The sequence below is a fragment of the Prosopis cineraria genome, unplaced genomic scaffold (genome assembly GCF_029017545.1).
Source record: "Prosopis cineraria cultivar Desert tree isolate PC_DT_omini unplaced genomic scaffold, ASM2901754v1 PC9, whole genome shotgun sequence".
NCBI classification, from domain to species: Eukaryota; Viridiplantae; Streptophyta; class Magnoliopsida; order Fabales; family Fabaceae; genus Prosopis; species Prosopis cineraria.
This window is the reverse complement of record NW_026555340.1, coordinates 29,516,324-29,587,536: the sequence shown is the minus strand read 5'-3', so window position 1 is coordinate 29,587,536 and position 71,213 is coordinate 29,516,324. Positions and strand designations below refer to the sequence as shown.

The following is a 71,213-nucleotide window of genomic DNA, read 5'->3' as shown; positions in this document are numbered from 1 at the left end:
CTCTTCTAAGATTGTTGCCTTCCATAAAGCATCCATCGAGGATGAAATTGGGCAATGTTCAGTCTTCTATTCGTTGACGCTCTCAAATAATTGACGAAGAAAATATAAAATCCCCATCAATACGCGAGGGGTAACTTCCTCGTTGGCAATCTAAATAAAAGTAAAAGCTCCGAAACACAAATGGCTAAGAGAAATGCAAATAGCAAGGTATAAAAGCATCGATGAACATATTTCATCAGGAAATTCATTTTCTTTCTTCGAATAAAATAACGTTAGAGAGTGACTTAAATTGGGGAAAAACACTAAAGATAACAACTTCCAACATCTCGAAATATACATGAACATTAAAATAAACTGCAACAACATACACAAATCCTGCAAACCATAAGTTAAACACCCCCCCAAACGGCATGTAAGTAACTGTATATGTATCCTTCATACCTTTCCCCTTCAATGTATAAACCTCGTCAACAATCTTCCATTGATATAGGACGTTCAGCCAGCTCGAATTCTTTCCCGCCAATCAATGCTCTTCCAAGCCCTCTCAAGCTGAATGTCGATGCTTCTCCTGGACTTGTCATGGTGCTCAACATTTTTTCTTGATCTCTCCGACTGGTCAAAAGACATCCTTACCTTATCAAATTTTTCGCCACTGTTAAATTTATGTTCATGGTGTTTCAGTTTTTCCGTCCTATCAGTGCTTTTCCTCGGTCTGTCCCTCTGCTCAGTACTCTTCCTCGGAGCTTCAAAACAATCCGTACTTCTTCTTGGTTGCTCAGCTCTATCCTTGCCTCGCCACAAGTTTGGTCTCTGTGATGGTGGTTTTTCTACTACTGAAACAAATTTTCTGAGATGTCTGAGGTATTCTGGATAGAGTTCCAAATTACAGTGGCTTCCTCCTTTGAGCCATAAAGGTTCATATTTCTCTTGACATAGCTCCCACAACTGCTTGCCATGAGAGCAATCAACCACCTCATCAGCAGTCCCCTGAATAAAGCATTAGGATAACCTCATCAGTTAAGCCATAGGAATCTAAATCTACATCTATATATCATAATACATGTTTAAATAGCTTATGACAAGCTGCACTGTTTCTCAAGTTCCTTGCAATGCATGAGGCCCTATTTAGTTGATCTCGAACAAACAATAACCAGAAATAAGCGATTTATGTGAATTCAAGTCACAACTACACTCGAGAAATTATCTAAGAAGTTCATCTCAGCAAACATAGGCTTATGTCTGTCCAACATTGATTTGGTGCAACTAAAGCCTGCTCCAATAAACAAGCTCCCGGATGTATTGTTAGTTATCAGGCTAGGATGCCTTGTTCTTCACTTACCAAGTAGTCACACCAGAACAAAACCTATAGTGGCAGCACTCACCAGTATAACCTCAGGACTAAATGAACACCAGTTACAACAATTCCAAAATTTTGACATCTAGATCATAAAAACTAGTCAGTGGAAAATCCAACAAAGAGAAAGTGGAGTACTTACATGAATTATTAGCACAGGACACTTCACCAACGGAATTTTATCAATGTTCTGCACAAGAGTCAAAACTAGATTCAGACACATAATAACACGTAGAAACAAATTTAGAATCGTGTGAGATCAAGCACAAATAAGAATGAAAGGAATCTGACCTTATATATGTCAAACCAGTATGTGCGCTTTACAGGGTACATGACTCTCAACCCTGATAGTATTGGACTGTGGAGAACAACAGCCCTTAGGTGGGGTAAACGGGCAGCAAGGTCTGAAGTAGGGCCACTTCCAACTGATTGACCATAAAGGATTATATCTTCCTGTTTGGCACCATAGTTCTCTTCAAGACACTTGTATGCAGCTTCAATGTCAGCATATGTGTTATGCTCACTTGGCTGTGGAAGAAGAAATGCATTAACCTTTTTTAGGGTACACTTGCATGGTGGAATATAAGATGAATCAAATGTACCACAAAGAAATATATAAAGTTGTTACCTTTCCTGATGACTGTCCATAGCCAGAGTAATCATATCTGCAAACATTGAACCATGGCGTTTTAGAACATCTAAATCATCAGCTTGGTAGGTAAGCATTTCCTTTAAAAATTACAGAATTATCATATGATAAGCAAGTATAGTCTTTCAACTTGCATATAAAATGGTCAGTAAAGGGTCTTTATGATTAATTTTTCAGGGTGTCAGAGCAGGGATGAGTAATCTGAAAAGTACAGTCTAAAACATGGATGTTGAATATGCAGCATCAACGCCACTTGAGGCATTTGTCTGCCTCAGCAGAACATTTTCTAATTCAGAGAGAGGGAAATTTACTATTTAGGAAAACTGAAATAAGAAATAAAGCCAAATGGAGTGTTTGCATCTAAAATATTTGGACACATGTCATTGACTGCAGAAGCAATCAACTGGGGTGTATAATTCCACGTATCATGATGAGGTATATATGGTGCTTCTGTAGGTTACAAAAAACCATAAATTGGATGCTGAATTAGTTGGAGTCTAACGTGGCCTTGGATACCAGATGGTTCCATGGTATTTCACCAAAAAATACAATAAATTGGATGTAAGCTGCCAAACCAGTCAAATCTAACTCAGTTCGTTACGAGTAATTCATTATTGTTAAAAATAGAGCTCAAAATCATAACTTTGGCCGGATCATAGACGACATAACCAGGTGTGCTTCATATGTGGTGCTATTCTGGGTTATAAAAAAAAAAAAAAAAAAATTGGATGAACTCTGTCAAACCAATCAAATCTAACTCGAAGCTTGTTATGCTTAATTCATTAGCGTTAGAAATAGAGCCTAAAATGATAACTTTTGGCATTTAAGGACAAAATCTCATGTGCTTATTTCTGAAGGGAAAATCTGCACAAAGCTTAAAAGCTTAAATGATTGTGTAATGACTGCATATTTCAGATTCTAACTAGGCTCTAACTATATTTTATGAGCAAATTTCCAACTAGGTTGACAATTAATACACTTAGCAGGCATATTGTTTATTGTGTAAATTATTTTAATAAAAAAAAAATGACATTTCCAGTCACACATTAGATTATTATCTTCCAATCAAGCAATAACCACAGAAAGGATACGGCTGGCCTCATAAATATTAAGGCAAACCAGATCTACACAAAGAAACCACAAGAAAGCATAGTTATCCTCAACCCTCAGGCCAGATAAGATAGAGAACGTAATTTAAGTATTTAACCAGTCCTTGCAGCGTCCTTGACAAATTAAGCGAAATGAGGCTAAGGAATTGTTTATTTTATCCACCATATCAACATTGGAACTATATCCTAGCTGAACAGGACGATCGAACTGAGTAAACGAGATGATTTAATCAATACGATGGTAAATTTATCCATTGAGAAATATACATAAAAAAAAAATCTAATTTGGGGAAAATTAGTGAAAGCAATATCACAGCAAGGTACCTCCTCAAGGGTGATAGACAATGTTTCACCAGAAAATTCAACAAAACGAAACTCGGAAACGACACGCATGGAGACCGGGAGATGCATTCATCGGACAAGTATCGAAAATTGGAGAAAAGTGGAAGCATAAAATTTGAATTACCCCATGAGATTGACGCGCAAATGGATGCTCAGCTCGACGAAGAGCTGGTACATCTGCCCGATATCGGCAGCATTCCCGTGAGAGTAAAGAACGGTGGATTTGGCCAAGGGGTGGCGGACATACATTGCGACGATCTCATTGCCGCGACGGGTGGGCAATTTCAAAATTTCGACGTTTTCACGGTGAGGAAAAGAGTCCAGGAGAAAAAGGCCAGTAGCTTTTTCCTTGACGAGCTTGTAGGACGGCGGACTCGGAGGAAAGAAAGCCAGCTTAGCAGCCATGGAAGAAGTAACCCCGCCCATCCTCCCGGCACGAAAGAAATCCCCCTCTTTCTCTGTCTAATAGTGACTAAAATCTACCGCTAGACTGAAGAAGAAGCCAATGAACATCCCTTAATTCTTCCTCTGCTTCGTCCGCTACTAAAATGTTCACAGTTTGTAAGATAGATTTTTGTTGGTATTAGCACGGTTATCAGAGTGGGAACAGTTTTGGTTTTGGGCTGTTTGCTTGCTTCCACACTATCTAGGCACTCGCAACCATAGATTAGTCTTTCACACCTTCCCATCCATTCGTATTTTTAAGGGCAACGAGTTTGTGCTTCGTTGTCCCACAGTCACCCTCACGTGTTCCATTATTGACCTGAAAACTCCCTTCCCCTTCTTAGGGTCTGTTTGGATTTCAATTGGGTATAATAGATTATGAAAATAATTAATTAAGTGGTAGATTTTAATCATAATTGATTATGTTATAACGTGATTTGTTTGGATATTATTTTTTTAAAATTGATTTTAACTTAATATATGTTAACAACTTTTTTAAAGATTTAAATTTAAATTTTACTAAGAAAAAAAATAGAGAAGAGAAGGGAGTTTAATTTTTAAAAAAAAAAAATTTGTGCTTTTTATATAATTTTTTGGACCTTTTTATGTAATTTCTCCAGTTTTTTTTTATCAGCGTTTCTGGAAAAGCTTAGAATATTAGCTTTTGAAAAAAATCGATTTTAAGGGTTAGAATCGATTTTTTACTTTTTTAAATGTTTGGCTAATAAATTAAATAATCGATTTTTTTGAAAATAAAATCGATTATAGACATATCCAAACGGACACTTAATGGTCCCTCTTTCTTTTAGCACTCCTACCCTTCCTCTTTCCTGTATTTTCACGTTATCCCCCCACCATCACTCCTTATCCAACAAAAAAATACATTAAAGACTTTCCCAGGAGGGGCTTGATTGGATGCGGATGGATTCACTAACCTCGTTGGCAGAGCCACCTCTTCAGGTATTCTACGAGATAAAAATGGTAATTGGAAATGCAAATTCACCAAGAAATTTGAATATTATCCCATGCAATTGATGGAATTAGTGATGAGTACTAGAAATTAATTGAAACTACGTTAACATCTAGCATGTTGTAAGAAAATCGATGTTTATATATTTAACAAAGATCGATCGTGCCCATCACAACATCACAAGCTCGCAAGGCAAAAGTTACCCTGCTTTTAACATTGCTAAGGACATTAGATGTCTGTTTATGGGAGATTGGAACATTATCTAGCAAGCTAATACTTATATTGATTGGCCATGTTCTTAATACTAACGTGAAGAGCCCAGAATCATGGCTAAGAAAATTCTAATGTAGCATGATTTAGAAAATTCTTCTCAAGGCTCAACTACTTTACCTAAGGCATTTATTCTTTGAAAAAAAAAAAAAAAAATCGGAGGCGCTAGGAGATGAAAAGAGAGAAAGAGGCAAGATGAAAAGCCGCTGTGCATTTATATTTGTAGGGGAGGGTTACATACACAAAAAGACTAACCGGCACAACAAATACAATAATATTCATAAAAAATATAATAAAATTTTTGAAATGATATAAATAACAATATAATTCTTTAAAATATTATAATTTTACTATTATTTTTAAAAATTTTTATGTCAATAAATTTTAAAGTAAAAATATTATTTTCTCTTATTTAAAATAATAAACCTCAATCATAATTTTGTTTAAAGAACAATAACTTTTACCTCATGAATAGTAAAAATTAAATAAAAAATTATAACTTATCAAGCGTGTTTTTGAGTTATAAACATTTTTAAAATAATAAACGTCCATAACAATTTTGATTTAAAAAATAACAATTCTTATATAAAGAGTAGCAAAAATAAAATAATTATTTAATAAAAGTTTATTTTTACTTTATAAATATAAAAATATTTAAAAATAATTTTTAAAAATATTAAATTATAATTTATATAATTTGAGAAGATTTTATGATAATCACAATAATGGATGAATTTATAACGAAGAGTGATTATATTGAAAAAGAAGGGAGAGGAGGGCAAAGCAGAGGAGAGGGGAATATAAAAATGTGGGAGGTGGGGGTAATGAAGAGGGCGTGGCACGTGGTTGACTGGGTTCACATGATTTCGGCTGTGTGGGCCAATTGGACCTCACCTTCAACCACGTATGCCCTCGACCTCGTCGTCTCCCCAGCACTCCCTGTCACCCTATTCTCAGCATTCAATGGCCCGTCAACGCCTCCGGATTGCACCCCACAGCTCAGGGACCATGACGGACAGACACGCGCCCACAGCCTTCGGGCTGTGGGACGCCCACGCCCCGCCAAACAATTTCTTCCGTGCCTCCTGTCTCCTGCTCCTAGTCCTAGGCCGCCCGCGTTTCAATATACTTCCAGGGTCTTAAAATATGAACATTTTTTTTAAAAAAAATTGTGCGTGTATTATTATTTTACATTTAATTTCAATTATCAATACACAATATTCACATGAAGATTTAAATTAATAAATATAAGGAACGAGATAAAAAAATTTATATGTACTGATTAAATTGGTTGTATTTTAAAACAATATTAACCGAAAAAAGTACTTATATTTTAGATCAATTCATACACCACCCTCCTTCCAGCTCGTACCTTTCCCTGCACGCTTCCCCCTTTCCACGCATTCTGCCTGCTTTTCTGCTTTTCAAATAATCACATCTTCCCATTCAGTTTTAGAATATATATATATATATATATATATATATATTTAAGGACAAAATTGTTGGATTCAGTAACGGATTATATTTGTTTTGGTATTTGGAAACCTAAGATTGAGTTTACAATTCTGTTCACCTATAAAAAGCATAATGATGGCTTTTAAACGCAATAATAATGTCACGACCATGAGAACATGAAGATCATTAGGAAAAATAAAAGGTTGAATATAATTTTAATCATTTAACTTTATATAAAAATTCCATTTAACCTTTTAATTTTATAAATTATTTTTTAAATTTTTCAATCCTATCATCATTAATTTAAATAATTATTTTTTATACTAATTATTATTATTTTAACAAATGAAACTTATTATATTAGCATTTGAAAATATTTTATTAATATTTAAAAGTTTAATATAAAAATTTATCAATATAAAGATAATAATATTATGATTACAGGATTAAAAATACATTTCATAAAGTTAAAAGGATTAAAATAAAATGTTATATAAAATAAAAAAACTAAATGGATGCTTGGATCAAATAAAAAATTAATAATTTTTAAGATATATCGTCCCCACTCCCCGCTCTTAAAAAAAATATGCATGATTTGAGCTAGCATCATTGGGATCTATTCGTCAACACCTGTTATCGGGATCTATTTGTAATTGTGTTTTCTTTCATGGGTTATACTGAGGATACGAGAGTTGTCTTGGGCAAGTGCCCCGGCTGAATCGAAGCATTGGAGAGGCCCAAACTAAATGAATGGGCCCGTCGAATTAATGCCACGGTCCAACCGTCCAGGTATTACAACTCCCGAAAGCTCATTTTCGCACAAACCTGTCATTTCGGACCACAAAAACCAGGTACAACTCTTCTAGCCTCTTATGTTATTTTCGTCGCCAGTGTTCTCACAAGAAAAGAACCAATTATTATTTCTCTCCTTGTACCTTATCTCAACGTTTACATGGATCCCTATATTTTTTTTATTTTATTTTTAAGAGGCCAGCACTTACACTTTTTTTTTCCCCAACGCCTGCCCGTCTGCTGTAATTCTATCTTAAAAATTAACACTCATGCATGTATAATTTGAAGCGGCTACTGTATCACTCTTTCGATGGTGCATGTTCACAAATTACATCAACGCTTAGATAGTGTGATCTCGAAATTCTTCCTTCCATGAGAAGTCCGTTTGCACGAACGACTGGTATGAGGTGGAGTGCTGAAGTATAAATAAATATATCTTGTTTTTCCCGACTTCTTAAAAAAAAAAAATCTTGTGTGTTTTTTTTTTTGGGTCTCCCACGATATCCAATTGTGGATAGATCGATGTTGCTGACGCGCACTCGTGGATATCATGCAAAATATCTTGTATTTTACTTCAGTGACTGCCAGAAATTATAAAAACTAGCACTGAAACAGGTAATTGGAGCATGGGAAATAACTCTTCTGGCCATCATGGAAGGAGAAGATTTTAAAAGAGAGAGAGATTTATTTTAGCGGCAGGCTTGAAAACTAAAGTGAAAATTAGAACCCGGAGGCTAATTTTCCCAAAGAAAATCACAGCCGGCGAAGTACTGCAAAGGCGCGTAGCGAAGCTTTTTGTTGTGTAACTTCAGGCATATCAAAATTTTGAGATCCACAAACTTTCCAGTGGATGGTGCTTGCATAGGGGTCTCTTTCTGGGTGTGCTCTGAATTCCAAGCATTGAATTTGCCGTTTAGAGTGTTGGAAACAACATTAATAACATTGGGAAGAGACGTGTGAGAGAGAACAAGGTAAGAATGTTGTAGGATTATGAGCAAGTTTGCCACATGCTCTGAGAAAATTAAAATACAAGCTTCCTGTGTAGAACTAAAAGTATGGGTTTGGTTATCTGGGTTGACCCATATACCTCGATATAAATGTCAGGTCGGGTTTCAAGAAATATCAATCATATAAAAATGAATCTTTTTCGGCTCAGATCAAATAACTAATGACTCCAATGAGTTTAATCCTAATGGATAAGGTTTAACTCATTTAATCCATATTATTTTATACAAAAAATAAAAAAAATGGAGAGAGTTTTAATACCAAGATCTCACAAGACATTTAAATTTTAAAATAAATCATGATCGAATCGATCAATTTTATACACTTATGATATAAATTTTTTAATGATATAAAATATATTATAGAACTTCCCACTTAACTATGATTTTTAAAAAAATCATAAAAAAAAGTTAGTACATTGGCCATATAATTCACCAATCCATCAAGATGAGTTTGGGTTGAAAATTAAATCTCAACTCATATAAAAATAAATTAATCCAATTCAACTTCATTTTGCTTAAATTATATGACCTGAATTGACTTATATTCTCCTTGGGAGAAGAATTGAGAAGCCGCAAATTTCTAAAATTTAAAACAAAGTAACTGTAACACAATCTGTCGAAAAGAAAGTGAGGGTGGGGGAAGAGAAGACAGAAGAGTCGCGAGGCAAGAGCGAGAAATGAGGGAAGTGACAAAGGAAGTGGACTCAGGCCAAAAAATAGATAAAGGGAGTGGACCATTGAAAAATTCATGGGACTGGAATTTGACTTTTAAATGAATGGTCCATTTAAAAATAGCCCAGTCAATGAAGGAAGGCCCGTTTTATTCATTTAGGAGAACAAGTGATCCTTTCAGCGACTGCCATTTGTAGCTCTACAGAAGGCATCCCCTGTACGTTTATACCCTAACCCATAGGTGAGGTCAGCACTTGAGTCAGTTGGCGCACTAACTAACTCACCCCTTTGTTTTTTATTTTTTTGACCGACTAACTGACTTACCTCCAAACCATGCACAATGAGTATTAACTCCATCTTTACATATAAAATATTTTTAATTAAATTATATAAATTAATAAAAATTAAATATATATTAAAAATAATAAAATTTAAATTTTATTTTTAATTATTATTAATAAAAAAATTTTTAAAAATACAATAACAAGAATACTTATATTTTTCTTTTTTTAATTTAATAAGAATATGATGGTTTATTTATTAAAAAATATGTTAATAATTTTTTATATTTAGAAATAAAAAAGTTCTAAAACACTTATTATATATAAAGGTGGAGGGAGCATGTATTGCTTTTTTATTCTTGCCAAGATAATAATGTTATTCTACAAGAAATTCAACGTGTCCTCTGCTCCTTTAGCTCAATGATGGTGGAACATCTATAACAGTCGACACTGTTCTTCTTAATTTTCTTTCTTTCTTTTCTTCACCTTTACTTACTCATGAGTTGTAACTTTTATTTGCTTTAATTGATTATTTGATTTTATTGTTCAGTGCAAAAGTCCACCTTCTCTTTCAATCATACCAATTCCCTATATGCTTTGATTGATATGCACAAATATATGTATAAAATTTTAGTACAATTGTTGTTCAAAGTTTATTCATTTCGTATTTAAATTTTGGATATCTTATAGATAGCTAGTTTTCAATATATATATATTTTTTAAAAAAGTCTTTATATGACAAGCAACATAATAGTACACCAATTTAATATTATAAGGTATTTTTTAAAAAAGCATTATGTTTAAAAATAGAAGGTAGCTTATGTCTTTTCATGTGCAATTAATAATATTTTTCAATTGAAATACCCTATTAAATAAAAGTAAATATGAAAAGGGTCATATTTAGCTCAAATAGGGTGTATAATTTTAAAAACAATTAACTAAGTTATTAAAGAGCATACTTTGGTTAAAAATGTTTTTTAATTATGAATGGGCCGAGTACTAGATTAATTGAGTTCAAATTCACCCATATAAGAAAAATAAATTTAGACGAGCTGTACTGGTCGAAAAACTCAATCTATGATCTCTCTCTCTCTCTCTCTCATGAGTATTTTTTTAAAACACGAGAAAATGTTAACTTTCAACAGTTGAATTTTTTTTTTTTGGATCAATTTTAACACTTGATTGTTCACGCATATAACAGAACTGTAAAATCTCGGACACTAAAAGGAATGTTCCACAACCCCTCCGTCCGTCCGTCGGAATAAAACGCAAAAGTTTTTTGGTCCACGGCCAATGAAACTCGACCAAAGTGCAATTCATTACAACATTACACGTCGACACACCATCATTAAGAAAGCACCTATTTAACGCTTTTAAAAAATACAATACATTCCCACACAAACATAGGCTTATGCGCTACATTCCATGAACCACAAAACCAGCATTCTTGAAGGTCAATTCCACTGGAGACATGTTTTGTCTTATAACTCAACTGTTCGTATCAGAACGACACGTTTTCAACCTAGGCCCCGACCTTTACGTGCATAACCTTATACACACGCAAGCAACGACATAATTAACGCTTTGATGTCAATTTTTGTTGATCAGGAATCGTTAAGATGTCATGATTTAAGCCTTTTTTTATACATAAATAGGGGGTAATGCTTTTATTATTCTATTGGTTTTTTCCTTTTTTAATTGCTCTTTGGTGGGATTCTATACTTGCACCTCCAAACTCATGTCTCTGTGCTTAGGCTTATGCTAATAATGCGTCCGCACAAGAAAAATCAGCTCACAAGAAAAAATCAAAAAGACAATCACCACCACCCACAATCAAAAAGAGAATGTGAGGAGCGACGCAGCAAAAGAACAACATAGTGTCCGCGAAAACGATACAAAGAAAATGAAAATTAAGAAAAGGCATGAAAGATTGTTATTAATTAATAAACAAATGTGAAAGGTTATATTAAAGTAAGTCAATAATAGAGAACTAGCGAAGTGATCGGCATGCTTCAGAATTGCTAGCGAAAAAAAGGGGAATCATATCATCGCGCATTGAAAGCAACAACTTAGCTCCCCATCATGTGACCTTCAATTATTTCGAAACATGGACGGCCTGGATCAAACTATACTATCATTGTGTTCGATAATAAAGAATCTGCTGATGAGCAATTGTTTGAATTAGTAGGTAAATTGTTATTTATTGACTTTCAAACGATTAGAAGCTGATATTCCTCTTTAATTGAACATAGACAAATGCTGTATCTAGTATATTATTTGATAAATTCTGTTGAAGATGATTAATGTAATCTTGCCATCTACTCCTTGTAGTGTAGGTGTATGAATATATATGTTTATGTTATAGAATTTAAAATATAAGATTATTTTCATAACTCAAATGGAGTTTTAATGCTACATATACTCTCTCTTTTTATATTTTTTGCTCTGTATTTAAAAATTGAAATTATCGTTTTCTCATGGACGCTTTTTTATTATTATTATTATTATTATTATTTTATAGAAGGTCCAAAAATGTGGGGCGTATCTTATATGTGGAGGAGGAGGTTAAGTAGGGGCAGGTGCATGGGGAGACGTTGCTCCATCCGATTCCCTGGGTCCATCGTATCGTTAGTGGGTCCCGCCACTCTGGTTATTGGCCCACTAAGTCACTCCTCCTCACCTTCTCTGCCTGCCACGTGCTCCTCTTTTAGGTTCGTCAACTGTTCCAACAATTAATCAATTATTAATTATAAAGTATTCATATAAATAATATTAATGTTTAAAATTTAATATAAAATATACAAATTCCACTGTCTATCAATTTAATTCATTCGCATATTTCAAAAGTTTGAAATAACTCACATTATTTATAAATGATAAAAAATTCACTATTAGCATAATTTTTATATAGATTTATTTTATGAATAATAATAATCTACTCTTAAACTCTGTATAATTACGAACATGCACTCAATTATTTATGTATTCGTCTGCAAGTTTTTTTTTTTAATTCAAATCACATGTGGCATATCAAAATATTTAATAAGGACTCATGTTTGGTCCTCCCTCCGGATCCCAATCACCATCGCAAGTTCTCAACTACTACTTATAGTCCCGCTTCTGCCTCTTCAACCCCGATTCCGTTGCTTCAGCCTTCACTGCAACTCCAAAATGAATGTCACAGACAAGAGAGTTTCCTGTGAAATCAGCACCAGTTTCAAGAACAAGCCACGCCTGTTTTCCCACGAATCCCCCTTTATCTACTACTGTTTAGCTTCTCTCAAAACCCTAACACCTCACATCACCTGCCTCGCCGTCTACCGTAACCTTCTCTACGCCGCTTCTCTTAATATAATCAACGTCTTCCATGTTTCCCACTACACTCACATGGACGCATTCAACGACAACCGTGCCTCAGGATTCGTCAAGTCCATTGCCTTCTCCGATTCCAAGGTCTTCACCGCTCATCAGGACTGTAAGATTCGCGTGTGGTTGATCACTCCCTCCAAACGACATCGCCTCCTCTTCACCCTTCCCACCGTCAAGGACCAACTGCGTCGTTTCATGCTTCCCAAGAACTACGTCAACGTTCGCCGACACAAGAGGAGGCTGTGGATTCAACACTGCGACACGGTCTCGGGTTTGGCCGTGAATGAGGGGCTCATGTACTCGGTTTCTTGGGACAAGAGCTTAAAAATCTGGGACGCCTCCGATTATCGGTGCATGGAGTCCGTGAAGGCGCACGAAGACGCCATCAACGCCATCGCCGTTTCAGGGAACGGAACGGTGTACACGGCTTCGGCTGATGGAAGTATTAGAGTGTGGGAGAGGGAAGAGAATGCGAAAAAGTACAGATTGGTGAACAGCCTAGATAAGAAGAAATCAACTGTGAATGCACTTGCGTTGAACGGCGACGGGACGGTGTTGTTCGCCGGGGGTTGCGATAACAGGATTTCGGTGTGGGAGAGGAAGAAGGGGACGAACGACGTCGTGTTGGCGGAAATGCTCAGGGGTCACAGTGGGGCGATCCTGTGTTTGATCAACGTGGAAGGATCCTGGATAGCGAGCGGGTCAGCTGATCAGACGGTGAGGATTTGGGGAAAGGGAAGTGGAAGTGCGTACAGTTGCAGAGCTGTGTTGGAAGGTCACAAGAAGCCGGTCAAGTCACTGGTGGCATTTTCAGGCGGTAAAGATGCCGATAATGGGGTCGTCACACTCTTTAGCGGAAGCCTTGACGGGGATATTAGAGTGTGGCAGATAATAGGCTTGAATACTCTACCTTCAAATATAGCAAGCCCCCTTTAATCTGAACGGTCCTATAGGACTATGGAATGGAAATCATAGCAATGAGCATTATTAAATGTAATACACCAACAATGTCAGGACTTGATGTATAGAGGCAATTGATTGGAGATCATATACATACACACTACTCCTTTTGTAGCAGCAGTATGAAAACTTGGATGGTTGAAAAAGCTCTCGTGAAGTATCTAAATTTGTTTGGTGCTTACTCTGGCAAGCTAATTGCGTATGCATGTGATTTCCTAGAATTTGCTTTGGGCATGCATGGATATTACGTCTTGCTTTAATACGAGGCCTCATAAAACCGGAATAATCAATCAGAATCTTATGTTGCTGTTTCTTTCAAGAAATTTAATTCATCATGAAGAATTGATTGTTCCTTCGGCTATATGTATATACATAAATCAAGCCCAAATGTTCTATCCAAACAAAACTTTGCGTGTGTGTGTTTGGGGGGGGGGGTTTCGAATCTTCAAAATATGATCAGTTTCAACGCATTAAGATTATGAAGGAGTGGATTAAAACTTAAAATTCCAAAGTTACGCATGAGAAGAGAAGTTGCTAATATGGATCAGTGAGGAACTGGATAAAGAAAAATTAATATTAGTTAAAAAAACTAGATTTTAAAACATAAATACCATTGGAAAGTTTCTTCAAATGACAACTTATTTTTTAAATGCAGGAAGTAGTGAGGGGAAAAAAAAACACATTCAAAGTGAGTACGCTCTTCAAACGGATAAATTAAAGCGCGGCTATTGCATAGATGAAATATAAATCCTCTCTATGATGCGGGTGTTTTAGCCTCAAAACTTGTGTTCCTGTTTGAGACAAAAAGGGCATGACATTTGGGAAGGAGGATTGGGAGTAATCATATGATCATTTACGAAGAAGATGACACAAGTCGTTCTTGCAGGTTGAGCATGTTTCAAGTCGTATTGGTTAATTAATTATTTGATGTTTCCGATAGATTATCGTGAATGTGACTTGATCGTTGTCAATAAGAAAGAGTCGATCGGTTATGACGTGATTTATGGTGAATTAATTGCAAAGAATGGATTCGAATTGCGCTCGCACACGCGCATATGTTTCGAATAATTCTTGTCGTAAGAATTCTGTAATTCTGTATATTCAATGACAGAAAGTTTATCTCTTGATCGCAACAGGTCATCCCAAGGTGAAATCATTATTCAGTGCATCGCAACTGATAAAAAACCATACAGACCTCTTAAAGTATATACGTACGTGAAAGACGATGGAAATACAAATCAAAATCTCACTTGAAGATTTCAAAATGAACGAAACAGCAACCAACCACAAAGTTTATTGTTCAAAACTTCCTTTCAAAACAATACCCACATGGAGTTTGCTTCCTTCCATTGTAAAAAGCCTCCTTTACCCCTTCATTAAAAAATAAATAAATTTAGACCAACCAATTTAAACAGTCTAGATTTAATATTTTTATTTGTTATTTTTAATTTATATTTTTAAAATAAAAAATATATAAAAATTTTAATAAATGTATTTATTAATTTGATAGTCTGAATTGAATTTGAATAATTTAAATTTAATATTAAATTATTAAAATTTTTTAATAAACTTATTGTTCTGTTCAAAGTATATTTGTATCATCTACAATATATTTAAAAAATTAATTTAAATTTTTAATATTACATTTAAATTATTTACATCAAATTTGAATAGTTAGATTGATAAATATGTTTATTAATTTTTTTTTCTAATTTTTATATTTTTATATTTTAAAAATAAAAAATAAAAATATTAAATTTGAAATGTTTAAATTAAATTTAGGCGGTTCAAATTTGCTCTCCCCGCCAGAGAAGCCAATACACGCACGCAAGCTTTGCACGATACAGCTCTTTTTTTTTTTGGGGCCTTATTCATTATATTACCACCATTTTCAATCACTTTCACACCCATTAACATATCATAAACGTCCCACCAAGCTTTGCAGCTTTTCCGACACTTGAATGGTGTACTCCTTTGCAAATGAATTGCTGTACGAGGAAGCATTTTTTTAAAAAAATTTTGATGAAATGGACGGCCAAGATTTGTTGTGACGTTGAATGGCTCAAGTACTTTCTGAAGAATTAGTACAACGCTGTGCATTGTATTATGCCAAAGACAGGGACAGAGGGAGCAGGCATTCTGAACGCTCAACATACATATATGTACATGCACACACAATATTCGGCTTGACATTTTTAAGGATTAAATTGATACATTCACACGAAAGATTCAATATATATATATATAGGACGTAAACAAAGCCAGCATGGAGACACATGGATTATCACCAACAATAATAGACCTGCTCTTTCGGCACCTGGGGGTTGCACGATGATGATGAAGAGTACGCATTGATTAGCGTAACTTCATAAATCATAATTATATTTGCGAAGGAATATGCTTAATTTGTCTCCATTGTTATCACCATCAGGATTTTAAATTTAAGGAGAATTTCACTGCTAAAATTAAAATGTAAGGCAAAATGATAGAAATAAACTTATTAACATATAAGGTAAATATGTTAACACATAATTATAGGAAATTAACAAGTAACTTTATGTATTTAACAAGCACAATAATTAAGTTAACAAGTTATTGAATAATGTCATAGAATTAACATGTAAAGTAAATATTTTAATAAGTAATTATGAGAAATTAACAAGTTATATTACTCATTTAACAAGTATGGTAATTAAGTTAACAAGTTATCAAGTGATGTTAAGAAATTAAGATATAAAATATCAAGTTATATTACTCATTTGACAAGTAATTATAGAAAATTAACAAGTAAAGTTAAAAAAGATTATTTTAGTCATTTTGCCTTACATTTTAATTTTAGTTTAAGTCCAAATTCTTGCAATGAAATTTCAGACTTATTCAGGCTTCATTTTTAATAATATCACATCCTTAGTCCTCTGATAAAATTGTCCCTTAAATTTCTTTCCTAGGAAATTAAAGTTAACCAAAGCCACTCGATGTCTATTTGTTTTGGATATATAAGGATTCATCCGTTATATATGGTTTTAAGTATCGAATTAAATAGCATGCAATGTAATTAAGTAATTTTTGAATATTGTGCTGAACTAGCAAAATAATGACACCATTTTCAGACAAACAGAGACCAGTTACTTAAATTCCTTATCCTTCATATTTCCCCGAATTTCTCGAAGGAAATTAAAACGTGACAAGTGGAGTCATTCCACGTTCAGTTTGAACATATGCTGACAAAAAAACATCGTATGGTATATACGCTCCGCACCCACTACGAATTATACCAATTGTTTTACAATTTAGTCAAATACGACAGACTATTTAGTTGAAAAAGCAATGGAAAAGGACGCCTAAACACCGACTGAATGAATTAATGACAGGATCCAATTAAATTATTTGAAAGGTGCTCCAGTAAAGGAAATGAAATGATCACGTCAAGACAAAAAAAAGAGGGGAGGCAATGATGACAAACATTGGAAACTCAAGCAATCGAGAAATATAAATGAGTTCATGTCTCTCACTTTCTTTAACTTTGTAAGATTTATTAAAAAAAGCAACACAACATATCTACGCTTGTTTAATTCAATGTTTCTTTTTCTTTTGATCTACCAGCATTTGAACACGTGCCTGGGTGCAGCGGCGGAGCCACGTGTCAGTGAAAGAGGACAAATACGCCCTCTTACTTTAAAAAATATTATAAATATAATATAAAAATTTTATAACTTTACACTCCTTATTTTTAATCATTTACCTCTTTAGACTAAATAAAAATTTTTGACTGAAAAACTTATTAAATATAAAATAATTTAATAATTCATATAAAATATGAAGAGCATATTACATAAAAAATCATATCAACTTAATCATTATAATTTTTAAAAAGAAAAATAATAATTAATCTATTTATAGTACTATAATTTTAATCCTATAATATAATTATTATTTTTAAAAAAATATTAATTTTTTATTAAATTATCCCACACCTTTTTGATTTGGGGTCTTGGCTCCAATATTGCCTAGGTGGTTTACTATCGGGCTACGAACACAAAGACAAAATTCATCTAGTCGGTTAATTTAAATTTTTATAAACTGTTTTTCTGTTTTAGAAATATCAAAATAAAAAAAATGTTTAAGTATGTGTCTTCTGTTTTCTCATTCCTTAAACTTATTATTTATGAGTCTTTTTTTCCCTTCGTTGTTAGAACATAAAAACAAAAATTACTCGAAGCTGTTTTTATGCTCATTTAGTCATTTACCACCAACTATATCACCACACCACCTGATCATTGCCCAGCAATACTGACCACCGTCAAAAAGGAATAAAAGTTTCTTATATGAATTTGTTTGAGACAAATGATTCAAATAAAGCTATACAATTGTTGTTCCTCTTTTCGGTTTCCTTACTTTCATGAAAATACAGATCAAATATCAGTTATTCATCCAACCAAAACAAGATAACGCGGTGTATAAGTTGGAATCAGTTAATCTGGAAGCGTGAGGGATCTTTGATTATCTACCTAAACAAAGTTTTCACCAACATACAACTGGAGAAAGATAGATAATGAGACTTACCGCTGCATGTATCTTTTCTTCGTGGTTCCGCATGACTAAAAAACAAAAGGTAGATATTCGATTTTGAGACAAAAGAACGACCAGTCTCCGTGTGTTTTGTCATGCCATACGGAGGAAGAACCCCTCTCAAATCAAATCCAATTGACTTCCAAATGGTGATGATCTAATTTAGCCCTCTACTTGTCAAACTAGTAAATCTTCATCCTATGGCCAAGAGGATAATTTCCATTTAGTTCCTTCTGATAAAAAAAAAAAATTGAATCCCAAGTGATTTGCACGCACGAGCAACAGAACCTAAATTTAGTTTCGATTTTTGAAACAAACAGACGAAGGTCAACAGAAGTCATGGCCTCAGGAAAGTTTTCCCTGGTACAGGGTAGCATTTCACATGTCCACTGGAGCTCGACCTTCTTTTGCATTATTTTCGAGCATTACGGTAATGTGGCAGTACCTGCCATCTAACGATTCATGTAATAGTACTTTGCAAGAACAGAACCTCTTGCAGGCTCCATGCATGTCCACTAGCCAAACTACATTACAATACATACACCCAACATCTTGTCGTCTCTTAGTAAACAAGACCTGTAAATCATGCAAGTTTTAAAAGATATATGTTTCGGACCCAACAAAGTAGCAGTAACAAATGCCCAAAAAGACGAGAAAGACCACATACAAACTTCAGGAATACAAGGAGGCATGATGGGAGTGAGGGAGTCTAATACTAATGTTCTAATCTACACATGCCACAACAGAAATAATGTTGAAAGTCAAATGATCATGCAAACTCCATCTTCTGTAGGGAATTCCTGAAACCTAAATAGGGTTTACCTATTCCTTCGTTTAGCAATGAAAAAGGGGTTTATTAATTTTTTTTTTTCGGGGGGGGGGGGGGAGGGTGGGAGGCCGATCACCAGGCCTTGCTCTGCTCTTGTTCTTTATTCAGCCCCTATGTATTTTTGAACCATAATTCATGAGTCCCGCCTACCAGTTTCTCAACATCTAGGCTTGTTGATCGATTACCTCGCCATTTCTTAGGATAGCGGCTTCCATACTGTGTCTGCATATGAAAATTTCTGTGTATCGCAGTGCGGCAAAAAAAGACTTAACATGCAAGTTTGTCCAAGTGGCTGAGTATATAAATAATTCTCCAGCAGAAGAATATGCACAGTCCAATTTTAATCACAAACTACACAGGCGTCGCTCTGAGATGAATGCACCACATTGAGTAGCGAATATTACTAATCTATTAAAGAAATAAAGTGACATTCTAGCATACAGGAAGGGATTGTAGAAATATCTCAAATTTATTGACAATAACTTACCCAGAAGAGGGAATAAATTATATTCAGGAGAAGAGCCAAAAAAAAAAAAATAGTGAAACCACCTCCTGATTAGGAGACAGTTTGCGCAATGGAACATTCCTAAGTCTTGCGACGGAGGCGCTTCCTAAGCTTCTTGTACTTGTGCTTATTCATTTTTCGCTTCCTCTTCCTCTTAACACTATCTGCCCAAAGCGTCCGTGCATCATTATGCTCGATTCGAGGGGTATCAGTATCATCCACCCCCAATTTTTCGGACTCAGTCGAAACAACGTGATCAAAGCAAAACCCGAACGGGAAGGAGGGGAAAAATTGGAAGCTTTGAGGAGAATTCAGCTGGCATCCGTCCGAGAGACTCCAAACAGGAGCTGTGCTGCTAGTAGGAACCGGTAAGCGTGTACTCAGAAGGGTTTGGAGGGGAATAGGAGAATCAGTGTGTGTCGGAGCCGGGAGTGTTGGCACTTTGATTGTTGATAGTACTCTAAAAGATAACGACGAGTTTCTGGAAATCTTGTGAATCAGGCTAGCCATTTAGGAAGAGAATTTGAATAATTACAGTGAAGAGAAATAGGGAATGATACAAGAAACACCGAATAAGGCGTTCAAGTATGCGGCAACAAGGAGAGTCGAAGGATTGAGCTCAGCGAATTCGCCCCTTGGGGTTTTTGGTGAAGGCAATCGCGACGCCGTAGGGTCATCAGGCAAGCAACACGCGAACCCAAAATTTACATGGGCCGACAGGAGGCAATCGCAACCCATAGAAATATGGATCAAACTGTTTTGCTTTTCTCATTCAATTAAAAAAAGTCCTTGGTCCAAAAAAAAAAAACCTACTTAAGTCTATCCATACGCAAAACAGATTGGTATCTCACAGATTGACATTTAATTTCACGGTCAGAGGTGTTCATTATACTAGTGCTCAAATTATTATTTTTTTAAATCTATCTATGATTCATAGTCCAAAAATGAAAATGAGAATAATTTAATGATATAATTTTTAAAGTAACTTGTACACAATTTCATTGAATTTCTTGTCAACTTTTTAGATATTGTAATTATATAGTTCTTTGATATGACGAAAATTTTCTAATTTGTATAGTTACACGATAACAATAGATTTGTCATGTTCTAAACTAAAATATCTCATATTAAAAATATCAAAGTTTACACCTTAGTAAAATCTTGTCATTTATTTTTCATTCAATTCTTAACAATGATATATCTCATTTAATTTTTTTAAAAAAAACACCCTCTTATGTCTTATTTGTAAGATATTCCTTTGGTTTTATTTATAAAACAGAAAAAAAAAATAAATATTTAATCTTATTTATATGATATTTATTAATTTTCAAGCTTCTCTTTACGTTTTTGCTCTTATTAGATGCTTTGAATAAAAATATCAATAATAAAATTTAAGAATATTTATTAGGGGTAAAAGTAAAAATTTATTAAATTGTAAGACAGAGGTAATGAGATTTAAGTTTTTTTTTTAGTTTTGATGAAATATGTTATAAGTTGTTTATAAATAGAATCAAAGAGAGTATATTCTAAAAATAATTTTTATCTAAAATGTAGGATATTTTATAATAATTAAACTACTTTTTTGTAATCTTACTCTTTCTTGATTAACATGAAGGTATTTAATATAATTATATTATTATTTAAAGTTAAAAATAAAAATAAAAGTACTTATTATCTTTTATAATATTTTAAAAATATAAATTTTATTAAGATATGTGAAATGATTAAAAATTAAAAATGTAACACAAGAAAGATCAAGCAGTGTTATCTTTCCCATGTGTGTGCACTTTTTAATAGTAAAGTGGAAGGACAATATTATTCTGATTCTATTTATAAATTATTTTTAATATGTTTCATTAACATTAAAAAAAATCTTAAAACTCATTATTTCTGTCTTAAAATTTAATAAGTTTTTAAATTTACTCTTATTAAATATACATATTTCAATAATATATTTTCTCTTTCTAATATTGAATGGAAGGTAAAAAAAAATTATGATAAAAATTTAATAATGTAACTTATGAAAAGGACTAAAAAAATTCTTCTCTATTTATCTTATAAATAAAATCAAAGGAAGCATCTCAAAAGACAAATATATCAATCTTAAAGATGAAGCGCCCATTTGGTTTTCATTTTCACTATTTAAAAAGTTTTTTCATATGTAATTTAAACTCAAAAGTTGTTTGGTTATAATTTTTTTTTAAAAAATTCATTTCAAATGTACTTTTTAAACCTCTATGGTGAAAAAGAGTAGCTTTTCAAAAGTCATTTTTAAAATATTTTAAAATTTTACACATAATACTCTCATTTTCATCATATGGTCAACAATTTTAAGTTTTAAAATTCAAACAGAATCATTCATTTTCATTTCTTCTTTTTTTAATTTCTTTTGTAATATCTTTTTAGTATCACATGGTACCATTAAAAAAAGTTTCTTTTTGAATATTGAATTTTAATGAACATTAAATGTGTGTGTGTTCAATATATCAAACTTCATATTAGTTTCTACTTTTTATTACTCAACATATAAAATTTTATGTCACTTAAAATGTTTATCATATTTTTTAAACATTTCTAACACATTATATTTATATAATAAAAATTATAAATCTTCATAAGTCAATATCTTTGTTAGTAATTATATATTCAAAAATATATTTTACTATACATAATCAAAACAACTTTTAATTTGTTAAATTAATTTTTTTTAAAAAAATGTATCCAAATTTCATTATAACTAATTTTTATTAAATAAATTTTTGATAAATTAATTTTTATTAAATGAAAAACCAAACACATAAGAAGATGATGATACTACCGAACTAAATAATCAATTTCTTAGAAATTAAAACCAAAAAAGCGATGCCCCCATGCAGGATCGAACTACAGACCTTCAGTTTACAAGACTGACGCTCTACCACTGAGCTATAGGGGCTTTGTGCTACGTGGAATCTTACCTTTTAAAATTAGTAAACCAAAAATACTCCAGTGTGCTACTTCGGTTCGACTCATTGATCCCTTGTCCTTTTGATCGGATTCCTAAATCCCCGGCTCCCCTTACAGACATTTTGCGTTTTGATGCTTTATGTGATCGTGCTGGTACTGGTTGATATACTTTGTACTGTGCTCGTCCTTCAACTTGGTTCTTATATATATATTCATATATTTCTTTGACCAAATAAAATATATGTGCATATATATATATATATGTATGTATATGTATGTATGTATGTATGTATACATCCTTCGTTGTCCTTGGCTTCCTATTATTATTAGAACCTCAATTTCTTTCTCCTCCTCCTTTTACATGCGTTTTCCACGCACTGCATAATTCGTGTCTTAGATTCGATCAGATGATACTTTCCCCTTTTCCTAAACAATCGCAACTGGATTTCATACAGCTTAGTTTGACTTGTAGGGTATGAAAATGTTGAAAGGGCAATTATTAGGACAGATTTCATCTGGTTTTTTAGTTAAACAAATTAATTGACGATAAATTATCCGTGCACATCCCGAGCCAAAATTGCAACCTGGTGCTTTGAAGCCGTCTTGAGACTTGCCAACTTGTCAGTTGTCACTGGTATTTGTTGACCCATGCGTAATTTTGGTCTGACAGAAACACCTCTGTTGATGAAACTGAAAGAGTCTGTTCATCATCCTGATGCTATTGTAAAAGATAGAGAGTCACTCTTGTAGATTTCTCAGCCATTTCAGGATGCAGACATGCTTTCTAGAACATTGTAAGTTTAACCTCACGTTTTTTTTTTTTTTAATAATCAATATCTCATCAAAGCAATATTCAAGTGAACATTAGATTCACAATACATGTTTTAAAGATAATGGAGCAATTAACAATATCATGTTAACATAATACCTGGATTTTAAACTTACAGATTAAATCAGACTTCTGGGCAAACAGTACTTGATTTTTGGCTTCTTGACATCCACACTAGAATATGTTGAAGCATGATAAGCTGCATGTATCGCAAGTTTTAATCACATAACTTCAATACTATGTCCGGACTTATTTATAAGAAACAAATTTGATTTTTATGAATACATCCAAGGCAGTACAATTTTTTTTATGTCAATGTCACATAAAATAGAATCCAGTATCAACATTATGCATAAGGCACAATTCTTTGTTGAACAAACAAAAAAGTAGTAGCTGCCATAGTAAAATTGGTTGATCTTGAGCAGCCAAATGTAGTAGTCTTATTAAAATCATGTTATTTACCATCATTGTTATGTATTTAGGTCTGATACCCTTCCAACAAATTTCAAAATTTACTTGGGAAAAAAATAAAATGATTTAAAATTAAGAAATACCAGAATGACCATGAGCCTAATTGAGCCTGCATTTAAACAGGATTGAAAGAAGGAAACTAATATACAAGACAAGAAATTAAACTTTGAACTACCTGACTGAGCTTGCATTTTGAAATCTCATCATAAGCCAAAAACAAACTAAAATTCATTGCAGAAGCTACTGATATAACCTTCAGGGGAAAGAAACCACATTTTGTAAATTAAAAACATCCAGATAATGAATCCTGTTAGAGTAAAAGCCCATTTGTGCTTCTGTTGTGATGAGACCAATTATGTCGGGCCCATTTTATCATTTATTGTTTGTCCTATCCATTTCCTTATTCCAGAATTTCCTTGGATTATGTGTATTCGTCTATCCTCACCTGTAGCACCGGGCACTTACTCTGGCACTCTATTTATACTATTTATACTGCTATGTATTGTCTCCTGAATTGTATGAAGAGCATTTAATCAATACAAATGATTGTTATTTTTATCTCAACTCTATACCTTTTAATGATACGAGAGCTATGAAAATTATTATGATTTCATCAGCCTCAAATGGGCCCTTACTCTAACAAATGCTAGCGATTTCTCTTTAGGCTTTATAATTAAAACAGCGGAAACAAAACCTTTACATCAACTATCTTAGTAATGAATTAAATCTCCACCAAAAAAAAAAGACCATGTTCCTAACCCACACCTTTTGCAGTACATCAATGACCGAGTGTGGTAGAAAAAATATATCTGTAACTCCAAATAACTTCACAATTTCTCAGATTTTAAATCAAAGAAAATCACAAACCAAATCTACTCGTATATTTGTGTTGCTTATTCCCATCGGGTATGGTAGGATAAATTTACAACAGATTGCTAATTCTAATTCGTTGGTGCCCGCGGAATTAAATAGAGTGATACAATTAATATAGCTTTAATTAATGATACTCTGGATTGGAGAAAAGAAAGTGGAAGACTAACGAGTTGGCTCAAAGTTGTCAATTGCTGGAGAGTTTTCTCTTTCCCTCTCTTGTAAAGTTGTGGTATTTCTTTTGCAACTTTTCCAAATTGAACATTCCATTATTCTCCGTATCATACTTCTCAGAATTCAGGAACATCCCCTTTGGCTGCGCCTTACGATTTTTTTTTAACCCCCAGCATCACTGTATTAGCACTCACAAACGCATTGAAGAAAGCAATCACCAGATGAATACTATAGAAAAGCTGGGCATCACATGAATATCATTTTATCAGGATTAATAGCCAGTCACTGGGCAAACTAGCAATTCTGTATTTGATCCTACACTTGATCTTAGCCAAAAGGGCGAGAAAGGTATTGTATTTGATCCTGAGAATTTAGACAACGCCATATTTTACATTATTTAATCAGAAACTTAATAGTTTACAGGGTTTTTCACGTTTGACCCAACACACCTAGTTAAGGCAGACTTGCTTGATCACAGACACTTTTCACAGAACAGTGAAATCTTATTACTCGACATTCTTAAGGAGCACAGCCACACTATCAGTGTTTGATTTGGGACAGCATGCATCTGATATCCTTACTGTTAGGCCTCTCCTTGGGGTCATCGAGGGTGCAAAAGCAGGCAATCTTCAGAACCAGAAGCATCTGCTCCTCGTATCCGTTGCCTCTGAGCTTTTCATCAATTGCCCTCGTAGGATTGTCAGAAGTCATCACATTCCTCATCCACTTCACCAAACTCAGCTCCTCTGTTCCCTGGAAGAACGCATCAGATGGGATCTTGCCCATCACCAATATGCCAAGCACTACCCCAAAGCTGTATATGTCGCATTTGTCAGTGAATTTCACCGTCTGGTGATATTCCGGTGCTATGTAGCCCACAGTTCCGGCCACGTTCGAAGTTGAGACGTGGGTATGAGCTTCTGGCATCGCTTTTGCAAGACCAAAATCAGCAATGCGAGCTTCCATGTCATCGTCAAGTAGAATGTTTCCGGGCTTGAGATCTCTATGGATTATACGAGGTGTATGGTGCATGTGAAGGTACTCGAGGCCGGCCGCTACTCCAACTGCAATTTTGTGACGTGCCAACCAATCTAGCTCTCTTGCACCTGCTTGAACTTGATTCAGCACATCTTGTAAGCTTCCGTTCTTCATGTATTCATATACAAGGTAGTGGCAATCGGGCCTTGACACATGGGCTAGCAGAGGCAGAAGGTTTCGATGTCGAATTTGACCGACCGTGTTGATCTCCGATCGAATTTGACGCATTTTTTTGTTCAGAAGCTTACTGTCCTCTTCAGACAGTTCGGCTGCATCCTTTGAAGGTTGAATGACCTTCTTTATAGCAACGATTTTGTTGCTACCCGGCAACTCAGCCCTGTAAACTTCTCCACAACCACCTTTTCCAATGATTTCTAACGAATTCAACCCGTCTTCTTTCTCCAGGAAAGCTAAGTCCTCTGCCTTTTTAATCAATGGACTAAAAATTGCAGGTCCGCCGCTCTTCCCTCCTCCTTTGATCACAGCTACGGCCAACTTGAACAGCAAGGAAAATATAAACCCAGATATGCTCCCAGCGAATGCTCCTGCTATAAATCCAAGAATCCATCCGCCTAGCTTCCTCTTTTTTGACTTGTGTTCATGATGTGGTGCTGATGGAGCTTGAGCTGGAGCATTTTGACCAGTTGAATTTCTACGGTGCTTGCTGGCGGATGGAGCAGTAGCATTGTGGCTTGTTGTTGGACCAGAATTCTCGGCAAGGATGTATCTTTTAGGGACATTTGATGCCGAATGTCCAAATCTCTTCATCAACGGTTCAGGAATTTCAAGAAAACGATTTCCAGAAAAGTTGAAGCGTTGGAGATTGCGAAACGAACGTATGGACACTGGAATTCTCCCCGTAAACAGATTGTCCGCCACGGAAAGGCTTTCCAGGTTGGGGAAATACTTCAAGAAATTCAAATTCCCAGAGAACTTGTTGGAAGAGATGTCAAGGACTCGGAGGCGAATGAGGGAGGATAATTCAGACGGGACCTCACCGGAGAAGCGGTTGTTTCCGAGGTCAAGAATTTCCAGCTTTCGACAGTCAACAATCTCAGATGGAATTTGACTTGCCAATTGGTTGCTTGAAAGAGAAAGCTCCTTGAGCTCAGAGAAACGTCCAATTGTTGGGGACAAGATTCCATTAAGCTTTTTAGATTTCAAGATAATTCTGGTGATCCTGAGAGCATAGCTCTCATTGGCGGAAAGCCTCCTCTCGCAAAACACACCGTCAGTGCTACATAGGTGTGTGGCGGATGGCTGGTGTTGACCGTTGAAGCCCAAGTCCTTGTGAAAAGTTAAGAAAGCTTTGAGATCGAAAGGATGGATATCGATTTTGGCATGGATGATAAAGAGGAGAGAGAAAAATGAGAAGAGAAACGGGTGGGATTTTGCAGAAGGGAGAGCCATGAACAGATGAATAGGATGATACGGGGAAGCCGAGTCCTCTTCCTCAAGTGGGTGTCGGCCGGTTTCTTTATTCTTATAGCAGCTAAGCGTGTGGAATACTTGGAGCAGTGGGGTCCAGTGTTTGAATTTTTTCACTCAACCTACAAACCGAGTGCCGAGGAACGGGTCAAATGCAATTTTTCTTAGCCCCCGTCTCATTGTGATTCCAGTGATCGAGCTGGGATGGTAGATCTCATCAAGTTAATTTAACACCAGACAGCAACTGTACCCCGCCCCATCATTTTTTAACCAGTCGCAAAATGCTGATTTCCTCCCTAATCTAACCTCAAGTTTCATGAAAAGAGTAGACTAGTCTCTGAGCGAGACATTCAATTTACAATTTATTTGAAAGTCATGAATTCATTATATTTAGATCATTTGAATTTCGATTGATAATCCTTTTCTAGTCACAGTATCAATCAAGCAGGAGCAACGAGGTGTCAGGTGTTGTGGGGGTAATTCATTCATTTTAGGAAAAATTTATTTAGGACCGCACAAGTAAATTATTTACTACAAAATTTATAAACAACTGAACTAATTTTTCCCTTTTTTTTTTTTTGAATTTTCTGGTGGGTGAAGTACGTCTTGCACTTTTGGTCGCAAAGGGCAAGAATGTGAACGTCGTCGTTCCTCTCAAGCCTTAATCAATACAAATAGGATTGCTAAATTCAACGAGACAGCCGGACCAAAGAAAACTTCAATAATGCAATGCAAGAGTGGGCCCCAGGAGCTTCAATATCTGAGTTCCGGACGGGGACGGGGCATTTCTTATTATAAATTTTTTGGTAATATTAGTTACAACATTTTTTAAAAAAATATTTGTTTAATGCTTCGCAACAGTATTAACTAAGCAAGATAAAATTTTGATTTTAAAAGCTAAGAGTGGTCAAGTTCATATATGTGAAATCCAGGGTGATCAAGAGAATGTGTAATTTTGATTAGATTTGGACGTGAATAAATGTATAATGGAGCAAACCACCAAAAAAGGCCAATGTGTAAAGGTTCCTAGACGACTACGGTCTACGCTGCTTAACTAAAGTTATATATTTTTTCTTGGAAAATAATTTTAAAGTTCCTCCGACATATTTAAATATTACAAAATTCAAAAAACAATTTCATTTATTAAATTATTAATAAATCTTGTGATATTTAAATATATAAGGTTTTAATGTTTGCTCCTGGTATAGTAATCGGAAAAACATGAGTATCACGGGGATACTTATGAAGGAGTCATCATCAATCCTCTTTAATTATAAAATTGTGAATTAAAACATGGTTAATCCAATACAGCCGTGCTTAACCAGGTTAAGCTCTTTTTTAACATACGTAGTACCAAACAAAAATCTCCAGAAGAGACTCTTAGCAAGCTTGGAAAACGACAAATCAAGTCATTCTGGTAGTGGCAGGTAATTAATATATTTATCATTGAAACTGCATAGCTAAATTCACAAGACATGCGATGAACAAGATGCACATCCTAGCGACCCCTGCCACTGTCATTAAGAAAGAAATCGGGGGTAAAACGGTCACATCAGTTTATTATTTTTTATTTTTCCAAAAAAGGTTTTCAGGGCGTGAAAGAGACGGGCGTAAGGAGTGGGATCAAAAAAATTGATGTTAAGTGCATCAACAAAAAAAAAAAAAAATTGATTGCTGCGAAAAATTATAGTAATTGGAAGTTGGAAGTCAGTGATCCGAGTCAACAAAGTGCCCTCTGGTCAGTCAAATCCTCACGTCAACAGACGTTGTTATCTAGCTGGCCTTCCTAGTCCCTTCCTCCCCTTCTTCCTCTTCTCATTCATTGCGACTTTTCACGCCCCATTTTTTGTAAACAAGTCCCATACTTTTATCAGGTTTTATTTTTTATTTTTATAATTTTTTAATAAAGATTAAAAATATTTAAAATAATAAAATTATAGGGAGTAATAAACATCAGCCAATATTACTGAAATTATAAAAATTGAAAACACAAAAAAATACAGAAATTAAAAGAAAAACCTGAAAAAATTATATAGATAAAAAATTATATTTTATTTTTTTATTAAAATATTTTCAGTGCTTTGGATTTAAATGGGAAAATATCAGAAAAATCTTCTTGAATTTTGTAAATGACAATAATGTTTTATGAAATATGATAATTCTTTTTGAGTACTTTGTAATCTTCATGATTTTAACATCTCTTGTGAAATTTCTATAATGCTCCCAAGCATTATAAATATTAATTATTGTTTTAATTTAAATAATCACTACTTTTTTTAGTATTGACCAAAACAAGATGGCAAATGATAAGTTTTTTTCTGCAATTTTTTTAATTATTATAGTCTTAAATGTTGTAAACAGCAGCGATAATTTGATTTAAGTAGAAATTACTTTTCGTTTGAAATGAATAAAATAGGATAAGTAATTATAATTTTTTTCCTACAAATTTTTTAATCATTAAAGTTTAAATGTTGTAAAGATCAATAACTATTTTAATTTAAGTAATAACTACGCTTTCTTTGACAATAACTAAATAAATGATAAGTTTTGTTTTACAAATTTTTAATCCTTGATCTATTTCTTTTTTTATTTTAAATTGGGAGAATTATTATCATTTTATAAAAGATATTAATATTAAAAATGTTTCAAAGGACTTAATCAAAATTATTATATTTCACAGAATTTCATTGCTATTTATATGTTTCAGGAGAATTTTTCTCTCATTTTTCCAATTTAAATTGCATGCTAATATCAAAAATTCAAAACAGATCTCGCAGCTCAGAGCTCCTGTGCAAATGGATTTTTTTTTTTTTTCCTTTTGAAGAAAGGAATTGAATTAATGAACATCTGGGAGAGAGCATCTAAAATGGCTTCCCTGCCATGGAGGCAACGCAGCTGTCGTTCGAAGGGGGAAAAAGACAAAGAAAGTCCACTCCTCCGTCTCTATTAATTTCTCCCATTTGATTAACGTCCCTCAAATTAAGAAACAATTAAGTGCTTGAATGGATTAATATCTCTCTCTTTTTCTTAGTTCTTTCTGGCTTTTTGGCATCAATATTCAAATGTACGGTTTTAAAAACCTACCAATTTTTGAAGCGGGTAAGGCATGCTATCCAGGACCTTTTCTTTGAATTAAATTACGTTTTAGTATTGTCAGATCGAATTATTGGAGACAACACTTCAAAAATGTTTTTAACATCCACACACAAACTTGAATCAAGACCTCACATTTAAGTGATCACAATCTCTTTCACTGAAGCAAACACTTCTTGGTTGGCCTTCTCTTTAATTTAGCAAAAATATTATTGATAGTCTGGACTTCAAAAATATATTTTTAAAAAATTAATAAATATTTTAAAATTTAAAAGAAAACATAAAAAATAATTATGAGATATAATGTTTATGTAGTATATATATAGGGACAATGCAACTTTTAGCCTCTCAAGCTTGTCTCAGGTATTAATTTGGTCCTTCAAATTTAATTTGTATTAATTTAGTCCTTATATTTACTTTATTATCTATTTGGTTCTTATTATTTAAAAAAAGATGGCATGGTTCAAATTTGCTAACTTAGATAGTAGATTATTGATAGTAGTAATGTAAATTAATGAAAAAAGTATAGTTAGTAAGGTAAGAAAAAATAGACTCTAAAATTTTAAAAAACAAGAAAACAAATTAAGTTATAAGGGATTATATTGATAAAAAATAAACTCATTTGAGGGCTAATTTGTTCTTCTTTAACAATACATATATGCCAAACCATCAATGCTCTTTGCACATTAGACTATTTTGACATTAGCATTTTAAAACATAAAAAGACTTACACGATAATTTTAAAAATATAAAAAATTAAATTGATAAAAATTAAATTTAAAGAATTAAATTGGTAAATAAAACAAACTTAAAGGGCTGAAGGCTTCATTATCTTACTTTATAATTATTTTAAAATTTAAAGCTTTAAATACATGTCAAGATATATGGCCTCTGATTGATTGATTAAAATTGGGGGGAAATAGAGTGCGGGTGGTGTAACAAAGTGCGTGCCGTACGACCGCTAGTTTTTCTAAACTCGTCGCATGTCACAGTTACCGTAAGTTTCACTCTCACCCGTGTTATCTCCAATCAATCCTTTCCTCGACAAATCATCGTTGTTTTCATTTGGATCCTCTAAACATTTTCCCCTCAAGTTTTTTTTAAAACTAAATCTGTATACTGCAATCTCAAAGTCTAGTTAGATCATTTTATTGTGGTGCATACTTCTTTTTATTTATTTCATCGTTTGGTATTCTGAACATTCTGGAAGCATTACTCATCATAAATCAGAAAAAGTTAGGAGACAAAACAATATATATTCTCATGAAAATAATGATTTTAGTAGCGTACAGATTATTGTTAAAAGATGTTTATATTTTACATCATAAGAAGATTTCTTAACAGATAATTAAGTAATGAATCAATTATTTATGAGGGCCTCTCGTTCCTGAAATTATTCGAAAGACTTCGGTCCATTCAAAAAGAAAAAGCATGTTCACTAAAATGCCCTTCAATTTTTAATAGTCACACAATAAAATTAGAAGCGTTGCGTTCAAATTTAACATTTAATGTCAGAACGACGAGTCTGTTCAACATCTTGATTAAATGAGTCCCTCCCGCCCCCCCCCCCCCCCCAAAAAAAAAGAGAAGAAGGGTTACTAATCATAGAAAGAAAATTCAGAATTATCATTCCTTGGAATTGGAGTGTTCGTTGGGTTGAGTCGCGAGTCAAGAAAAGAAACAAAAAGTCTTCACTGCAATGAATTGATTGCCCGAATTGCCCCAGCTTTCATTTTCTATGCATGCCAAAGAGTGGACTCCTTTTCATACGGCTTCTTCTCTTATGAACCTTACTACTCTGTTCTCCCAATGTTAAACTGATTGGTCAAAAAACACGGGCATAACTTGTGAGTTTCACAGCAAGACTCTTAGCAGTTTGAATCGATTTGAGTGTGAATCACGAACTGGTTTTGAACAAGTGCAAATCAAAGAAGCTGCCAAGCATCTTCTAGGAAAGTTGCAGATTTTCAGTTTTGTACACTCTCTGTTGCGGCAATCGTCACAACTTTTTATGCATTGTTTGTCTAATGCATTGTTTGTCTAAATATTTTTATTTTATGTGGATACTATTTAAAGGATGTATAAATTCATGCAAAAATAGGTTATTTTTTCATAGTAGTTTTTTAAAATATTTTTTTTTTTGTCAAAGAAGCATATCTTCAACTCTTCATTGTTTACCAATCACATTTTTAAAAGGACAAATTTTAACAGTCCTTAAACTTATATTTATTTGTAAAAATTGCAAAATATGATTTTATCTATGGATTTAAATCATTTGCTGTCGGGATTGGTGAATTTCTGTGAAGTTTTCCTTTTTTAAATAAAAGAAAGAAGAATTTATATTTTATAAAAAATAATAAAATGAATGAAAATGTTACCCAAAAAAATCACTTAAATTTACCAATCCCAATTCCAAAGAATTTATACACACACACATTCACACACATACAAACACCAACCATTTTATAGAAGCTACATTAGAATTAGATTTAACTAGTTCGAACCAAATTGCATCGGGTTCTGGCTTATTATTCCGATCCTTAACATGAGACATAGTTGACAAACTTCACATTCACTACAACATGTTAATCATAATCTTGAAATTAAATTGTAAAAAATCTGTAACGTCCCAACTTTACCCTTCTTTATAATTAATGACTGTAATAAATTGTTTAGGAATTCAAATAACAAACAATAAATAAAGGATAAAATTGAAAAAAAACAAATTAATTACTCCAAGTCTCTAACTTTGTTTTAGTGTTTTGAAAACCGGTCCAATCGTCGACCAGCCTGATTTTTGGTTTGGTTCATAGAAAAAAATTATTTTAAGAGTTGAGCCGTTTCGAATTGGCAGTCAGATCTAGAACTGAAATTAAGCTGGGAACAGGATTCGGTTTTCAAAAACTGGACTGTTCAAAAAAAATTTTTTTAATATTTTTTTATCAAATTTTTGTAAAAAAAAAGATTAATTTTTTTAATCATTTGATATTATGTTGTATCATGTGGCTTGTTAAGTCATGATAAACTTAAAATATTTAATTTTTTAAGTTAAATAGCAATTTCATATGTATTTCTTATATTTAAATTATTATACACATATATACTTTTTTTAATTTAATTATGACATCACTGGTTGAACCATTGATCCAACCCAGTTGAACATTGCGAATGGTGAACCGCTAACTTTTTCGGTTCAATGTCTGGTTCAGTTCTGAAAACATTGCTTTGTTTTATATTTAAGATAAAAAAAATACTCTCAAACTTTGTCTTATATTAATTAAAGACTGGAGCAAGCATGAGTTTAAAACCCCATCTTCAAGTCCACCCATATCTAACAATAACAAAAACAAAAAAGGATTCAACAATAAATATTGTTGAAACAATTAATGAGTTTGGTTCAGTTAGTAAATATTTAACAAATAACTTATAAAATTATAGGATCAAATTCCATTGTTAATTTGAGGACTTTGTTAGTGGGTGATCTATAAATATATATGTAAGCGCTTCTAGAGCTTACAGACATGCTCTAATCCTGATAAATCTTTGTAAATCAACTCACTTAAACTTTTTTACGTAAACAAGGAAATGAATATTGTTGAAGAAAGTAGATTCTCTCAGGCCGAGATAAAAACTACATTGAAGACTGAACATAAGGATGGAATTTACTTTTTAAACAAAAGAAGAGCCCAAAAAAAAAAAAAAGAAAATACAATACAATACAATACAAAAAATAATACACTTAGCAAAATTTTACCAATCTTCAATTTCAGGCAGCAATTCATTCTAGACGTGCAGCATCAAGAAAAAGGAACAATTGAAAACAGTAAAAATGTTCAAGCGTCATGTGGGAATTCTTTGCATGCTGACATTGAAGAAGAAGAAATCAGGTGCTTTTTATTCATAAGAGGTTTCTTTTTTGAAAAAAATATTTTAAATGGAGTGAATTCAAAATTATGAACCATGCATAAAATACTCAATATTATATTAAAAGGCTAGGAAGACATTTTTCATTTTCTGCTTTTAATTAAAAATTTCAATTTTTTCTTTCCATAATAATAATAACATCAAAACGTTGTTTTTTATTAATGTAAATGAACATATGATGCTTATTAAAGCACTTGTGAAAACATTTTGAAACACCGGATCGATTGGGTTAAAAGAGATGACGAAGAAGATGGCATTTACAGAGAACGAGAAAAGAGCGCACACTTGCTTTTTTTGTTGCCACAAATAGCACACACTTCAAGTATATTATTTTAGCACCAAACCTACGGCGCACTTTAGCTCCCTATCTTATACGGACTCAATTTTGTAAACCACACGCGCACATCATCCTCCTCTTCCTCACACAAACACCATTGCTAACTACACAAACCACAACGATTCAAGCTCAAAATTAAACACTCAAGCCATACATATCATATAATGAAAATACATATAACTACTGGTATTGTCTCCTTCACTCCACACAGCAGCGATACATGAAGTACCTCTCCATCTGACGGCCACATTCCGCGCACACCACCTTCTCCGGAATCCCCCCTGTGCTCCCTGGAAGGATGAGGCGATTGCAGTGATGCGGCGTGTGAAGTTGCTTCAGATATTCGTTCATTGCCGGTATAAATCCATCTCTCGTTGCACTTTCCTTCCACTTCTCGAACTCTCTTAGGCATGTTAACGCCGTGTCTCCCTTGGCTCTCGCCATTTCATGCGCTCCTCTGCAGAATATAGCCCAGCCTTGATCGCTCCCGTCGAAGCTCAGCACTGTCATCACTTCGCTCATTATCTGGTCGCTCTCTACTGTTTTCCCGTGCTGTAGTTTTGAGTACAGCATGCTCTCCAGTCTTGTCCAGAAGAACCATATGGACGTCACGTTCGGCCAGAAGTAGCTGAACTTTCTGGTCGTGAACGTGTTGATCATTCTCTGCATCCTCTCTTTGGCGTTGTTCTTCCCCACGTAGACCATCTCCAGCGAGAATTTGTTCGCTGTTGCTACACCCATTGCAGTGCTCGTGAATGTTTGGATCCATTCAAGATCTTCACCCCCGTACAGGCATATGTACTTGCTTTCTGCCATCTGGTAGAATCCAATCACAGTATCATTAATACGTCAGTACAAAGGTTGTTGTTATTCAAGTTCAAGCCATCGAGGGAAAGTGTATCAAGACTTACCCATTCTAGAACTGCAGGATCAATGCCATCAACCAGCAGCTCAAGGCTCCAGACTTCTGCCTTCCACAAGGATTCTTCTTTCTCACGAGTGAATGGAAAAGCCAGATTTCCCCAAATCCAGTACATGTGGAGGGCATTGGGAGAGGACAGCCTGCCCTGCGGATCAAGGGCCACTAAGATGGCTCTCTTTGCGAAGCTCCACACCTCTCTGGTATACTTTATCACATATGGTTGGATAATCAGGGGATCCCTCACGCTGTACCATGGCATCGATGCTCGCAAATGCTCAAACTTCTGTCTACCCATGTCATTCCAGGCCGCTCTGTCCACAACTGGAATCCATACCATCTCGTAGTGCGTCTCGCTCCTTGATCGTGCATCTTTGTACAAGTTATCAAGTATTATGATCTCTTCTTGTGAAAGGTCGAGATCTGATATCAGCAGCAAGACATGCTTCCTTCTCAGCACCTCCAGACTAACCTGAAGTTCAACCAGTGAAATAATGCATGTGTTTTAGACTCTGTGGGTTTAAGATGCATATATGTAGAAGAGTAAAAGGGTTAGAAGTTAGAGCCAACCCTTGCTTTGGTAGATCCATCAATAAGGGGGGGTGGATCTTCCTTGGCGTATATCAATGCCCTGAGAATTTTCAGGTTGTCTATGTGGGCTGTCTCAAAGAGGCGAAACAAATTGTGGTAGGCCTCAATGTGCCTCTTCTCATCTGCATTTCCATAGATATTCTTATGAACTATGTATTATTAACTCAGATTAAAGATTTTACACTAAAATGCTAATTTTGATGTGCTCACCTATATATTGGTAGCAGATAGCCAGCTGGTTCCGAAGTTGCTCATATATACTGCTCATCTTATGGGCCAAGCTCGACAGTTCCCATGCCTCTGAGGTGGTTGAGCCAAAGCTATAATCATTGAACCAACGTAAAAAGTAAAAAATGGAGCTTCTTAGTCAGTTCATGGTTAAAACTAAGGGAATGGGATGGAGCTAATAGCTTCCGAGCTTACTCATTTCTCAATCCTACAAAACTTGCAACCTGCGAAGCACAAGCCACAATACTTCGGATGGTCCAATAGGCAGCAACAGGAATATGAGCGCTAGCAACGGACATTGGAGGAGTGTCTTCTGAAATGTACTCAGTGGGTAGCTCTTTGAACTCAATGATACACCTTGTCACGTCCAGAATCGCCTTCACGAGCTTGATCAATGTATCAAATTGCTGTTTCAGATAGGCATGGTTCTCTACAAGGTCAGGCAGTTGCTTGAGCAGTGCCACAGATTTAGCAAGCGTATTTGTAGCTCCCAACTGAGCAACGAGCCAAAATTCTCCAAAGTTAACAGCGAAGGCTGATAAAGTTAGCGCCACTTTTGCATGCCATGGATAGCTAGACAGAATGCTCAGGATCCCCATGGCTGTTGCATGTGGATCTCCACCTCCTAGGCACTTGTAAGGCAGCTGCCAATATTTATTAGTCATGCAATGCTCAATCAGTTTTCACCGTCCTATTAGTTTAGAGGCAGAAAATTAACTTTATTATCAGACTGAATATCGAGCTAAAGAAATTACGAAAGCTTGCGTTAGGGTCCTTGTAAAGAAATTGCCCTAGTCATCGAGACTAGTATATATTTTCTCCTAGGAAAAGAAAAAAGAGAAAAATTAAAAAAGGGGATTGTCAGTTATCTTCGTAGAAAATACATTTAACCTTCACGACAGTAATAAATAAACAGGAACTTTATTTAAAGTTTTGCAGATTTCGGCATAACAAAACAACCTCGCAGGAAATTTTGTATATGATATAGGCCAAGGAATCAAGCATGTCCAACTCAGCAAAGACAGCAGCCTTCTCCATGGAATCAACATGTTCTCTTTTTCCCTAGGAACAAAACCAAACAGGCAGCTTAGCTTATTATTAGATTATAACATAAACGATAATTAAGAATGGATTCAAAAACAGAAAGTAGTGGTAAAGAATACATCAACATCACCGTCAACGGTACGAGCAATGACATGAATCAAGATTTCCTCAATGATTTGGAGAACGGGCTTGACATCGACTTCACGACCATCTGGGGCGTGAGTGGCCTGAACTTGCTTCATCATGGCACTGTCGTCCGAGGTTGAAAACATCCTGCGTTCTCTTCTTTGCTGCATCTTGCTGGGGGGAATGGCTGCCAGTTGGCGAGGGTGGCTGCTTGCCATCGTCCTCAACACTTGATGATATCAGAAAACAGAATGTAGAGGAAGTGTTTGGTTTTGTGTACGTGTGTTGTAACCTACCAACGATCAAGACTTAAATAATGAAAGGATGTGGAATAAATTCTTATTGAACATGTACCTTGCTTGCAACTGGGGTATAAAACAAAAGCAAAAGTGATCTCCTGATTTGGATAAGATTATAGGGTTAGAGTGCATGTTTATATAAGTAGGTGGTATATTTTTCAACTTTTGAGTCTATTGCGTCATCGGGTGAGTCAAGCACAAATAAGCTTCTGTCGTAATAAACTGATCTCGATCTCTGTAAATATTCGTGATAGAAATTAGTTATTAAAGAAGATCTTGGATAGTGGGTCCCAACAATATGGAGACAAAAGTTGAAGAGTTTTTATTCAAGTTATGTGGAACATGCCCCACTACAATAGTATGCAGCGTACAAGGGTAGCTGTGGTATATAATATGATAGAAAGAAAGAGAAACATAAGGAAAAGAAACAACAGAGTAAAGGAAAAAAGTTCATGGTCTTGCAATTTTATTATCACTCATGGAAAAAAGAAAGAAGCGGAGAGAAATTGGGTAAAATCACAGTCCCCGATAGTCTTTCCCAGGGCAGTGCCCCACCCCGCCTTTTTTTTTTTCCCCTTTTCCTTTTACCCTAATTACTTTCATGTTTGCCAAAGAATGTAGTTTAAAGGATGAGGAATCCTCATACTTTTTAACTGAATTACGATAATGTTACTGGAGGTTTCTTGCCACTTTTTTTGGGCCTAATTCTGTAGTTTAATTATATTATCCAAGCCCTTTGATTCAAAGAATCATGGATAATAGTTTAAGAATCGATGGATGCAATGGTAAGGAATGTGATATAATAAAATGATAATTTATAGTTTAATAAAGTCAGGAAAAATTATTTTTAAAATTTAATAAAAAACAAACAAAGACAAAATCACTACACTTAAAAAAAAAAGGTCCCTTCCTCATCCTCATCGTGAAATTAGAACATCTAGGACCGTTGTGGGTTGCTGCAAAAAGGATTTTATGGGCTTTTCTAGCCCACGCTTAATTGTTAATTTTCTAGTTTGGGCCCGAATTTGTTCCAAAAATCAATCTAGAACCGTCGTGTTCTTCTTTGAACCAACAGCAGCATCTGAATTTTGCGTTTTCCTTCCCATCATAAATCTAGCGCTATCTTCTTCTTCCGTGTACTCCGGCATGGAATCGGAATCTTGCCCCTTCCTTCCAATCAGAATTGTAGGACCATCTTCTTCTTCCTTGAACCTAAAACATATCGCACAGCCATAAAAAATCTCCATCCCTTCGATTTTTTTGCTTTGTTTTTACAGATCTAAAATTAATACCAGATCTGACAAGAATGAACGGCGGGGAGGGTGAGGACGAAGCTCGAAGCCGATGAAGATGAATGATGCCGACTTGGGAAGAATGATGACAGAGTTTGACGGCGCACTCTGTGGAAGAGATCTTCGTGATCTGAGGTTCATTAATCGCACAACCCACTATGGCCAATGATGTCGCCGTAGAAAGTAGTGAAGGCCGACGTCGCTAGGGAAGGGGGGTGGCGATGAAGGTGAAGGACGGGTCAACACGGAGCTGTTAAGGGCAGAACTGTATTTTCATATATAATTTTAAAGAAAGAATCATATCCAACCTCTTTAAAAAAATTAATCATATATAAGGTTTAATAATAAATTTCCTTTAAAAAAAATTAAGTTATTGTTTTAATAATAATTCATTTAATATTAATTTTTATTTATGATTAATTTTTTAAAAAAAGATTGGATGAGATTCTCCCAACTTTAAATCCTGGTTCATGAGAAGGGAATCAGGTGCCCACCATATCTTCGTTGCACCCAAACGTCAAGAATCAATAAAATTTGAAAAATTCTTTTTACATTTTTTTATCTAATTTAAAAAAAGAGAGGAGAGGACACGTGTGACGAGTATATGTATGAGGTGGAGGAGAGAGCATGTGAAGCGAAGAATAGATAGATGCAGAAATGCGAATCGTGGGAGTGTCAGCGTACGGTTGCCGCTACTGTTTTGCTCGCCCTCTCTACCCTCCCCAGCTCCGTCACCACTTTCACCACCACCTCTTTCTTTCTCATCCTCACCCCACCCTCTCCTCCTCCTCCTCCCCCTCTCCCCTTTTCCCTAACCCTAACCACACTCTCTTCTCTGCCATGCAGGTATATATCCCTATTCCATCCCCTTCCATTTCTTTCTTTGCTCCTTCATCAAGGTTTTTCTTGTTATTTCCTTTTCCCTGTCTTTCTTGCTCTTTGAGCAATTTCGCACATGACTTTTTACATATCTCTGTCTTCCTCTGTGTAGCCAGTCTTTCTTGGTCGAATCATAATTATTTATCTTTTTGACGGGTTTCTCTATGGTTTTTAGCATTGACTAGAATCTCTTTCTATCAGGAGATCTGCGAATTAGTTCATGCCTTGTGTTTGGACCTTCTTATACGTGGCATATACTTACTTATTCCACCCGCTTTTATGGTTACCAACATTAATTGTGCATTCCTAATACTTCGGAAGCCCAACAGTGCAGTGGAGGGATCTGAATCCATCATTCCGGATTTAAGTTCTCTGCAGAAACTTGTATAAATCAATGCTTATTTGTCTCTGCAGATTTTTCTTTTTTAAATGGGCCTCTGTAGATTTTAAGACCGGGAGCTACCTTTTTTCATCTTCTCAGTGTTTTCTTGCGAGGGCAGAGAAACGATAAAAGGAGGAAACAAATATTGTTTATTTCCTCTTTCAGATGTTCTGTTCTTTTACTGTTTAATAATTGAATTAGGTTGCAAACCATTTCTTTTTCCTGAACATTACAGCATTTCTGGTCCGGGAGTGGCAGCAGTAGGAACAAAGCAATGGTGGAGAAGTTGCAGCGTTGTGGAATAATAACATCAAAGAAGGTGGCCCGAGTAATGGAGGCCATCAACAGAGGTTTCTTTGTGCCCGAGGGAATGCAAACTTATGCTGACAGCCCCATGCCAATAGGGTACAATGCCACTATATCTGCTCCTCACATGCATGCCTACTGCCTTCAGTTGTTGGAGCAGAACCTGCAGCCTGGAATGCGTGCTCTTGACGTCGGATCTGGTATCTAATGGGATGAACAATATGGATCTCTATCGGCTGTGACTTCTGATGTTTTACAGTTTTCCTTTTCCCTCTTGCTATCTACAATCGTTATTTACAAATTTCCTTGGTGTTGATCTCTTTGCAGGAACAGGGTATCTGACAGCGTGCTTTGCCATGATGGTTGGATCCCAAGGCCTTGCTGTGGGAGTGGAGCATATTCCTGAATTGGTGTCCTCATCAAAAGAGAATATTCAAAAAAGTGCAGCGGCTCCTCCGTTGAAAGATGGCTCCCTCTCGATGCATTGCGGGGGTATGAATCTGGAACTGTTGTGAATCTGAAATATTTGAGGTTCAAACAACTTTTAGTCTAGCACAGTGAAAATACGGTTTAGACGGGGGGACATTTCAGGTATACTGGTGAAGCCTCAGTGTAGCTTAAATGGTTGTAACTGTTTCTGAGTCACTAAGATGAGCAAATTACCCACACACACCCCCACACTTTGATGAGGGCACTCCTCCGATTCACTTTATTGGTCATCTTTTAAAAGAGTAAAGTGATTCATTTTATAAGTTGTTGATTGATAGTAATGTTTTATTTCAAATAAAATGTCTAAACTATTTTTAAAAAGTAAGAGAAGAAAAAATAAAAAAATAATATTATATAGTTTATTTATTTTTTGAAAGTTATGTTTGTTATTTTACTAAACATTATTCTTTATAGTTTTGTTGTATTAGTATCGATGAAATTAATAAAAATAATTTATAAATAGAATAAAAAATTATAATATAATATTGTGTAGGAGTTAAATTATGGGATGTATAATATGAGAGTTCGGGGGAGCAGATGGAAGAGAAGGGTGGGCGGAGTGGGGTCCTTATGATGCGATTCACGTGGGAGCAGCAGCAGAAGAAATTCCAGAGGCGCTGATGGAACAGTTGAAGGCAGGAGGAAGAATGGTGATTCCTGTGGGAAACATGTTTCAGGATTTACGGGTGGTCCATAAGAACTCTGATGGTTCTCTCGCCATCCGAACCGAGACTTCTGTTCGTTATGTGCCTCTCACCAGCCCTGACGCTCAACTGCGAGGCTGCTAGTATTGATATCCTCTCGTGCTTAAGTTGTAGCAATTAATCGATGAATGCAAGTGACTGACTGGTGTATAGTGTATGGCTGAGTACATTATATATATATGTAACCATTAGTCAGGTGACTCAGTACTTTGTGTAATACCTGACCATCAAGAGCAAAAATAGTATCATTCATGTCAGTCTCATTGGCCATTGTGACGAGGCCAAAACCACGTGATCGACTGTTTGCTGAAGATTTGCTCCAGCCGAGCATTGTCAACATCCCATGGCAAGTAGTCGACGTGGATTTTGAAAGAAGGTTCGAAGGCACGAGGGGAACGTTCAGGCCGTGATCCTCTTGGAGCAGTAGCCTTATTCAGAGTCACTAGTCTTGCATCTAAATCCTGTTGTAGAGTAGAGAATAAGGATATGTACGGAAGATCCACTGCGGCCCAAAATTCATTCCAATCTGCAACTGCCATGCAAGAATTGCATTCAAACTCGGAGAAACAGAAATGCCCTGATTTCTTTGTATGTCCAGAAACGTTTCATTAGATATAAGTGGCCTAATAACTCTGAAGTAAAATTACAACTACGAGCCAGGATCAATCAACCAAAAATATCGCAAATAAAGTAGCGTGTGGTTTCGATCTCGACATGATTGGATGACACTTTTCTTAATTCCTCGGTACCCCATCTGATCCCAAAAATTTTACTCGAATGAAAGCAAATCATCATCAACACAATAGAAGCCTTCATACCCCAACGGAAGAAAGAGAGTAATCTACCAGTGCTACTCTACTTGCCCTTTCTCAAGAGTAGCACGAACCCCAATCTCCTAAATATTCCGAGGTATGTTTTCTAGTGTAACATATGAACCTAATTAGAGTAATATACCTAGTCTTCTTCCTTATCAGTAATATATCCCACTCTAATCCAAGAACTGCCTTCCCATCAAAGTACACGTACATACATCACATGTTACGGTTCTACAGTTGAATCAGCAACTTGCTTTCTAATTTTTCTCCCCACGTCGGTGGGTCATTGAACTCTTAACTCGTGTTCTCTTGTTTGAATTTTCAACAACGAAAAACCAGCTTCATGACCAACAATTTAATTAATTTCTGCCGTACAAGAATAAAATAGCATCTCGCTGTCCAATATACTAATAATACTTGGTATACATATCCAGAATCTTTCAATATCGATCTTTGATCCGTCTGAACATTCTGAAGGTTGATATTTGGTCGCGTTATCCTGAAGGGGACAGAAATGAGCGAGAATTCTTTACTTGCCGGTGGGATCCACGTGATTGGTTATTTGGGGTGGAGTCAAGCTAAGTGACTGATATTTGTATGCTTTCTATTAACGTCACATCCTGAGACGTTTCTGATTTCCAATTAAATATCTGAATACTGCAACTAATCTAATATTTCCAATTTGATGTTTTCTAAATTATAACAAGTTGCGGCCGTGAATTTTGAATGGAAACAACCAGTAAACCACAGATGGACATAGCATTGACTTCCATACACATAGATACGCAAGTAAATATATTCAATGCGATGGCCGCCCCCCCCCCCCCCAAAAAAAAAAAGCATATTCAATGGTCTCCAGAGCATGGTCGGACTAGCTGACGTTTTCTAGATGGGTAGCCTCCGAGGTGAGGGTGTTTTTTTGACCGTTTGAAAATGAGAGCCAAATAAAATTAAAATTAATAATTTTTTTATCTTTAAATTATATATAAAAAATTATAAATATTCTTAAATTTAATTATGAGTTAATTTTATTTTTTAATTTTAAAAATTTTATTCTTGATCACCTTATTATTTTCTAATTACTATCGGCTTTATATTATATTTTTAATATTTTTTATTATAAAATATTTAATTAAGAAGCAAAAATAATATTTCAAATAGAAGTTGAATGCAAAAATGACCCATAATTTAATAAAAAATATTTAAAAAATAGTTGGACCTGTTGATAACTAATTGATGTTACGTATTTTTAACATTAAGATAATAACGAAGGGAATCTTTAAATGTAAAAGATAAAATTAATCATAATTAAATTTAAACAAAAATAATTCTTAATCCTAAAATTTTTTAAGAGCATAAGATGCAATAAGGATATGATTTCAGTGCTCAGCAGCTGTTGAGCACCGAAATGCTCTTTACTAGAAAAAAATTGGGCCATCTAGATTAAAAGTTTAGTTGGTCCAAAGTTCTTCAATTTCAATTTCAATTTTATATTTTATAAAAATAAAATTTATAAATTTTTTATAAATATATTTATCATTAATCTGAACATTACTGATTTAATTTGAGACTTTAGTTAATTTAATTTAATATTATAATTTTAATAAATTGGCTATCTAGATGTACTCTGGAATAAGACAGATTTAATATTAAATTTTTTAATAATTTTTTATTTTAATAAATATAAAATAAAAATAAAAATAAAAACTTTAAATTTAGAATAAAAATTTAACATTAAATTTGGACTGTCCAGAATATATCTAAATAATCATTTTTAAAAATTATAATATTAAATTGAAACATTCAAATTAAATTTATACTATTCAGATTAATGATAAATATATTTATAAAAAAAATTTATAAATTTTATTTTTTATAAAATATAAAATTAAAATTAAAATTAAAAATTTTGGAGCATCCAAATTTTTAATTTAATTGGCTTAGGTCTTTTCTGGTGACGAGCATTTTGCTGTTTCGAAATCAGATCCGATACAATAATGGAGGCAAAATAATAAAAAATACCAACCAATGGATTCCAATCCTTTTGAATTATATAAGAAATGTTTTCAAACGTAATAGAACGAGATGGTGTGTTCCATTTTCGTGTCTGTCTCCATGGATAAAGAAAGAGGAAACAAACCTCTGAGTATCGAGCAGGGTCTTCAAAAGAGTCCCCAAATTGATGGGGTCACTTCTGCTCATACCGTGGACCACGGTAATCATCTTATGGCTGCTTCTCTGTTGCTTCGGAGATCTGGGTCGAGCTTGTTCTACACCTAATCTAATTTGATGACCCTAATCTAATTTGATGAACATGTGGTTTGCTGCAGATTCGTGGCAGCAAGTGGGATACTTCTGATAACGAGCTTCAACTGTGGATGGATATTAACTTTCTCGAATCTGATAATGGTGCCTCTGAGCTGGAAATGGGGTGTCCTGTGCCTTATTGTCGTGGGACTCTACACCGCCTATGCAAACTGGCTCTTAGCATCATTTCAGTTCGTCAATGGCCAGAGATTCATTCGATACAGAGATGTCATGGGATTCCTTTTTGGTGAGCTTTTCATTATAACCCCGATCGGATCCAAAATCCTTGAACAACTTCACGAGCTCATCACATCATCTTTCTTTTATGTATTTCAAGGCAATGCTATGTACCGACTCACATGGGCTGCGCAGTTTCTCACCCTTCTTCTCGGAAACATGGGTTTCATAATCCTCGGAGGCCAGGCACTTAAGGTAACGCTAACACTATCTGTCTCTTGATGCGACAAAACTAGCTGATAATATTTGACTGTGAAAATGCGTGCAGGCCATAAATTCAGAGTTCAGCGATTCACCGCTGAGGCTTCAATACTTCATAGTGATAACAGGAGCAGCTTACTTCGTATTTGCGTTCTTCATTCCAACCTTGTCTGCCATGAAAAATTGGCTTGCTGTTTCTGCCGTCCTTACTTTTGCATATATCATTGTAACTTTGTTTGTCGTTGTCAGAGATGGTACGCCACGCATTAATTGCTGTCTTTCATAATTAATGTTGGCCTTGGAAGATTCTTTCTTAATTACAGTAACCCACATAAAATATGCCATTTCTTTTTGTTACTGCCATTGCAAGGCAAATCAAACTCCAATAGAGACTATGATATTAGCGGAAGCCAAGTGAGCAAGGTGTTCAGTGCCTTCGGTTCCATCTCTGCCATTATTGTCTCCAACACTTCAGGCCTGCTTCTAGAGATACAGGTGATGTATCCTAGACCGAAGTCTACATCAAATTATATAATACTTTCAATGAAATCATTATTGAAAGAATGATCTGTTTTTTGCGTATTTATCGGACGCAGTCAACTCTAAGGAAGCCAGCTGTGAGCAATATGCGGAAGGCGTTATATTCACAGTACACATTAGGCCTCCTCTTCTATTACGGAGTCATCGTTGTTGGTTACTGGGCCTATGGATCAAATGTGTCCGTTTACCTACCCGAAAACTTTAGTGGGCCTAAATGGGCCATTGTAGTCGTTAACGCCATCGTCTTCCTACAGTCTGTCGTGTCCCAGCACGTAATCAGCCACACATTCTTTTGTTTTTTTAGTTGAACACAATGGTGGCATTATTAAGGTTTGTCGAATGTACCAACGAATGCAGATGTTTGTGGCTCCGATTCATGAGGCGTTGGATACCAAGTTCCTGGACATTGACAAGGGGATGCATGAAAAGGAAAACCTTAAACGCTTGTTCCTCGTACGGACACTCTTCTTTTCAGGCAACACATTCGTCACCGCTGCTTTTCCTTTCATGGGCGACTTCGTCAACTTGCTTGGTTCTTTCTCCCTCATTCCTCTTACCTTCGTCTTCCCCAGTATGATCTTTCTCAAGGTCTGATAATTTATATAATCTCACCTTCAATTACTAAAGCATGCATATATTTTGCTTGTCAGTATGATTATACATTTGTGAGTTTGTCTTGTGGATCATATAGGTGAAGGGAAAGACGGCAAGGATAGAGAAGAAAGCATGGCACTGGTTTAGCATTATTTTCTCTTCTGCGCTCGCAGTAGTAACCACCATTTCTGCAGTTCGATTGATCGTTGACAACATCCGTACGTATCACTTCTTTGCAGATGTGTGAAGTTTGATCCTTGGCTTATATCTCAAAACTTCACGTCCTTGTATTCAGAATATATGAAGTCGCTCTTTCACGGCTACTTCTGAAAAAAAATAAAATTAAACAGGGCTGGAACGAATAGCATGCTTTAGTGAGTTCCAGACAGACAGTTTGCTGATTGAAAACATAATTTTTACTGGCATTCCAAACCAAGAAAGATGTTGAAAGTTATACTATGTAGCGAGTGTTAAATCTTAGTTCGAATCTGTTGCATCATGTTTTGTAGCACGTTGACGAAAATAAAATCAAATTCATGTAAAGCACCGAACGTGCAGTATATCGATTGAATCTCTCTTGTTTTCTTGTAATTTGTTTCTTTGACTGATGAAAATTGAGTTTTTGGTTATTCGGATGATAAAATAGGAGCATCTAGAATTAGTAAGTCATGAAGAAAGCTGACAATTTTGTCTGCAACACACAGATACAAACACACACACACGACGATGTCTGAAGAATAATTGGGAGAAAAGACAAGACAGAGCCAGGCTAGAACGAGTGATAAAATCTATGGCATGAAGAAGGGTTTTAAAACATTGTCCATACTGATGGCTGGTCCCGTATAAGATTCGCACCACATCTAAAAGTGGTAGTAAGACTTTCCTGAATATACGCGGAAGCATTTCTAATAGCCATTACAAAATACAGAAGAGGGTGATAGTAAATTAACGAAGTACATAGAGTTTAAAAGATCCTTCCCATAGAATAAGTCGGTGGTGATTTATGAAGGCCATGACTCAAACTGAAAGGAGTGGGATTGCAGTGCATAAATAGGAAGTTTCCCCCGAAGAGATCATTGAGATGATTCTGCCCATTCTCGAGCCTGTGCAGAGCTTTTCGCCACGAGACCTTGAAGCTACGCAGAATCTTGCTTCTTTTTCTGAGGAATCTCTTCAGTCTGGGAACATGAAGCTTTCGCCTTCTCCTACCAGCTAGAGCCTTGAATTTAAGCCATGCCTTTGCACTCTTCACCTGTCTCTCTAGTACTTCTTCGTCAAACTCTGGTTCGTTTTGCAGCCTCTGGTAAGAGAGCTTGGCCCCGGAAGTCATCGCGGACCGAAAGTGCTTGATATGCTTGCTCACAACTTCAAGGACAAGCCACGCTTGTTTAATTATAACTTATTTCTCTTCACAGGATTTTGGACATTTGCTCGTGGATCCTCTGATTTACTCAACTTTGTGGCTTAAAATTGGCTTGCAACACGTATTCATGCGCAAACTTGTTTGGTACAATTAATTAATGAGGCCATTGGAGCTGCAATTTTTGGTATTCATTAACGTGTACATTCATGAAACCCTTTACATCTCTGTCTTACATTTAATAAACCTCTATTTTTATTTATAAGGTAGAAAAAGATAATTAATTTTGATCATATTTATAAGGCATTTTTCTAGTTTTTATATTTATTTTTACATTTTACTCTTATTAAATATTAAAAAATATTAAAAATAATTCTTTTTATCTTTATTAGGAGATAAAGGTAAAACCTTATTAAGTTTTAAGATAGAGTTAATAAGATTTTTGCTTTTCTTTCCTTTTGTATAAAAAAAAGTTAATAAAATTTAAGATTTTTCTTGATTCCAATAAAACATGATGAAAGTAATTTATAAATAGGATTAAAGAGAATAATTCAATAAGCATGCATCCGGTATGGGGTCTCCCCTACTTCTTCAATTTTAATTTCTCAAATTAAATTTTTATGATGGAAAAAAAATCTCATATACACATTTTTTTAATTTTATCTCCCAACTTTATTGGAATTTTATAATTCTGCCACTTATCTTCTTATCTTAACTTTCTCATAAAGTAATGGAATCTATGTTAATTTATTTGGACATTGTAGTTGTTATGTAGACCCACTTAAATGTAGTTCAAAGTGTTGGGTGGATAAGAATTTTTGTAGCAGACAAAACTCAAGAACTATAATGATTTCTTCAATTTCACTAGATTAAGCAAAATTTAAAGCAGGTGTATTTTTTGTCCTTATTATCTAAGTTCAATTATATTTACAGATTCTATTTTTACAGTACAGCTATCGAGAATTTTGAACACTTACGTTTTTCAAAGAATAGTGATGGAGGGTTTCTAGTTGGCTAAGAAAACAAAATGAAAGTCTTAAAGTTGATCAAATAAAAGAAAAAGGAAAGAAATCAAAGTAGTTGAACGCTCTGTATATGAAAGGACACAATTTCATTAACACAAGCAAACAATTTCCTGACAAGTTCATCTTTTAGACTTTACTACATTTAAATTTTGCACTTGGAAATCTACTTAGAAAGTAACACAAAACAAGGAGATAATTATAAAGCTTAGGCATGAATAAAGCGAAGCCAAAGGGACACGCTGGGAATTCCAGCATTCACAACGGTGAACAAGTAATAACCAGAAAGAGCAACATTTGAAGATGGTGGGGCTTCTACAACTGCAGAAATCCAGCCACCTCCATGCCTCCTCATGGTGTGCATCTCTGCTTGAGCAACCTCTAATTCGTGGAGAACGAATGCGTCGTAAATGACGGCGCGTACACACTAAACTCCATCTTCTTGCTTGGCCTCTTCCCGAGAAAAAACCTAACACTAAATTGCTTCCCATACCCAATCTCATAGCTTTCATCACGACTACCTCCTCCATATGCAATGGACACATTTCTTGGCCTCCATCGATGGTACCTCCTGTGCATGTAATTTGGAACGAATGCTTGTAGTCTCAGCTCAGTTAGGTATGCCACATTGTGAAATGTATACCTACTGTGAGGGTTACCTCCCGCAACTAACACTCTGCCATCAGGAAGAAGAGTTGCTGACGAGTGATACATTCTGGCTATTTTGGTTAAACTGAGGATCGTGAATCTTCTCCCCAGTCTTCTACTTGGGCCATAGAGGTAAGGTTGAAGAGAAGCATTTCTTGGATTGTCATACCCTGTTGAGCCACTCTTGGCTCCATTGATGATCAGAATTTGTCCGGTTGGGAGGATGAGCATGTCATGTAGGAGACGTGGTCCTGGCATGTTCTCCATTTCCCATACGTGCTTGTTCCCTGTGATCACCATTCTTCCACATGAACGTAGCCCCATCAAGAATCTTCCTTCATCGGCAGCTCTATAAGCTCCGGAAGCTGCTCCTCCACAAATCATTATTTCCACTTTCTGGAAATTGTCTCCGTGGTGTAATGGGAGCATCACAGATTGAGCCTGAGCTCAGGTAGTTTTGTGAACCATCTCCGGGAAGACCTTGATCACTCTGTGTCATCTCAAGTTGTACAAAATAGAATCACGGTTAGCGAAAATGAATAAATTGCCATCTGATGAAAGATGAAAGAAGGGATAGAGGTTGTTCCCTCTCACCTTTCTGTCATTAGTTTGGTGTAAGAATGGAAGAGCGAATGAGCTTTCTCTAGAGTCTAATTTTGGGACGAACTCATACGTGAAAACTCCTCTTCCTCCAACGACAACGACCCTGTCATGCCTTGGCAGAATCTGAGAGGAAGCATACCAACGTCGATCAGACAAGGATTTCTTTGCTTGTCTCCAATCACACTGGTGATCCCTACAGGGTCTGAACACTCTGATTCTCTTAGCTCCATTACTATATCCACCAATTTGTACAAGTGTCCCGTTGCTAAGGAAAGAACCAGAGGAACACCAGGGATCAAAGTCAAGCTTTAGTGGCCTCAATTTGTTGCTGCTAATGTCAAACTCGATAGAGTGAGCATAGCATATAGAATCCATCAAGTCATCGCGGCTTGTGCACCTTGTGCCATTAAAACGTCTCCGGAGCCTATAATTAGACGGGCCAGCTCCAGTTTGGTCGAACATTACGACAGTGTTATGGTGAGTTAATGCCATGTGCATCCCCACAACGCCAAAACTGTTAAGTAGGAGCTGCCATTGTCCCCCCCGCTTTCTGGAGACCCCTCTTATTGCACCGTCTTCGAACCCAACACAAAGCAGGATTATGACATAGATCATCACTTTATCTGAATACAGGAATGTTTTTAAGCTACGCTCCATCTATGCTGAAAGATGACTACGATGGAGATAGTACTGACTCTGAGGCTCTTTTTGTAGCCTCCAGTTTAGATTGAGACTGATTAACTAGCAGTCATGCACTTGAAATGGAGCGATCAACTAGGCTAAAAATCAGTCTGCTAATTCGTCCTAAAATATGTGATACATATATTAGATGAATCTTGCCATAAGGAGAGTTCACCGGTCATGCAAGAGTTTCGTTGATAACAAACGTGTACAATTTAATCAATGATAACAACATAGTCAAAATCGCACAAGCATGGATGGAATGAGTTGATTTTTCTAATACCAAAATTTCATCTTACAGTATTACCTTTCTTTTTTCCTCGGTTATTTTTATTAACTTCATACTTTAAGCTAAAAAGATAGTAGTTAGGTTCACAATATCATGTCGCGAACTGCGAAGATACGAGTTATTGGTATAACTTCTAAGCCATCTAACTATACACAAACACAGCAATTCAATAAAACTTATAACATAAAATTAATGAATCACCATAAAATTAATTAATATAAGGACTGCAGGATAAATAAATACTATCCGGATTTATTAATGAATTTGAAATGCAGAATGCCTTCATATGATTGATGGTTGAGCTCATTATAGAATGCGAGAAAACCTTAAACTCAGACGAATAAATACCCAATATATGTACACTGTGAATCTAAGGAGCACCTATCTGCTTCATTCTTCATTTTCATTACCAGACAACTTGCAGAATAACTCAACTTGAAAAATCATGGACAAGTTTCCAGATGAGGTATCATCTAATATAGTCTTATTTGAGTGTCAATGGTACTCCTGCAAATGGGGCATGTCTCCAGATCTTGTCCGCACTCACAGCAGGTCTGCCAATCAAGTAGAAGATGAGTCATGTAACTGATGCGTAACTTAAATATGCATTCAATCATCATAAAGCTAAATGTAAAACTAGAAACTCATTAACCGCCTGACACTCTTACCTGATGTCCGCAACCAAAGGCCATGTTCTTAGGTTCAGAGAGGCAAATTGGACAAACCTGCTAGGATTACAGAACATAATTATTTAGCATGTTCCAAAATTCTGTGAAAAGCAATGTTGTTAAGCAAATTAGGTGTGAGTAGAATAAAAAGTACATGATTATCTGAAACAGAACTCGCAGAGTGATTCGTGCCAGTATCATTATGCCTGTCAGATGGTGCACTAGGACAAAAACTGATTGAACGGGAAGCTTTTGGTGTGTCGACAGATGCAGCACCATACAGAGGCGGGGGAAGAGGAACCCTATCTATACCCTTCCCTCTATGAGCATTGTTAAAAGATTACAAAATTAAATGGCTTTACAACAGTTACTACATCAAATGCTGCAAAGTTTACCAGAAAAGAGAGATAGAGAGAGAACAAAACAGAACAGAACAGAATAAAAGAAAGGCTCAACATGCATACCCCAATATATTAAGTTCCAATGTTGCCTTGTACTGTGAGGGTATTTCCATCAGCGTAGCAAGTGCAAAATCTGTTTCTTTTTGGATCGATATATGTTCTTTGACATTATTTCAGTAAAATTCACAAACTGCCAAAGAGATTAAAGAAAAGAAAAATTAAAATTTTATCATTATTGAGGAAAAACATATAGGAGCATACCCTAAATCAAGAGCAAAACAACATCTTATACTCTAGACTTGAGATGCATACCTGGAAATTATCAAAGGCCCGAGCTGTATGTTATCATCAAATTCTTTCATCATGTCCCACGGCCCATCACCAACTCCAACTAGTATAATTGACAGGGGATATTTACTAAAAATAACTCTCATTTCAGAAATATAATTCCAAAAAGGGCAATTTAAAAACTACATCAATGCATAGATAATTGCCTTGCTTGACAATAGCTTCAACTTCAACAGTTTGCTTTTCCTGAGTGCTTAGCTGCCCTCGCTCAGTATCAATACTTCTTGTCACCTAAAACAACCCTGAGCTTCAATTAGTTCAACATAAAGAAGTTTCCAAATGCCAATTGTCAATTCAAGGTCAAAGGCAACCCAGACCATACCATACTCACAATTCTGCAGCAATATCATCTTTAAGCTTTCTACAAGTTTCTTATGCAACTATAATTAAGCCCTTTATTCAATTTCAACAAATATTAGAATCCACATTTTCACATCTCCTCAACATAGGCAATATATGTGTAAATTAAATGATTTTGTTTTGATACAATTTCATTTGAAATCAAATTAAGTGATCATAGCATCCTCATAGCTAATTATTTGACATAGCTTAGCCATTAGGATTTAATAGTATAGAAGCAAGGTCTTGATATTTATATCATCAGACACCCCCTCCCCAACCATTTTTATCACATTGACAAACATAATCTAAAATGCTTTACCTGTCCGTCTGCTATTATCAACAAGACATGGTATTGGCCATCATTTTGCTCAACTATAGTGATTGCCATTTCAATGACTGGGGCAAATGATGTTTGGTCCTGTCACAGCATAGTAAGCAAAAATACGATGAGCAAGATGCTGCCGTCAAATAAAAAAGGGAAATAAAGTTTGACCAAGGTTCTGATACCTGCAAGCTTTAATTGAGGGACTAATTCACGGTATCGTCTCAACACTTCTTCAAATCCTTGACAAAATCTCTCATCCGGATAAAAACTAAAAACTTCCTGGTTATGGGTTGATGCTGCCAATATGTAAAACCACACATAATGTAACTTGTCAAGGAAAAAAAGAGTATAATACATTATGCATTGAAACTTTGAAATTACCATCTCCAAATCCAAAACAAGGAATTAAGTTATCCTCATCAAAGGAAGACAGTGTTTTTTCGATGATTGATATTGCTTGTTTATACGGATTTTATTCATGACCAATATGATGCAGGCTTCTCCTTTGGAATGAGTTTGCACCTGATAAAAAAGCAAGCTATAAGTGTCAATTGTCAAGTAAATGGCAAAAGAAAGGCAACAAAAAAGAGTGCAGCGAAAAGAAGGAAAACCTGTCCACTCATTACTCTTTGTGAAATCAATACCAACAATTAGATTGGATGACTCTAGACCAGCACCTGCTAGAGCCTCTGTTACCTGAAAAAATCAAGAATTACTGCAGAGTGTCAAAAAATGTGAACTTAAGATGTCAGTTACAGTTGTGCCATCAGTCAGAGCATCAGCCTAAAACTATTATGTTGTGGAAAAGCAAACCATTGAAACTATTTATTCCATAATTAAAGCAATTTTTACAGTGAAAGCATCAAGATGATAATTGTTATGCGTGATCAAACATATAAAAGCAATGCACTTGGATAGTAGTTGTCATAAAAGAGTTCAAGAAAAAAGAAAGTTGTTTTTGCCTCATAGTATATATATACCACTTCATGAACTGAAACTTGGGGAAAAGAAAAGGCACCTGGTCCAAGCTAATATAGTTATCATCTATCTTCGAATACTTCCCTTCCAACCTTTTTCTTGATTCAGGAGCACGACCACTACCATAGGTTTGAGATGGAGTCCCGAAATATTCACAAGGCCCACAATCTTGGCTCTGTTGCACGTAGGGTGATTGAGGTGGAGGGTAACTCCACGAATGTGAACTAGACCTTGAATATGAACGTTGGCTCCCACTACGCCGTTTTGAAATGGATCCACCCATCCCCTCTAAATTTTACAGAGGTTCTGTGCCTGATTAAATTTTCACAGGATGAACTGTCCACAAAAGTAAAAGCGATTTGTCGCAGTACTCTTTTGAAAAGAAAATCTGACAAATTCTGACTCCACCTTTTTCCATAAAAAAGAGGCGAAAGATCACAATTGATACAAGAGAGTAAGTCTAAGAACCTGCATTCTAATTTGAATTTTCAATCATGTGACATTTGTTTAGCAGCCCCACCCCACCCTTTTATCATGTTATACAAGCTATGAATAAAACACTACATTCAAGAACTGAAATGAGGAATGAGAAAACTAAGGAAGAAGGGATGAAGTAGATACCTGATGCAAGGAAGTTAAGGGAGAGCATGAGAGAATGGGAAAGGACGAGAAGAGGAAGAGGGAGAATCAGTGGGTGCCAAAGTAGAAGTAGTAGTTTATTGAAAACATTGGGTGGGATAGGATTGAAATTTGATAGTGATAGGGATGTTTGGTGAAAGCATCCTTCCACGCAACTTCCCTCTCCACTATCCACTCTACTCAGCCTCTCCCTGCTTTGCCCTTCAACACCCATCCCCGATCCGTCCCTACTCCTATCTTTTTTCCTGAAACAGTGCATAGAACATTTCCATAATCTAATGCCTATAATAATATCTTAAATACAAAATCTTGAATTACCATGCTTATCAAGTGTTGAGCAAGTAATTAAATTGTAGCCAATCCATTTTAAATCTACTTAATTAAGAATTAACAATTTATCTATATTGAAATGAATACGAGAGGTTGTTGCCCTTTAACCATGTGGTGGTTGGAGATTACACTCGCATATTAGTTTCTACACTTGACCAGAAATGATTGTTGTCACTCATTTCATATTTAAATAATTTTTTTTGCCAGCACATATTTAAATGATTAAAAAGAAAATTATGCGACCATACAAAATGGCTTGTATACAGTAAACTTGCATATTATGGATTAGGTTTTATTAAGTTGATTCCGTTTTACAAAAATAGGCTTTCAAACTCTAGTCATATAGCTAAAACTTATAGGCTAGGTTGATTCTCATCTCCACTCCAGTCATATAATGATGAAGTGGGGGAAAAATACCAAATTTTATACACGTAAGTATCATAGTGAATGATTATTATGAAGAACTACTATAAAATCTAACTGGGTCGGCCAAAGCAACCAAGGTTTAAAAAACAAACATAAATTGTTGATTCGAGAAAAAACACAAATTTATTGCTAGTATACTCTATAATATATATATATATTCTCTGCGTCTCATTAACCTGTTTAATGATCCTCAAATCCATGATTTCCTTCCAAACATTATCTTAAATCGACACAAATTTTAATATCAACTAACCTATTGAATCAAAACAAATTGCCGCACCCAAAAAAATGCGACGCGGATCGCGTGCGAGGGAGGTCCGGCCTTACGACGGGAGTTGCATGAATGAGGATTCGCCACTAAGATTTGAGGAAAATCATGGGAAACCATTAAAAGAGGATAAAGGTGGTCTGCGGAAATAGAGAATAGGTTCGGGAGTCGGTTAAGTGTGGGGAAGGTGTTAGGCACCCCACAACACCCGTTTGTCAGAACGGTTACCTGAAGTTTGTTGTGCTCTATTAACATGGTTTTATAATTATTTAATTATCTCTTTTATATTCATGTGTTTGATACAAAAATGATGATAATTGAGTGAGAAATATCTATTTATTTACGAGGGAGGACTTGACTCAGAATCTGGCTTGAGGCCTACATACCCTGTGATGGGATCAAAGTCCACGTAGTTCGAGCTTAAAAATTGTTGGTGAAAATATTTTTTTTTGAAAGGAAATTAACTAGAAATAATTCACCATTTTGCAAATAAAACGATTTTTGAATTTTTGATATGTGTGTTTTAAATTGCAAAAAGTGATTTAATTTTAACTATTTTCTCAATTTTGAATTTTTGGAATAAAGAAAGAAAATGGTTTAAAAATTATTTTTCTTTATGTTTTAAGATTGAAAATTTTAACTGCTATACCTGCAGAGCCTTATTGGTTCATATGGTAATGCAATTGTTCTAAAATCTGTGGAGATTCTGAAATCTCACACAATAAAATAATTTAGCAATTTAAATTATTTATTTTTAAATGCTAGTAATAATTTATTAAGCATGTATGTACATGTTTTTTAAAGAATTTTAATCATCATACCTGCAAAGCCTTATTGACTTATACGATAATATGATTATCCTAAATATCTGTAGAGATTCAAAGTCTCACACGATAAAAGGATTAAATAATATTCACTTTGAATATATTTTAATGTGTAATTATATAACACATATTTTTAATATAGAAATCTTAATTGTTATACCTGGATGCCTTATTGATTCACGCAGTAGTACAATTATCTTAAAGGTCTATGAAATTTCAAAAATCTCACATGACCAAAAGATATGATTGGTAAATATAATTATAATTTAAATTCATTAATTTAATTAATTAAAATTATAAAAAAAATTTTATTTTATTTACAAAATTCATTTATTTATTTACCATATAAATTGTGAATCACGATATCTGCAAGGATTATTATCCTTCACGATAATGTGATTGATTTAATTCTCTACGAAGATTTTTAAAATCTCACGTGAAACTTAAATATTTATTGTATAAAAAAATAATTTTAATAATGGGCCTTTGAAACCCATATAAATACCTACAAGATTGATCTTCATACCCACAAAATCTTATTAATTTCCACGATAGAGGATCATTTTGTGGGGATTTAAATTTTCTCTTGTGATATGAGTTATTCAAAACACATTCATTATGTAATCAAAATTTTAGCTTAACAGAAACTAATTTGTAAAAGTATGTCTAAGTTTTAATTATAGGCGACCAAAATCAAATCTATAGTGATATATCCATCACCTTCAACTACTATACCTTATAACAAGAATTGAGGCTAGGAAATGATATAATATAAGGCTGCATGAAGTTATGAAAACCTGTATTAGAATCTGTGTTGAATAAGTCGATAGATCTTTCTGCAAATCCTTAAGCTCCTTCAAGATGTGCTTCGAAGCCATATCACTTCCTCCAACTGATGGATTGAATCAGAACAAACCTGTGCTTTGCTTGAACCTTCTCAGATGCTCACCTTGACTCCTTTCTACACTGTTGAGATGTCAAGAGAACAACTAGTAAAAGCCACCAAATAAACAGCCATCAGCCATAGCATCAATGTTATTGCTCTTGCAGAGGAAGAAGCCTTTCTTTCCAGTGAAGCGGTGAGATTATCCTCTAAGCTCTCTGCTAATGGTGACCTTCGAAGCTTGCACAATACTCAAGGGGTAGGAGACTGGGAGTTCTCATAGAGGACAGACTGTAGCAAGAGTACAGATCCGGCCTTCTCCTTTAATCACATTGCGTTTGATAAACCACCGTCGGCCTTTGGTCTCCTTCTCAGGCTCTCCAACCCATCTACATGATAATCACGATCACGAGAACTTCTTTCACGTCCATCATAGTCCGACTGTGACCGAGAGAGAGATGGGAGATGTGCGCATGCATGCTCTGTTTTTGCATTTCTGTGTGCTTCTTCTTTTCTATGAGTGTGTTCTATTTTTTCTTTTTTTTTTCTCCCTCCTCTGTCGCAGTCTCTTCCTCTCCGGACTCTTCCTTCTTCGTTTTTCATCTCAGCTCTCTCTCCTTCCGTCTCAGCGCTTTGTTTCACGTCCTTCGGTCCTTTCTTCCCTGTCACTCTCTTGTGTCTTTTCATGTGCTCCCGTTCTCACGTCCTTCTTTGTTTTCATCTCAGCTCTCTCTCCTTCTCATCTTAGCTTTCTGTTTCACGTCCTTTAGTCCCTCTCCCTCTGTTTTACATTCTTCGGTCATATCTTCACTGTCACCATCTTCTCCCCCTTCTTTCAGTCCTTCATCCCTTTTAAAGCAGAAACAGGGAAGAGCTTGCGTGTAAGGTGAGAGTTTACGTGCTTTCTTGCTCTGCTTTGCTGTGTGCATGCGTCTGAATTTTCTTCTGCGTTTCTTTGCTTTTCTGTGGCTTGTGCTTCATGCGTGCTATTCCTACTTCTTTCTGTGCATTTTTCTGCGTATGTCGTCTCTGCTTTTTTTGTGTGTGTATTCCTTCTGCTTTCTGTGTTTTGCGTGTGTCATGCATGTTTCTTTACTGCTGTTTGTGTCTCTATTTCTGTTGTTTTTTTTTCTTTTTCTGCTGCATGGCCGAAAGTGTGTGCGTGTGTACGTGTGTTTCATGTGTTCTGATGCTGCATGTACCTGTTTCTTTTTTTTTTAAGCCATTCTTTAATGCCTATTTTTATAATTAGATTGAGGGAGAGAAAGAAAAGTCTAATTTTAAAACATATATTTTTAAATAAAAAATAAAAAATTTAAGGAGAGAAATTTAAAAATAGTTGAGTCTCAAAAAAATTGATTCCCAATATCTTTGAATGGTTGGGATAATTTGAGAGAAATTTTTTAAAAAAATTTAAGCAAGATTTTTTTAAAAAATATAATCCTAAAAAAGGATTAAATTTATTTTTATATTTTTTATATTTTTTGATTATTTATTATTAAAAAAATGGTCAGACAAAATACGGTGTTCACACAAATTAAATCAAATCTGGCAGTAAGTAAAGAATTAGGTACTCATCCTTATTTTATTTTAATTAAACCCTTTTAACTGAATTACACAAGATAACTAAAAGCTTGATCCTCATGATCTTTTCATCTTATCTTTCTTATTAGAAGGAATAAAACATGGTTAGATACTAAATATAGTTACATCTCTTAATAGTAGTTTTAAATATTAATTTGTTATATTGCGAGAGACTAACTGTAACATCAATTTAAATTTTAATAGTTAATTTGGGTTAATAAAAATTTTAGAGAATATTGAGAAGTAAATAATTAGTAGGAGATGATTATTAGATATAACTTAGGATATAATTCTAAGTTAAGATTTTAAAGATTATTATTATTATTATTATTATTATTATTAAGAAAGAAGAAAGAGAAATATAATAGAAGGAGAGACTAAGAAATGAAATGTAAATATGTGTGTGTAGGAATTAAATAAATAAAAATAAATAAAAATGGGGAGGTGGAACGCACAGGCAACGTACAAATATATATATATATATATATATTAATAAAAAAAGGAGGAGGAGCGGACCGCATGATGTACGTACATATATATATATATATATATATTAAAAAAAGGGAAAAGGAAAGAAAAAGGAGGTGGGGCCTACAGTGTTTTTTTTCTAAAAACTCACACTCCTTTCTCCTTCATCCATTCAAACCTTTCCTGTGCGCAAGAAGAGATGGAGAGAATGTGAGTCGCCTGTGTGGGAGATTTGAGTTTTAAAGGTGAGAGTTTTTAATAGGATATTTAGGGTGTAATTTTAAGTTTTCAAGACTAAGTAAGTGTTCTAAAATTTTTCTTAGCCATCATTCCTCTTTGATTTCTGATTTTGTGGTGGTAAAAAATTTAAGGTTTGAAAGAGGGATGAATTTTTGTTGAATAAATGTGATTGTTGAGGTTGTTAGTAGTATAATAAATATTCTAGAGTATAAATTTGTTGATGAACTTGGAATTTGATGCTTATGGATCAAACCCTAGGCTAGATTTTTATTAAATCTAAAAATATATGCTGATTTATTATGGTTCAGATGATTATTTGGGATGAGAAGTGAATTATTATGGCTATAGAATGATGATTCTAAGCTTGAGCTCAATTTTCAATTTTTGGTATTTTAGGTGCGAATTTATGAAATAAAAAGAAAAATTTTAATAATAGAAATTGGTTTAGAGGTTGATTTTAGCTTAATAATATTTATTGGTGACTAAAAGAGGAGTTAGAAATTTTACTTAATAGTACTAACTCTAGGTTTGTATTAAGATTGAGATTAAAAATTGTGTTATATTCTCTAATCCTATTATTAGAGTTATTTTATTAGTTTCAACAATTGAAACTAATATTTATAAATAATATGTTATTTGTAGATTGTATTGTTAGTGGAGATTGTGGTGGGAGAAAAATTGTAAGGAATAATTTATTGAAAAAGCCATAAGGTAACCATACTTTTAATTTATAATTAGTGTTAATTCATGTTAATTGGGTGATTATTAAGAAAATTATGAAATGTTGTTGAGAAATTACCTTGTTATGTTTATGAAAAAATTGTGAAATTGTGGATATGCATTTTGAAGTATTTTTTGCCAAGTGGGATGTTATATAATAATATTGTTGAAAATGAGAAAATTGAAATATTGTATAATTGTACCATATTGTTATGAATTTCTTTGATTATTGTGGGAGGTGTTGGAAGACTTATTATTGTTGTGTTTATGTGCCACGTGGTACGCCCCTATTGGAGCCCAATAGGTGGCTTGTAAGGACTCGGGCTAATTTACCTTTGGCCGGGTAATTTAGCACCGAGTAAGGGTTACAGCTCAAGGTTAATGGAGGGAGATAAGGATGATTGTTTGTTTTGTATTGTAATATTTCTTGTATTTTTGTTAGAATTGTATGATTGTTATTTCCCCACTTAGCAAACACGCATTTAACTATTTATATACACTATCATAAATTGGCATTGATTATTGGGACTTTTGAGTCTTATTATGTGGTTAACAATTTTCAGGAGAAGAGCCACGAGTGGTATGTGGAGGAGTTCCTGAGGCTTAGTGGCATAGATCCACTATCTCTTTTGGATATTTGATTTATGATTTTTAATGTGTTATATTGCCAATACTAGAGCTTTTGTTTATTGACAATTATATGAATGTAATGATGTAATCATGCCCTTCAAACTATTTCTACTTTTAGTACACTTTGAATGACTGTAACTTTGATCTCTGATTTATTTTAGATGGTTTGAAATGGCATGATTATGAGGCCAAATAATTAGCTTGTTTTGGGAATTGATTAAGTTGTTAGTTATTGGTTTATAGTTTGTACTTGTTGGGAGTATAAGGATAGAAAATATGGTTTAGCCTAATGGCACGTGGAAAGTAAAAATTTATTTGAGATGTTGTATTATGCAAGCTTAAGCCAATTATAAAACATTTTATATTGAATTTATTGATATAAAAATGTGTTAGGTGACTGTAACCCAACTATGGTTGTAAACGTATATTAGTTGTATAAAATTGTTTTGTATTATTTAAAAAGGGGTTTAATCTTTTCTACCATGGTAGTGTTTTAAATTATAGAATTATTTCAAAAAAAAGGATAAGTTGACTTCTGTTTACCATGATAGATACTTTTCTACCATGATTGAATTAAATTGTTTTTGAAAAAAAAAATTTAGAGTGTTATACTAACTCCTTCAATTAAATATAACTTTTATCCATGAATATTAATTTTAGGAAATATTAAATTATTTTAAAGTTATTCATAATCATACTATATTTATCATAACATTGAAAAGAAAAATGATATTTGTAAAATGCTTTTCTACTTCTTTTATAAAAAGATAAAAAATATATAACAGGGAGAATAGATAAATTCCTCGTCGTTTCCTCCATTTTCAACGATGGAATTATACAATTTGTTCTCTCTTTTAGATTTAAATCACCTCACAATTTTACTCACAACTAGTAAACAATATATACTCAACACATCTGAAGAGTGCATTTGTTTTATAAATGAAAATGAAAAGTCTTTTATTATCTAATACAGATTTTATCACCATACTAACATTGTAACTTGCAGCCATAATGGATCACCCGTTATAAGGTGATGGAACTCCAATAAGAGGCAAACTTTTGTGCACAGAAAGACCGAAGATTTCAGACATATCTAAAGGCTCTCCTCTTTCTCCATTAGGCAGAGCCCAATCGAAGTGAAAGACAATGTTTGCCATCACAAGCTTAACCATGGCCATCGCAAACTGTGTCCCAGGACATCCCCTTCTTCCTGCCCCAAATGGGATCAACTGGAAGTCGTTTCGTCTGTAATCTATCGAGCTATTTAAGAACCTCTCTGGTTTAAATTCTTCAGGATCCTCCCACCATGCTGGATCTCTTGCTATTCCCCAAGCATTTACAATTACTTGTGTCCTTGCTTTGATGTCATGGCCTTGAATTTTCACATCTTGCATGCTTTCTCGAGGGACTAGTAAAGGAATTGGAGGGTGTAAGCGAAGAGTTTCTTTCAACGCCGCCTTTAAGTAAGGCATGTGCTCTATATCCTCCTCTGTTACTCTGTGTGATCTATTTCTCCCCACATTTTGAACTTCGTTCTGCTATTTCTTCATGATATTTGGATGCCTTAATAGTTCTGACATTGCCCATTCTAAGGCTGTAAATGAGGTGTCTGTCCCTGCAGCAAACATGTCCTATTGAATCATCATATTCATTCATTGTGTTGAGTCTAAATAATAAAATATTAACAAGGCGAATAGAAAGTGAGCATTTTTAGTCATGCATAAGAGAAAAACTCGCGATCAGCAAGCGATACATGGAATAATGCAAGACTCGGACATGAACTATTTGGGAAAAAAAATCAATACAAATATCAAATTTAATAAAACTCATGAGACCACATTAGTTTATGTGAACAATATTATTCAAGTACGGTACTTTTTTCTAGTCAGATTTAAAAAATAAATAAATAAACTATGGCTGAAAGTGAAATATAATGCATATGTTTTAGGTATAAAGTAAAACTAATATAGCTATCCATAACAATACTTAAACTTGACTTGATACTTGGAATATTTTTTTGACCCTCACTAAACTATAACCGCGCTTATCATTCTCGGCCAAATGCAGGGAAGAAGCACTAGCGAACTAGCTAGCTAGTTCGAATTTGTCAATTTGCAACAAAACAGAGAGACACATGACATATATTGTAAGCTAAGTGTAGGAGGATTTGTTTTACCAAGATCAAGGCCTTGATGACAGTCATGTCAATGGGAAATCCTATGGAGTTTGTCCTTTGGATCGAAAGCAAGACGTCCACAAAATCATCATGGCCTTTAGAATCCCCAGCTTCTTTTGCACGAATCTTGTGCTCTTCAACTACTTCCTCCAAAAATTGATCCAACTGTTGAGCCACTGTACGTGCTCTAGCATATAAGCCACTCACATGGCCAAGCCAATCAAGCCAGGGTAGGAAGTCCCCCACCACAAAAGTACCCAATAGCTCTCTAAACTCCATCAAAATTTCCATAAAGTTTCTCCCGTTTTTTTCCTCACCATATTTCCTCCCCAAAGCCGCCCTACAAGTCACATCATTGGTAATTGATGCAAATAACTCACTCAAATTCACTGACATGTTTGTAGAAGAAGCTTGCTTGATCTTTTCCATCATTATGGAAATTTCTTCCTCTCTCACACCACGAAGGGATTGAACCATTTTGTTGGTCAGACGATGCATCACACTTGTGCTCCTTATCTGCCTCCAGTATTCTCCATATGGAGAAGATGCAATATCCTTACTGTCATATAACAATATCTTATTCATTTTCTTCTGGGGTCTATTTGCAAATACAAGATCATGGGTTTTCATTACATCACGTGCAGCATCTGCAGAAGAGACTACAAGCACTGGCTTTTCCCCAAAATGAAGAAGCATCAAGGGGCCATACTTTTGAGCCAAAGAGTGTAGGGTACGATGAGGATGCGAACCTAGTTGATGGAGATTTCCTATGATTGGGAATTTTGGCGGGAAAGGGAGTGAGGTCTTGCTGATTGCAGAATTGGAATACCATTTGAATAGTAGGACAAGGAAGATGGGCAAGACAATGAACAACCATGTATGCCACAACAAGGTGTTGTCGTCCTGCACTACAAAACTAGTCAGAAAACTTGACATCTCTCTCTCTCTCTCTCTCTCTCTCTCTGGTGTAGTTTGTGTTTGTTAAATCAAGTCAATCTTAGCCGTTTGTTAGATGGATGCGTTCCACTCATACCATCCCCTGCATTGGGCTTTTTTGCACGAACCACTCCACAATCCAGCAAGCATCAAACCAGAACCTACATATGTTAAGAATTTTCCCCTTTTCCTCATCCATGTATGTGTATTGTATACCCACAAAAAGATTCAAATATTACAGACTACAGACTAGACGTTCTTGTTGTAAGAGAGCAGAACGCACCTTCGCTGTCAAGTTCGATACAACAAAATTTTTCTCTAATATTCGTACCAGGAAGTTGACCAGCCCTTGCCACCTTACCTAAAGCACCCGCTTTTAACCATGCTGTTCCATCAGTCACGAGCTAATAAGTCATTAATGGTATATGGTTTACCATCAACATTCTAAAGCAAGCAACATGCAACTTCAAAAAATAAAATAAAATAAAATAAAAATAAAAACCAAAATTATATAGGACCATCGAGGTAGCTAGGAAACACAAACGTCTAAATTACTTCTTTCTCTTTGATATCACGAAAGCATCATATCCTTCAAGAGAGACAATTATATTTAAATCAATGAAAGCCCAATCAGATAAGAGAGTATCTTTCGATGATGTTGCAAATATCCTTTTAGTACCATTTTAACAGATATAAACCCCAAAGCATATATCTGGTTAGTAGGAAAGTTTGATGCATTAGCCCATATGAGTTCGCAAACTTTATCCCCTTTTATACGTCGTTAACGATTAAAACGGCAAGAATACCAATAAAATACCAGCTGAACGTTACATGATAGACTTTAATATAAATTTTTTTAAGAAATTCATAAAAATTGTAACTGCTAACATAAAAGTAAATATTAAAAAAAAAAAAAACCACGCACACACTCTATTACCTAGTTTCAACTATCAACATAAAATCATTATATCTCTGTAAGCTAAGAGCCAAAACTGGTGACATGAATGTTGATACCTTACTCTACGTGTTGATATGATATATGATATATTGATATAAGTGAAGACACAAAGTGGAATCAAAGGGACAGAAACAGAATTATAGGGAAGCGAAGATACGGAATAATTGAAGAAAGAAACCATTTTCGAAAGAGTGCGTTGAAGGAGGAAACACGAGCGTAAAGGAGAGAAGACGGCTGTCGATGGCTGAAAATTGCAGAAAGCCACAGCGCATTAAGAATCGGGGTTACTGCTTCATAGGATTAAAAATGAAAGGCCAGCGTTCAAGGACTCCATTTAAATATAACGCATGCATGCATCTCACTAAGATTCAAAGATCATGGAACGTCAGAATTTGCTCCATGTGGCGACGACACGGATTGAAGACTGACCGACTGAGGTTCAGTCACAAGAATTATCCTCTGGCCTGGGATAGGTCACACGTCAAACGCTTCTTTTAATCCCGTCTTTCAGTTGTTATCTTCTTTTTCTCGTTCTTCTTCTTTTTTGTGGCCAGTTCTTCTTCCCGTTCATCATGTATGAAAGATATTTTAACTAAAATTTTGTATTTTTTGCCATTTTAAAAAAATAAATTAAAAGGCACAATTTTTAAGTTTTCTAAAAAATGTAAAAAAAAAAAATACAAAACTACAGTCTTCCCTCGCTAGCTGTTTGATTCCACCCAAAAATCTCCAAAACTATTCAAGAATCTCAAATATTTGTTGATTGTTCTTGCCGCAATATTCGGAATGATCAGCATATAATTATATAGTTAGTTGCCGTCCCTAAATTTATATAAAGGAGTCATATCATTTTTGTTGTGTCCAGGAGTTTAATCTTGTGAGGCTAATTAAAACGGAGTTTATTCATCATTCAAGTTGGTTGATTGATGTGTAAACCTTCAAGTGAAGAAAATTTGTATTATTTGTAATCATATTATTTGAGTTGATTAATGAAATATTTTTTTTAATCATTTTCTCATCATCGTATCATGAGCCTGGTTCATCCATTGGGCCAGAGTATGTGTTTTGGGTTCTGCGTTTCAAGCCGGTGACCGAATTGAAGGAAGCAGACCGCATCAACAAGAAGCTGATCCCCGAGAGTCAAGAATTTAGTTTAACAGAAATCATTCCAGTACGCTGCGTTTCTTGCTTAATCCACCGACAATTCTCGGACGTTCCTGTACGAGAATTGAGACGGTGCGTTTTCTTGTGTTCACTGAATCGTGATGCCAAGAACGCAACCACCAGCGGCCGCAAGAACTCGATAGTGAAGTATGAAAAATTGGAGCAAATGGGTGCAGAGGAAAGAATCAAATAGCGACAGAGACGAGCAAAGACGGTGACCCGATCTACCAGAAAAAAGGACGATGATGATCAGGAAGAGAGAGAGAGACGATCTTGAGGATATGAAGCCCGTGGCAGCCGTTCAAAGAAAAGACGAATGGGATTACCTTGAAGAGATGAAGCTGACAACAGCCAGAAGAAGGGGTGAAACGAATGAAACCTAATCAAAATGCTAGTCTGATTCCAAGACTATGGATCTCGGAATTTCATCAGGTTGACCCACATAACCCACATAATCCGTAACGACAAAGGGGGAGGATTGCGACTATTCCTGGGTTGCTGGTTTTGCAAGATTTACATCATCAAGGTGTTGAAGCATATGCATCCTGATATCAGGATCTTGAGCAAAGCCATGAAGACATCAAGGACACACGATATGAAAACCGGTGTAGCTGGAGAATGAAGCAGGGGCATTGGTGTCGTCGTAGCCACAAAGGGCAGGAGCGACGGCCTGCTGAAGCGGCAACCGGAGGATGCTATTCCAGATGTCTCTAAGAATTAACTTCATGTATCCAAGGTGGCGCCTCTCCCTATTTTGCTTTTGAGGTCTTCTATGCAGGTAAGGACAACTTGCTGATATCAAAGAAATCCCCAATTCACCGAGGAGAATTTGAGAGCCTTGGTGTCGAAGTTTGTTTGATTAATTCTTTTGCCATGGCTGCAAAGATTTTTTGCAAATCTGATTGTGATGGGTGGTGGTATTTTGTCTAGAACTTTTGTTCAAGCTTATCGTCAAGAGCACTTGCTAATGAATTCCTTGAGAACTTTCCCCTTGACAGTGGTACTCCATTTCTCTGTGCTGGGATTACGTGTACAGTCCAATGAAATATTGCTGTGATGGAACATGAAAGCAATATTGGTGGTATGTCGTCAAGCAAAATCGAAGCAAGTCATTCAGCTATACAATCGGAGATGGTAACGGTATTGTTGAAAGCAAGGAAGAAAAAAACAGAAAAAAGAAAGGCCATTCAGCCATTATGGGTTTCAACACTTGTTCTGCTTCCGCAACACTGTTTGTAGTCGCAGGCATTTTAGTTTAGCTGGATACTCGGGTTCTTTAGTTGCTGCTGTGGAGCTACTTTCTTGAAAATCTTGTGAATAATCAAGTTAATAGATAGTCTCTCTTTGTAGTCTCTGGCAAATGTTCTTATTGCTCAAAGTCATGGTATTATGTACTTGATTTCATATTCGAGTTGGAGGAGGATAGCACTGAGTTTGTTCTCTTTATCAATGGGTAAAGTGGTATAATTGTTTTTAAAACTTGAAGATTTCATTTGATGTCAAAGGAGGAAGCAGATTCTGGCTTTGCAATGAAAGTTCATTGACACTGGTTGCAAATGCTGGCGATTGTTGGGCAATTCTTTGTAGAAGAGCAAATTAAAATTGGTTGGTTCAATTCTTACTTGACCCTTATATTTTGTTGTTGGCAAGTTGCGCACCTAATTGTAAATTGGACTTTTTACAAAAAGGAGTTTTTACTTTAAAAAGTTAAATAAGCTTTAAATATATTGTTCAAAATCCAAATTAAATCTAAATGATTAAAACCTCAAATCAAGGATGAACACAGCAAACCCAACAGTTCTCAACACATCGATGGTAATAATCAGTATATCCATTACATATTTTATTAGTTTGCTCAAAAAAGTCATTGATAGAATTGAAACAATAATGATTATAATTTCGGGGAAACAATTCATGAAAGGGATTATTGTATTTGTATTGGCAAAAAAATGTCATTATATATATCTTTGATAGGTCCTGATAGTCTCAAACCAAAACCCTGCAAAGCCATTTCCGGCTCGACCCTCTTGATCTTCCAAGAGCCCCTTTCTTGATATTCTCTCTTCCTCTGCGCTCATGAACATGTGCCTCTCCCTCCCTTCTCTCAGACTTGCTGCCGCCCATTGAGCATTGCTTTGCCCTCATTCCTCTGTTTCAGGGAAACAATCCATGAAAATGATTCTCCATCACTTGGTGGTTTCGGTAGAAGACCCGTAGCAAGCATTATTTTGCATTATTCCAGGTTTCAAACTCGCTGTTGGTCATTTCTTTTTGAACCCGCCAAATGATGTGCACGACAAGGAGAAATTTTTTTTTTTTTTTTTTTGCATGATGTTACAAGGAGAATCAGCGAATCTAGCACATATTACGAGATTTGTACTTGAATATAAAATAGTATACATGCATACAATGATTGCAAATTAAATTTGCAATTTGATGTTTCGTTCTTCTAGGAATAACTTACTACTGATTTGATTGCAAGATTGTTGATGGTTATCTTGTATTCCTTAATTTGAAGATCAATGAAAAATTTGTACCCTGCCTATAGCTTCACTGGTGACTTTAAAGTAGGTAGGGGAAGATAGTGTTTTCAAATCCTGTAATCTTTTTGTGATACCTCTTTTTCCGTAAACACACACTGATTTAGCCCTGACATATACCTGTGCATATTATTTGGTTTATCAGACAAACCGGGTCGATTTGCTATAAGAACGCATAATCAGTTTATAATTGGTAATTCACCATCAAACCATTATTTATATCATCATGTCTTGCCCACAAAGCTATATTTTATTACCATATACTATATATATGAATTTCATTTCCTAACAGGAGGCAAGTACAACGTTAAATAAAAAAAGTTGAAAGGAGGGAAGGTTGGTTGCTTGGTTCACTTGGTATAAAACTATGGGTTTATTAGTTGCAGGGTGATGCAACTGCCACAAGAGGTATCTTTCTATGTATGACAAGGCCAGCTGTTTCAGACATGTCCAAGGCTTCCCCTGTCTCTCCATTAGGCAAAGCCCAATCAAAATGAAAGACCATGTTTGCTAGCACAAGTTCATCCAAGGCTCTTGCAAATTGTGCTCCAGGACAACCCCTTCTTCCCGCTCCGAATGGGGTGAACTGGAAATCATGTCCTTTATAATCCACAGAACTATCCAAGAACCTTTCTGGTTTAAACTCTTCAGGATCCTCCCAATACATGCCATCTCTTGCTATTTTCCAAGCATTCACTATTACTAGTGTTCCAGCTCCAATGTCATGGCCCTGAACTTTCATATCTTGCATGCTTTCTCGAGGGGCTAGTAGAGGTACTGGGAGATGCAAGCGAAGTGTTTCTTTCAAAACTGCCTTAACATAGGGCATCTGGTCTATATCCTTCTCTGTTATGTGTGATCCATCTCTATCCACATTTCTGACTTCGTCTTGCAGTTTCTTCATAACATTTGGATGCCTAAACAATTCTGTCATTGCCCATTCTAGAACTGTTGACGTGGTGTCTGTGCCCGCAACAAACATGTCCTGTACAATGATATTTACCAATAATATTGAGTCTAAAGAATGAGATTAACAAGATTAATAAAATTTGAATTTTGTAAGTTATGAATAAGAGAGTGATTTGTAAAAAGATACACACACACACAAACATGTCGCAAGACCTAATGTTTAGAATATAGTTCGTGTAAAAGAGTCTTATTCCAATGACACTATACCTCCAGCTAAAAGTGGTTAACAATAATGTATGTTTTAGGTACGTGTGAAGTAAAACTGATATGGTGCGATTGTCTATGATCATCATTGAAATACAAGTTGATACATAATTGGACAGAATACTTCTCTTAATCCCTGCCAAACAATAATGATTGAACTTATCATTCTAGACCAAAATTTAAAGAAGAAATATAATACAAGTTAGCCAGAATCATCGTGCCTATTTACCGATGAGGTGTTTCTTGATAATTATAACCAAGATCAAGTTAGGAGGATTCTTACCAAGATCAAAGCTTTTATGGCACTTCTGTCAATAGGAAAGCCAATAGAGTTACTCCTTTGAATAGAAAGCAAAACGTCCACAAAATCATCATCACGTTTTATGGTATCAATGGCTTCTTTTGGACGATTCATGTGCTCTTCAACTACTTCCTCCAAAAATCGATCCAAGTCTTTAGCCATTGTACGTGCTCTTGCATATAAGCCACTAACATCACCAAGCCAATCAAGCCAAGGTATATAGTCCCCTACCACAAAAGCACCCAATAGCTCTGTCAACTTCACAAGAATCTCCTTAAAATTCCTGTCCTCACTTCCCTCTCCATATTTCTTCCCCAAAGCCACCCTGCAAATCACATCGTTTGTAATTTTGGAAAATAACTCGCTCAAATTCACCGGCTTGTTTGCGGAAGAAGCATGCCTGATCTTTTCCATCATGATGTCAGCTTCTTCCTCTCTCACACCACGAAGAGCTTCAACCTTTCTGTTACTGAGAAGATGCAACACACATATGCTCTTTATCTGCCTCCAGTATTCTCCATACGGAGCTGTTGCCACATCCTTCTGGCCATATAATAGTATCTCAAACATTTTACCTCTAGGCCTGTTTGCAAATGTGAGATCATGGGTTCTCATGATCTCGCAAGCAGCCTCTGCAGAAGAGACCAC

General features: G+C 35.2%; 8 protein-coding genes, 1 non-coding gene and 4 pseudogenes across 9 annotated transcripts in view; 3 read left to right on the top strand and 10 right to left on the bottom strand.

The window, feature by feature from the left end:
• Positions 1-230: 230 nt before the first annotated feature.
• On the bottom strand, positions 231-4,137 carry LOC129319337 (uncharacterized). Its single transcript, XM_054964371.1, has 5 exons — positions 3,579-4,137; positions 1,983-2,019; positions 1,646-1,882; positions 1,497-1,544; positions 231-987 (listed from the first exon to the last, which is right to left on the bottom strand). Exons 1-5 carry the CDS (start codon positions 3,878-3,880, stop codon positions 496-498), a joined length of 1,116 nt encoding a protein of 371 aa, XP_054820346.1. The 5' UTR covers positions 3,881-4,137; the 3' UTR covers positions 231-495.
• An 8,379-nt stretch (positions 4,138-12,516) lies between these two features.
• LOC129319742 (protein JINGUBANG-like) lies at positions 12,517-13,725 on the top strand. The gene has a single exon (XM_054964817.1). It carries the CDS (start codon positions 12,517-12,519, stop codon positions 13,648-13,650), a length of 1,134 nt encoding a protein of 377 aa, XP_054820792.1. The 3' UTR covers positions 13,651-13,725.
• A 5,797-nt stretch (positions 13,726-19,522) lies between these two features.
• LOC129321047 (uncharacterized) lies at positions 19,523-20,242 on the bottom strand. The gene has a single exon (XM_054966773.1). It carries the CDS (start codon positions 20,085-20,087, stop codon positions 19,659-19,661), a length of 429 nt encoding a protein of 142 aa, XP_054822748.1. The 5' UTR covers positions 20,088-20,242; the 3' UTR covers positions 19,523-19,658.
• Positions 20,243-22,440: 2,198 nt separating this feature from the next.
• Positions 22,441-22,512, bottom strand: TRNAT-UGU (transfer RNA threonine (anticodon UGU)). The gene has a single exon. It is a non-coding gene; the product is annotated as a tRNA-Thr (tRNA).
• A 2,682-nt stretch (positions 22,513-25,194) lies between these two features.
• LOC129319462 (leucine-rich repeat receptor-like serine/threonine/tyrosine-protein kinase SOBIR1) lies at positions 25,195-27,367 on the bottom strand. Its single transcript, XM_054964537.1, has one exon. It carries the CDS (start codon positions 27,313-27,315, stop codon positions 25,408-25,410), a length of 1,908 nt encoding a protein of 635 aa, XP_054820512.1. The 5' UTR covers positions 27,316-27,367; the 3' UTR covers positions 25,195-25,407.
• Positions 27,368-34,579: 7,212 nt separating this feature from the next.
• On the bottom strand, positions 34,580-37,864 carry LOC129320468 (protein SIEVE ELEMENT OCCLUSION B-like). The gene is made up of 7 exons (XM_054965935.1): positions 37,589-37,864; positions 37,386-37,487; positions 36,621-37,069; positions 36,408-36,517; positions 36,177-36,319; positions 35,599-36,078; positions 34,580-35,503 (listed from the first exon to the last, which is right to left on the bottom strand). Exons 1-7 carry the CDS (start codon positions 37,811-37,813, stop codon positions 34,886-34,888), a joined length of 2,127 nt encoding a protein of 708 aa, XP_054821910.1. The 5' UTR covers positions 37,814-37,864; the 3' UTR covers positions 34,580-34,885.
• A 1,099-nt stretch (positions 37,865-38,963) lies between these two features.
• Positions 38,964-42,203, top strand: LOC129319423 (protein-L-isoaspartate O-methyltransferase 1-like; annotated as a pseudogene).
• Positions 42,204-44,831: 2,628 nt separating this feature from the next.
• On the top strand, positions 44,832-47,211 carry LOC129319353 (proline transporter 2-like; annotated as a pseudogene).
• A 393-nt stretch (positions 47,212-47,604) lies between these two features.
• Positions 47,605-47,970, bottom strand: LOC129319741 (uncharacterized). The gene has a single exon (XM_054964816.1). The coding sequence runs from the start codon at positions 47,968-47,970 to the stop codon at positions 47,605-47,607; it is 366 nt and encodes a 121-aa protein (XP_054820791.1).
• A 1,124-nt stretch (positions 47,971-49,094) lies between these two features.
• LOC129320406 (aldehyde oxidase GLOX-like) lies at positions 49,095-51,326 on the bottom strand. The gene is made up of 2 exons (XM_054965839.1): positions 50,265-51,326; positions 49,095-50,160 (listed from the first exon to the last, which is right to left on the bottom strand). The coding sequence occupies exons 1-2, from the start codon at positions 50,928-50,930 to the stop codon at positions 50,020-50,022; spliced, it is 807 nt and encodes a 268-aa protein (XP_054821814.1). The 5' UTR covers positions 50,931-51,326; the 3' UTR covers positions 49,095-50,019.
• Positions 51,327-51,475: 149 nt separating this feature from the next.
• Positions 51,476-54,917, bottom strand: LOC129320407 (E3 ubiquitin-protein ligase RGLG2-like; annotated as a pseudogene).
• A 7,292-nt stretch (positions 54,918-62,209) lies between these two features.
• On the bottom strand, positions 62,210-66,089 carry LOC129320115 (cytochrome P450 736A117-like; annotated as a pseudogene).
• Positions 66,090-69,303: 3,214 nt separating this feature from the next.
• The window catches only part of LOC129320114 (cytochrome P450 736A117-like), a 2,302-nt gene continuing 392 nt past the window's right edge, over positions 69,304-71,213 (bottom strand). Inside the window, exons 1-2 of the mRNA XM_054965315.1 lie at positions 70,548-71,213; positions 69,304-70,076 (exon numbers count right to left, since the gene is read on the bottom strand). The exon at positions 70,548-71,213 is cut by the window's right edge and continues 392 nt beyond it. Of these exons, the coding sequence (XP_054821290.1) occupies positions 69,468-70,076; positions 70,548-71,213 (1,275 nt within the window). The 3' untranslated portion in view covers positions 69,304-69,467. The remainder of the gene's footprint in view (positions 70,077-70,547) is intronic.

What these genes read in the sequence shown, in the direction of transcription:
- LOC129319337 (XM_054964371.1), bottom strand. Translation starts at nt 3,880, where the DNA reads ATGGGCGGGGTTACTTCTTCCATGGCTGCTAAGCTGGCTTTCTTTCCT. An exon ending in TTGCGCGTCAATCTCATGGG is followed by an intron (nt 2,020 to 3,578) that starts GTAATTCAAATT and finishes CAATGTTTGCAG; the next exon opens with ATATGATTACTCTGGCTATG. An exon ending in ACTGGTTTGACATATATAAG is followed by an intron (nt 1,545 to 1,645) that starts GTCAGATTCCTT and finishes ACTCTTGTGCAG; the next exon opens with AACATTGATAAAATTCCGTT.
- LOC129319742 (XM_054964817.1), top strand. Translation starts at nt 12,517, where the DNA reads ATGAATGTCACAGACAAGAGAGTTTCCTGTGAAATCAGCACCAGTTTC.
- LOC129321047 (XM_054966773.1), bottom strand. Translation starts at nt 20,087, where the DNA reads ATGGCTAGCCTGATTCACAAGATTTCCAGAAACTCGTCGTTATCTTTT.
- LOC129319462 (XM_054964537.1), bottom strand. Translation starts at nt 27,315, where the DNA reads ATGGCTCTCCCTTCTGCAAAATCCCACCCGTTTCTCTTCTCATTTTTC.
- LOC129320468 (XM_054965935.1), bottom strand. Translation starts at nt 37,813, where the DNA reads ATGGCAAGCAGCCACCCTCGCCAACTGGCAGCCATTCCCCCCAGCAAG. An exon ending in TATACAAAATTTCCTGCGAG is followed by an intron (nt 37,070 to 37,385) that starts GTTGTTTTGTTA and finishes AAATATTGGCAG; the next exon opens with CTGCCTTACAAGTGCCTAGG. An exon ending in TATCTGCTACCAATATATAG is followed by an intron (nt 36,320 to 36,407) that starts GTGAGCACATCA and finishes ATGGAAATGCAG; the next exon opens with ATGAGAAGAGGCACATTGAG.
- LOC129319741 (XM_054964816.1), bottom strand. Translation starts at nt 47,970, where the DNA reads ATGACTTCCGGGGCCAAGCTCTCTTACCAGAGGCTGCAAAACGAACCA.
- LOC129320406 (XM_054965839.1), bottom strand. Translation starts at nt 50,930, where the DNA reads ATGGAGCGTAGCTTAAAAACATTCCTGTATTCAGATAAAGTGATGATC. An exon ending in ACCAAACTAATGACAGAAAG is followed by an intron (nt 50,161 to 50,264) that starts GTGAGAGGGAAC and finishes GAGATGACACAG; the next exon opens with AGTGATCAAGGTCTTCCCGG.